Here is a 72,089-nt window from a genome sequence, read left to right on the forward strand (position 1 = left end):
TGCTGTGCAGAGCACATCTCCACTTCAGAGGTCAGCTGGTGTAGACCGTCCGTCATTCTGTACACCTTTCTCGGCGGTAGGACCTCTTGATGGCTTACGGATCCAGACCCAGGTCAGACCCTGGCGCCTACTCTTCTGTCAGTGGGACACATCTTGTTCTTGGCCAATGGGAAGAGAAGAAAAACGCTTTAGCAGCTGCTGAGTTCCAGGGTCTTTATTTGAACTTCCCTGGAACAGGCGAGTTGGTGGTATTTATGACTTAAAAGAATTTCCATTTGTAAGTTTATCTTCTTGTTAAAAACCAGCCATTCCCTAACCCCAAACAAGCAAAGACAATAAATCAAAGCTTAAGGAGCCAAGACTTATCTCTACAAGTGGGACCCATATAGTTGCCAACATACTAATTTTTGGTATCAAGTATAATAAAAGGTTAAGTGACCGGGGGCAGGGAAGAGATGCAGAAGGCATGAGAATGAGCCCAGATGTTTTCCAGGATAAGGCAGACACCCACCGCTGGGCTAGCATTTCCCTGTGAGTCCCAGCACCGTGCATGGGCTTCACTTCTGAAAGATCTTCATTCCTGCCACTGCTATTCTCAACTCATGTTGTCGGTTCCTGATCACGATGTGGTCCCCATTCTCTTTCACAGAAACAATGGTGTCAAAACAAGGGTCTTGTTTGCAAACACTGAGCAGATGTAGAGTTCTACCGTGTCCTCAAATGGTGACAGGTGAGTTTGACGGAAGTCAACTGGTGTCACAGGCACTACGGGTCTATGAAACCATAAAAGGAACTGCTCACTACCCAAAGGTCTCCTGTCCCCATAGCAGTCCGTGCTCTTCCACCCCGTGCCTGGGCTCAAGCACAGGAGCAGGGCCAGGGCCAGACAATGCTTTCCACCCTAACGCCCACCCGGCTTCTGTTCTGATCCTGTCACGTGCTGGGAGTGGTATTTTCCCAGTGCTCACAATCAGCCTTCTTTACAGTCTTTTGTCACTGTACATCTCCTGATCAAGTCACCATGAAGTTGGAAAATAAATTTTCTGGAAAATATCTCAATATTATTTAAAAAAAAAAACTCTAGATGTTTTTTTTTAAATTCAGGAGCATTGCCTCGTCTCAGAATACTTCTTTTTTTCCCCAGAAAATCAAATGTTACTGACAATAGATAACTTTGAGGAGAAACACATTGTGATGAATGATGAGACATTTTGTATTTTCTCAACTGTTAATATTAACTACATAGTAAACTGGTAGCAAGAGGATTATTTTTTTCAGTTTCTCCAAAGTTTATTGACTTTTTTTTCCTCTTAACTCCATTTTGGTTCTTATTTTCTAATCTTACTCCATTCTACTCAAAGTATATGATTTGTTTAAATTTCAATTTCTTAAAATATGTTGGAATTTTTTATGATAACTCTATACATTTAGCACACAGCTCTTACCCTATGTATTAAATGAGGCTTATAATTTTGTTAGCCATATATTTAGTATCCATATTTTCTTTTCCTCCCATCTTTTCTCATAGAGGTGTTTTTTAACATATTACATTTTTATTAATTCCTTTAAAATTTGACACGTGTGTAACCAATGTATTTTAATTATACTCATTCCTCCCTCTGCCCCAGCCCTTCACCCCTCCTCACCAGAATGTCTCTTAAATACACTTACCTTTGGAATTTAAGTACCATAGCTTAACCCACTTTGTCTCATTCACTCTGTACCACAGAAAGGTGTCCAGTAAATTATAATGGACACACACACACACACACACACACACACACACACGTGCACGTGTGCACATGCTTGCGCACACACACACACTTATAAAGTTAGACGCGTACAAATCATGCTCATGAAAATTCTGTGTTCTAGTACTATCCTCTTGTGGGCATTGGACCTGTGAGTCGCCCCCGTGTTAGAAATGGCCGCCTTGTTGTCTGCGGTGGTGTGGAAAAATGGAAGGAAGTGGGCTGTCGTCAGAAGTTTCTTCCAGAGGAAGTCAAGCATTAGTTCATAACTTCTTTCACAGGAAAGCTCACAGATTCTAAAGTTCAAAGGGAATGCTCCATAATTCTTTTCCCCGAGAAAATTTCCTCCTGTCTACCTTTCTTGAGAAATTTAAAACATACAAAAAAAAATTTTAAGCAAATTCTCACACACAGCCATACTTCCCAGAATTAGCAGCTATTGGAGCCTGGTCCATATCTTTTTCAAATGATGTATTTCAGAGTCCAAGCACAATCGCCTTCAATTAGTCTACTCCCCATTGGTCAAAGCAAATTGCTTTCTAGAGTTGAATCCTTTCAAGTGAACAAGAATGTGCCTTTGCATATCCGTGTGTGCCACAAATAGCACATAATGCCAACTCTATATGTCTTATGATTGACTAGATGGCATCGTCTGCTAGAGTTTATGCAACTTTTCCTCTTTTTATTAATATTGGGGTTTTGACAATTTATCCTGGTTGATTGTTTTGGTTTTCCCTTTCTCTCCCTTTCCCTCTCCCTCCCTTTCCCTCTCCCTCTCTCCCCTTTCTCTTTTCTCGCTCTCTTCCCCTCCCTCCCTTCTTCCCCCATACCAGGAATTGAAACTTACTCACACCCTCGGTCTACCACTGACCTGTATCCTCAGACCCCTTTTATTGTCTATCTTGACCCAGGTCCTAAGTTGCCCATGCTGACCTTGAACTCACTCTGTAGCTCAGGTGGGCCCTGATCTTACAATCCTTCTTCTTCAACTTCCCAAATACCTGTGACCATATTCAACTCCTGGCTGAATTACATACACCTAGCTCTATGCTTTCCTTTGTGTGTGTCACGTTTATAATCTCTTACTGCTGGATATTTAGATTCTCCTCAGGTTGCTTCTCTCTCTGTTTCTGCCTCTCTGTTTCTCTCTCTCTCTCTCTCTCTCTCTCTCTCTCTCTCTCTCTCTCTCTCTCTCTCTCATATTCTATAGCAAACAATCTGCAGCAGTCTCTCTGTACACACACACAAGTGTTTCTGTAGAAAGTAACCCAAGCAGTAAAGTCTGTGGGCCAAAGGCATGCAGAGTTTTTCTTTTGCTGAGGTCTTGGCAAACATTTTACGAAGTGACTGGATTACATTTCAGCATGAAATGATGGGGCCATTTGCCTTATATGCTGTCCCCAGCAGGGTGTTATTAGTTGATAATTTCCCCCCACTAAATAGTTAAAAAATATTAGAGATTGAAAAGACTGTTCAGTGGGTAACATGCTTACTGTGTAGCATGAGGACATGGGTTCCAGTCTCCATCAGCCATGTAAAAGCCAGGTTCCAAGGCACACAGCTGCCACCCTGGAATTGAGGGATAGAGATGGGTGGATCCAGGGGGCTCCTTAGACAATAGACAGCCTATCTAGCCCAAACACTGAATTCTAGGCTCACTGTCTCAAAAAATAAGGCAGTGATCAATAGAGAAAAACATCAGATGTTAGCCTCTGGCCTCCATGTATACAGGGTGAGCATACCTTACACCCACGATTACAATACACACACACACACACACACACACACACACACACAGAGAGAGAGAGAGAGACAGAGACAGAGAGACAGAGAGACAGAGAGACAGAGAGACAGAGAGACAGAGACAGAGAGAGACACAGACAGAGACAGAGAGAAAATTAATAATAATAGGATTAGAATTTGGAATTTGACTTACTGACAGATTTCTTTCCTAGCGTGTGTGAGGCCTTGGGCTCAATCCTCACTACAAAAGCAAGCAAATGAGCAAACAAAAAACCCTGTCGACATTGGTTTTATTTATTTTTTTTATTTTCGCAGCACAGCTTTCTTGACATAGTGATTTTTATCACATCTTTTTTTCTTTTTTCTTTTTCTTTACTTTGAAAACCTTTTATTATTTTCTTTATTTACATCCAAAATTTGCCCCCTCTCCTCGCTCCCCCTCACAGAGTTCTTCCTATTGGACTATTTATGTTCCTGCTATCCATTTTCAAGAGTTCCATGCATGCCTTAGATGTTAATCATTTTAATAATATATACATTGCAAATTAGTCTTCTTAGTTTTGCAATGGCGACAGGCAGTACAAAGAGCACAGTGACAAGCCTGTCCTCGTATCTCTTCTCCCACCCCCATTCAGTTTCTCTTAGAAAACAAAAACAGAAACAAACAAAAAACAAAAATGCCCTAGTGAATGCTCCAAAAAGTTCTATGTGCGTACAAAAAGTAGGTCTCTGTGTTTCTTTTGAACTCCCTTTTATAAATTTAAATGATAACACACTGGGTATTTGCTTTCCCTGTGAGTCTTTGACTTACACACCCAAAATATAATTCTATATCATTTTATAGATAGCCATGTTTGTATGTGAGCATTCGTGTGTGTGTGTGTGTGTGTGTGTGTGTATGGGTGCACATACACCCTGCATGTACATGTAGACCATATGTTGTTCCTCAGGATCCATCCACCTTCTTTTGAGACAGGAACTCCCACTGGGTTCTGAGTTCACAGACTAGAGCTGGAAAGCTGGCCATGGGGTCCTAGCCATTTACCTGTCCCCATTTCCCCACGCTGGGATTACGGTGCAGACCATTTGAGTGTCGGAACTCAAACTCAGCCCCATGCTCATGCAGTAAGTGCCTCATTAGCCGAGCTATCTCCATAGTACTGTGGAATTGTTTCTTTTATTTTTTTTTATTATTTTATTGACTGTAGGGTCACATTTTTACCAGGATATATTTAACCACTTTCTTAGTACCTGACAATTAGATTTGGTTGCTTTCTATTGTCTGTTAGTAAAAATTGTGTTTTCTTAAACAAGTATGCATATTATTTCCTGCGTGTGCCAATATCTCTGGAAGACTTAAAAGTGGAAGAACTAACTAGACTCAAGACTGTTAGTCTTTTGAAAACTGAGTGTAGCCAAATCGTGTTCTCTCGAGGCTGTCCCAAATGTATGCCACCAGCCATGAGCATGCCACCTGCCTCTAAGAACGAATGTAATGACAATGGATGACATTCATCCCACGTTTGCTGTGTTGCAAGGACTGTTTTCAATGTACTGCTTGTATTCTATTTTTAACAATCCCAGCAATGAAATAAAACAATACCGTGAACTTACACACAGCCTTCTTCCAGCTCCGATAACCAAGAGCCTTAGCCACATTGATGTGGTGTAGAAACTCACACCCTCTGTGTCTTCCGTATAGCCCTAGTCCCTGTAAATGCCAAACACCATTAAACTTCATTCGCAAATACTGAGGATACCAAGAATTAAAAACAAAAACAAATGAATCTCATTATTCTTCCTTGCACATTGACATGATTTTGGTAGTTTTTTGTTTTTTGTTTTTTTTTTAAATCCCAAATAATCGTCCCTCTGCATTCAAGCTCCTCTAACATCCTGACCCACACGTCTTTCCATACTCGGTTTCTGAGGGTAAGAATCCAAACAAGGTTTCATCTGACTGCCATGGCTCTCAAGTCCCTTTTAATTCCTAACAGTTCCCATTCTTCTTGTTTTCTCACCATTTACTTATTAAAGAAAAAAAAATCATTTGTCCTTTTCAGCTGTATTTTATCTTTGTTTGTAGTAGACTTAGGGGTTTCTTTCAGTTTCAATGTTTTCCACAAAAAAAAAAAAAAATTTACACAATCAAATTCCAGTCCCTTTTACTCTGTAATGTGTGGCATCATCTATTTAAAAATAAAAGCCTTTCATATACCAAAAATATTTATGTATTTTTCCCATATGTTTAGAATTACTTTATTTACATTTTTGGTCTTTAAGGGGCTGGAATTTATGTTTGCTTGTGGTATGAGACAAGGATCTCACTTTTTCCGGGATTGAGTAGGTCCATTTTCCATCTTCTTGTTCACCTTTGATTTGCATCTCCGACACAGACTACGTTTTAGTGTCTACTCGGATCTGTTTCTAGGGCTGTTTGATTAGTCCACATATCTGATCTCACTTCCTACACCACATTGTTTCAATAACTCCAGTTTTTGATATGTCAGGCCATTGTTAAGACAAATTTGTTTTCGATTTTCTTTTAAGAGCAATAAAATCAGACTAGCCACAGCCCTCCATGTCCAAACAAGAGTGGACATTTGGCAGACTAGGGCCTGCGGTGGGAGCCTGTGTTGTCCTGCTAGATAAAGTTTAAAGGGTCGATTTCCTTTGTTTAGAAAAAGTTTTATGAAGATCCTTCTCCTATAAGCACCGTGTTCACGGTGTCATTTCAGGTCACGGGAGATTGTTTTTCCTTCTCCTCTTTTCTTCCTCCATCCTGCTCCACATGGCTGGGGCAGAGAGAAGCAAGGGTGGGAAGGAGTCAGGATTAGGAGCTAGGAAAGGGTGAACACGTAAGATTTGGGTTTGCAGATGAAGAACTGGAGGGCCCAGAAGTGCCAAGAAGACAAACCACATTCCACAGATGCTTACTATTTGTTGTCCTGTTGACACAAATTTAACAGATTAAAATTCCGCAAAGAGCCAATAACTGAGTAATTCGTCAGATACACCATGTTTCATTAATGTTTACAGCATGGGAAGGATGGGAGCTAAGAGTGTCCTGATCTGCCCTCCGATGAGACAGAAATGTTCCTGCTCCAAGGGAGGGAGTGTGTGGAGCTTAAACAGAGACCCCTTTCAAACCCTGGAGACCTCCCTGTGAGAACTGCTATCCAAAGCAAGCAGCACCTCTCTCACACGGAGCCTCCAAAGGTCTTTGTACAGCTTCATAGGGCTAACTAAACGATGTTTTGATGTGGTACTCCAGAACCAAGTAAAATGCACTCTGCAAACATTAATACAGTGCACAGCATAACATTTGAAATATGGCTGGTTAAACCCAACACAGGGGACTATGCCCATTCTAGACGTCATATTTGCCAAATTAAAAGTCCATTGCCAAGTGCCCCTCTTGGATTGCTGGTCAGAGACCTCCAAAACAATACAGGCTACTGCCTTTGCTCTTGATTGCTCGATAGAACTTGATGATAAGAACCTATTGCTGAAGACAGTGTGCATATTGGTCACAGAACACAGAACAACCACGTCAGTTTCTTTCATGCTGGTTAGCTATCATAGTACTGGAAAGTGTTGGGTAAGATGGTGTGCATGTGGAGGTCATCAATATTCCTACCAAGCTGTCAACTCTGTGAACTACAATAATGGCCAACATGGCAAGATATGCCCATGGGCACAATAGTGGCATGAATGGTATGGGTTAGCCAACCAGTTTCTAATTGTTACTAAGGTCTGTCCCACAGGAGGAGACATGTGCTATAAATCAGAAAGAAAACATTTTTTCTTCTGGGATTCAGTCAACTGAATGGATATGCCATACTTCAATACTTCAAGAAGTCACAGTTAGGGAGTGAACAAGCACCAGGAATGAACCTACTACTATTATTAAGCTAAGCGGACATATGAATGAATCAAACTGCCCTGTAAGTCTGCCTGCCTCTGCCTAGAGTTTAGTGCAGGTGTCAGATCTCATGAGAGAAATTTCATTGTGCAGAAACTCACAACTTGCCCAAACACAGTATCACTGGGATACTGAGCCACAATTGTCATATCATATCACACACTTTCCCCAAGACTCAGAGACGCCATGGAAGAAAGAGAAGAAAAACAAACAAAACCACTGAAAACCTAAGAGACAGAAATCGGGGAGGACCAGAAAACACACAGCAGCTGCGGTTTGCTTACACACGATCAAGCTGGACCAACATTCTAGAATGGAGTGGAAAGGGATCTATGGGCTCCTTCCTATAACTGAGGATCTATGGAGAGTGGATGCTTGCTGCATTAGAAAAGACAGCTTTCTTAAGGATGTAATTTCTGGTAAAGCTACCGTTCTCTAGTGGATGGCCCCAGAACCAGAAGTAACACAAACTGGACTTACTAGGTTAATTTTTACAAAGAGTACAAAAGTTATGGGGTAGGGGCTTGGGAGTGGATCTGGGAGTATTTAGGAGTAGAGTTTGGGACTGAATATAGTCAAAATTCATTGTATGAAATTCTCCAAGAATTAATTTTTGAAAAGAAGGAGATGTGGTTTGATCTACCGCACAAGGAAAACGACCTTCTTGAGTTGTTGAGACTCTGTTTCGGTGAGACAAAAGATGGCAAGCAACTTCACATCCAAGATGGGCTACAGGATGTTGACTCTTGGGAGAAGAGATACTAGGAGAAAGAAGGAAATCAACTAACACTGTATTTTCTTTCTTTTTAAAAAAATTTGGATTTGTTTCATCTTATGTATGTGTATTTCCAAAGTCCTAAGAGGAAGTCTGAGAGCTTTAACCAGAATGAAACAGTCTGCTTTACATCTTACAAACATGTCTCTATTTGTTGTCGGAGAATGGATGGGAGAGAGGATGTTTAAATGACAACATGGTGAAATGATGAGAGATTGCTTAGACTAGGAAAGAGGGAGGAAGAAAAAAACAGACAGATTCAAGTGCAGTGGGAAGTTGATTGAGTCTGTCAGCATACTGAGCTGTGGAGAAGGAAAAGGGGAAATTCCACAGGACTCTGAGCTTCTTCCTGTCACCAGCCAGAGGTATAGAAATGTCTTTCACCAATACAGGAGAAAAAAGTGGGGAGGGCACAAATTGGAAGTGGAAATGAAACCATCTGGGTAAGCCAAGTTGCAGGAATGAGCCTGAAACTCAAAAGATGCTTGGACTAGAAATGCTACGTTGGAAATTGCCATGTAAAAGTCACTGCATGTGGAGAAAAAAATAAAATTGCTGAGGAAGGAATCTGAAAACAGACCAGAGGATCTAGGACCAAGGCTGAGAAGCCCCTGTACCTGAGGGATGAAAAGGGGCAAGAAACTCATAGTTTGGTCCAGGAAGGAAAAAGGAAGCAGGGTGTGTTGCTCTAGAATTCAGAGAGGAGAATGCTTCTCATTTGGAAACACTACCTTCATTTGATTTTTCAGTATTGAATTAAGAGCCCAGAGCATTGTACATGCTAAGCAAAAGCTCTACCATTGAACTATTACCCCAACACTGCGTGCTGCCAGGATTCTTGAGAGATATGAAGGGATTAACCAAGGAGAAACCCCTCTGGCCACCAGCATCTCAGAAGTCTTCTGTATAAGGTGTAAGCAACAGAAACTCAGGTGGCTGTTCAGGCAGATTTGCAGGTCAAAAGACCAGTGCTGTACTTCTAAGGCTTCTGGCAAATTCTGATTTTGAGGCAAAATCTCATCATGGAAGGTCAGGACCCCAGCTACCCACGACACCACCATTCTAGCATCTTGTTGGCTGTCATGTTTCTCCACACTTGGTTCTGATATTACATACCAGTTCAATGTTTCCCCTTCAAATCCCACTCAAAATTGGCATCATATCTTTCCAGGACACTTTGTCACAATCTAAGAAAATGTAAAAATGTTCATGTAGTCTAACCTGGCATTTTTATTTCTGTCTCTCAAGAGCAAAGATACATGTTCAGAAATAGCCCAGAAAACTATTGTTTGTGAAAGTAAAAATTGAGAACCATTTAAATGTGTGCCTTTAAAGAAAAGAGAAGTATTGAAGTATGGCATATCCATTCAGTTGACTGAATCCCAGAAGAAAAAATGTTTTCTTTCTGAAATATGCAGATCTGAAAAAGTAACTGTGACAATACTGTGTGACTGGTGCCCATCTCAAGCTGCTTTTTTCTCTCCATGCGCTGTACAAGGCAGATCATGAGTCAGACTTTGGCCCACCCATGCTTTCTCCTAGGTTCTCTAAATGTGAAAGTCAAGACTGTTTTTATTTCTATAGCCAGAGACACTGTTGAAAATCTAATTACATCATCTTTTTCTATTGCCCTTGGACTAAAGACCAAAGTCCTTTTGTAGAACAGCAAAGGCCTGCACCATCTGGTCAACCTCTGACTAACCACCCCTCTAATATCGTTTTGTCTGCTTCCTCCCCTGGCTCCAGAAACACTGCCATTTTATGTTCCTTGGGCCTGAATGTCTTTTTTTCTACCACAAGGCTTTTAAATGTCTCTGTCATCATTCTTCAAATATTTCAAATGCCACATTCTGAAGGGAGTCTTCGAGATACCCCAAGCTCTATCTGCCCCCTATTCTGCTTCACATCATTGTGGGTACGTCTTTGTTGACCTTTCCTGTCACGTGTATTCATGCATAAGCTGTGTAATAAACATACAAATAATAAACTATTACACGCAAACCCAAAGCCAAAGAAGAAGAGACTGTGCCTGTCCTGTTTATGACTTTAGAGTCTAGCAACAATACTCAGGACACAGTGGGTGTCCACAAATGCTTACCAGATGAATAGGACTGGAACTGTGGCTCCCACTCAGGAGGGAAACAGTTACACAGGGTTGAGTTGAAAATGGGGATTTCTATGTGTCCTGTTAGTTTTAATGAATCAATGTATGTGACTTTCAGATTTAATCTAGGAAGAAAAGAGGAAACAAAGCTAGTGTGTGGTACAGAGGCAGAAATACAGCAAATGTAATCACAACTAAAGGCCAGTCTGGTCCACACAGGGAATTCCAGGCTAGCCAGGAGTGAGGCCCTGTTTAAAACAAACATAGTATATCCTTTTTCTCCACCTAAGCCATGAGTGAATTCTATAAACTTTACTTCAGAATTACATCCCAAATCTTCCTTTCATCTCTACTAACACCACCTGTTCTAAACCACCATCAGCTTTTCTCTGGGCTATTTGAGTAGCTTCCCCACTGGCCTCTGCTTCCACCTACATTCCAATATAGTCATTTCCCAAGAGGTGGACAAGACAACCCTTTACACAAATTATAACCCAACACACACACACACACACACACACACACACACACACACTCACTTTAAGCCCACCCCTTTCCAACATACCTAGGAATACACCTGGAACACAGTTCAAAGTTCTCACCCTGGTCTTTCCTGAAGATCTCTAACATAATTATAGCCTTGTCAGAAAATGCCTCTGCCCTCTGAGGTGTTCCTCTCATATCTCCGTCTTCTTCTCCCACCCCGGGGCCTGTCCTGGAAAGTGTCTTTGCTGACAGAGCTACTTACACACCAGCCATCTAATCCACGGACCCACCGCCATCACATCATTCTGTGGTAATGCTCAGCCTGCTGTTTTTCTTGCTTATCTCAAGTGGTTTATTTACTACTGCAATCCCTATACTTAAAACAGCACTGGGTCCCTAAGACATGGTGAATAATTTTCTGTTGAACGAATGTCTGCCTTCCTTAATTTATCACATAGTGGTTCTCAGCCATGTTACCTCACTGACAAAACTTTCAGTGGCTTCCAGAGGCTCTTTAGCCCCATCCTCTTGCTGCTCGCTCTGCTTCCCCCACTGCACCCTTCCAAGCCTGCTTCCTCAGTCTGTGGCAGCTCCTTTTCGTTCCCTTTCAGCAGGATTCTCATACTTGCAACGTCCTCCCTGGTTTGAATTCTTCTGGCCTGAGAAGCACCACCTCCTCTGAGACGCCCAACAAATTCTGTTTCTTAGCTACCTGCACCTCTTACCCCAGCTTTCCACTCATCTTTAAAATGTTCAGATTCCACACATTAAGCCTCCTTCCTTCCCAACTAGTTTTGCTTAGGAAAACTTTTCTTTAAAGCCAAAAGCTATGCTTCATCTGTGCCCCTGGCCCAGAAATTGGGTTAGAGTTAATCTTGTTTTCTCTGTGTCTCAAGAGTAAAGACGTCATCTTGGCCTTTGAGAGTCCACTCCATAATGATCTTGGATTCAATATTTTTCCATTTGCATTCCAGAATCCTATGCTTCTTATTCACAACAATTCAAACTTACTCCGTAAATGCCCCCTCTTAGTTCCAAAGTCATAGAATCACAGAGGAGAAAAGTAGAAAGATTTCTGAAGTCATCTCTATCCTTTTTTTTCCATTTCATTTTGTTTTTGTATTTTTGGGACAGAGGCTCACTACGTAGCCCTGGCTGGCATGAATCCCCTATGTGAACCAAGCTGTCCTCAGACTCACAGAGATTTCAGTTTAGTGAGTGCTGGGATTAACGTCGTGTGCCATCATGCCCAGCACCCAGCTCATTTGTAAGATGAGGTGTAATTTGTTCAATGAAGCAGCCTAGCATCCATGTTCAAGCCTCCTCCCTCACTCTTCCTTGTACTCTCCAGCAGTCTTTCTTAACATGGAGTCATGCCGATCACACTCAGAGCTAAAAGGACTCTCCTATTCTCTCTCTTGAGAGCCTCAAGAGCTTCCACAAGCCCCTTAAAAGAGGACACCCGCTCGCTCTTCCTGGATGTGCTACTCCGAGATTGCAACTCAGATCTTGAGCCTGGCAGCTGAGGCTCTAGAATTCATAAGCTGACACCTCACTGCTAGTCACAGAGATCAGAAGGGAGATCAATTAAAAGCAGTGTTAGGAGAAAAAAATATATGAGATCGATATAAAAAAGGCTTCTGATTATTAAAACTGCCATGTGTGGCGTGATTCTTCTAGGAAATAGTGAGCTTCGGACGAGACTAATGTTTAAGAATAAGAGTCTAGGGGTTGGGGATTTAGCTCAGCGGTAGAGCACTTGCCTAGCAAGCGCAAGGCCCTGGGTTCGGTCCCTAGCTCCGAAAAAAAAAGAAAAAAAAAAAGAATAAGAGTCTAAATAATACTTCAAAATCATTCTGGGAAGAGCGCTTCCCTGGTGGCGGAGGTGAGCAGAAGTAGTTAACTTCAGATTCCTGTTAGCTCCTACATTCACCCTCTTCCCTTGACTCAGGGTCAGCCCCTCCACCCCAGCTACCCTGTACAGTCAAGCGTTCTTTCATTTAAAAATGTATTTTCCTTTATTCTCTACTAAAAGTCATATATCACCCTTGTTTCTCAAAAGAATTTCTTATTTAAAAGAGCAACTCTTTTGTTTTGTTTTAATTTGCAACTTGGAGCCAGGAGTTCATGTTTTATCGATCTGTTTTAACAAATACTCAAAATTATTATTTTGCCTGCCTGGATATTTCATCTGCATAAATGTCTGTGTGCCATATGTATGCCTGGTGCCCACAGAGGTTAGAACTAGAGGTACAGACGGTTGTGAGCTACCACATGGGTGCCGGGAATCAAATCCTGCTCCTCCAGAAGAGCATCGGTGTTCTTAACCCCTGAGCCATAGCTCTAGCCCCTCCCCCACAATCTTTCCATGTTAAACATCTTGATTCCTCACCTACAGTGTAATCATATAGATAATGAGTTGTTGTCCATCTGCAGAAGATTGACATCTTGCTTCCTCTTTGAGAGCATGAGCCATCTCACATTTGTTTTGCACACTTCCACCCACACCACACCAAGACATGAAACAAGTTCTGCCTTTACTGTGGCCATTTCATGAAGCAGTATGGTATACTGTGTATATATATGACATACAATAGATGGAGCAGTATGATATACTGTGTATATATATGATATACAATAGATGGATCGGTATGGTATACTGTGTATATATATGACATACAGAGCAGTATGGTATACTGTGTGTGTGTGTGTGTGTATATATATGTATATACACATATACATACATATGTATATATATGACATACAATAGATGGAGCAGTATGGTATACTGTATAGATAGATAGATAGATAGATAGATAGATAGATAGATAGATATGACATACAATAGATGGAGCAGTATGAAACTAGATAGAAAGAGGTGGGTGGGTGTTGGGAAATGGAGACCAAGAGGAAAAGGAATCTAGCGATAAGACAGCAAGGTAATAAGACTCGAGTAGTTCCTTAAAGAGCGGGTACCATTGCTTTGAAGCAAGAGACATGAGACGTGCTCAAGCAATATCAGGCAAATTAAAAAAGTTGCCCCAAATATTTCCCCCCAGGAGATAGTTATGTGATGATAAGCTTACAATGCTTTATTGCTGTGCCTTTGACATATGATTTAACCCATTGATGCAATGTCAGGATTCTCTGATTTGCCTCTCTCTGCCCTTGCCTATAGGAAGGAGATTCTAAGATGAGAACAGAAGTAAATCTATATTATATTAGGGTCTGACAGAGACGGTGAAGTCTTCCTGCAAAATTATGCTGGGAAATTATGAGGCCCATCCCTGAGGTGAGGGATCACACTGAAGTCTGGCTCCAAGTGTTCTTCCTACTTAAGCTTCTAAGGCCAAACGATAACAGACAAATACACTGCTGGAAACTGATGGTGTGGTGCTTCACTCTTCCAACTATTTCCAGAAAGGTAGCTTTCACTACTGGAAAAATCTTTAATACAAAGTAGAGGAAATTTAGAGATCCTTGCCCTGGCCTGATGGGTGGTCAGTTCCTGATATGAGTCAACAGGCTCGGGAACAGGGTGTTCTTAGCATTCTAGCCCACTGAGAGAGTTCAGGTAGAGGAGAGAGAAAAGGTCCCCTCCCATGGAACCTGCAGGCATGCTCAGCAGAAGTGAGCAGCTCTGTCAGCTAAGCTGCCAGCCAGCTGAGGCTGCTTCTCATACTAGAGATGCTCAATTATTTTTCACCAGAACATATCATCTCTTCACTTCATCATAAGGCTGTTAGCTCACTTTAGAAAGAGAAAACATGTCACGGTCTCTCTGTGTCTTCCCGTCATACATCTGAGCCAGCCCAGCCACAGCTCATCTTTGGCAAGTTTAATGAGTTTTCTTTCCTATCTCTTTTCCATCACTGAGATCATCTTTAAAACATGTAAAAGGAGTGGACTCTGCCCGGTGCTCAAAATCTTTCCCTCTTCTGCCTCCCGGTCATGTTGACCTGGCCTTGACAAACCCTGCTATGACTTTAGCCGCTAACCTGATGCTCACCTAATGTGCTGATGAATCATTCTTACTGATGAATGTGGCCTACAGAGGTAGGAGACATCATAAGACAGGACCTAGTACAGCCTGTATGGCTACATCCCTTCACTCTGTCAGGCCTATCCTACTGGCCTAGATTCAGACTGGCTATGACATGCATTCTTACAGTTACCTTGACCTTAAGAAAAATAAGTTCTCAAAAGTATTTTTCCTAGTTTGATGGGTTTAGATAAGCAGCATCTTGTTTTTCCTGGACCAAATGGAGCAGTCAGCCTACTATTCTCCCTCATGTCCTCTCATACCATTTATCTCTGCACATCCTTTGAGTGTATCTCTAGTCTGTCTCCAGAAGTCTCTAGTCTGTCCCCCACCCCCCTCCTGCTCTCTCTTTGATCCTGGTTGCTGTCCAGAAAGAATGCAGAGCAGACTTCAATGCTGGGCCAGTACTTTTCCATTGTATCATTTCCTCAGCATCTGACAAAGTCCTAGCCTCCTTTATAAAACATCATTTGGATTAAATAATAACAGTCCTCATCTTCACACTTGCAAGGTGTGGTGGAACCGAACCATACAACTCAGCCTTTCCCACAAATCTAACAAACAAACCAAGAGCATATGATTATTCTTCAATAGCTTTCTTTGAAGGGAAGAAGACAGGGTGTTCTGGGCCTATTGGGTGAAGCCGACTTCCTTGACACAGGCTCTGTTCTCCCATAGAACAGGCAGGCTACCCTGACCTAACAAGGCCATCTAAAACTTTCGCCTTAGGAACAGACAAACTTTGTGATTCCTCTAAAATGAAGAGTCTGCTTTGAAGTGGGTGTTCCAACAGTGTGTGGGATACCACAGCTCTGACCAGCAATGAGTCACGAGTGGCCAAGGGTGGGTGTTTCACTGATGGCTAAGGGGAGTCGATCATCTGAGGTTATGACACTGAGCGAAGTGCCTAATGATAGCTTCTCTAGCTACTTGGGATTGAAATGACAAGCTATGCCCTCTAAGAGGTTTAGCTGAAGGAGACACACGCCAGCTTATTGAAAACCCTTTCCTATTAGCACCGATAGCAATTAATTACAAACATCTATGCTGATTTATGGACACCTGCTTAGCATCAACCACACAGGCCCACCCCTCCAATTATTTAGTGATACAATGTCCCATTCATTTTGCTCAGGGCAGTCAAGACTTTTCTAATTTCCTGTGGCCACCTTAAGCTCTGTGTATATCTTCCTCTTCCAAATTACCAACAGGCCTCGAACAGATTTGCCTGGTTTTGAAAACAGCAGGAGGCACCGTTTGAACTTTCTGAAATGCAGATACATGCGTGAGCACACGCGCGCGTGCACGGAGGTCACTCAATCCAAGCGCAATATGATAAGGTCCTTTATATGCAAATGTCCTGGAGTCTTAATGCTCAGGCATACACGACTTCCATTTTCCATCTCACTTTAGGGCTGTATCACAATTGGATGTGCTTCTTATTTATAACACCATTTTTGCAGCAGTAAAGAGATCCAGGATAAGTGACGAGCAAAGTGACTTCAGAAGTCAGCCTAGGACATTACTCCCCACGCCTAGTCCTTACCAATGTCAAGTGCAAAATTTAAATTAACAGGCACTTCCCTTATTGAAATGACTTCAGCACTTTTGCTGTCTCCCATTGATTTCTATTTACTTTGGCATCTACAGGCAGGAAGAACATATTTTTTGTGCCTGACGAAGCCACCTACGACTTCACCGGGTCCCTAGCTGGAATACAGTGCTGCTGTGAGCTCACGTGAGGGTTAACATAATCCGAGAACACTATGTACGTGATTTCTCTCCAGACCTTCCCTTCCCATTGGCATTCCCTTAGAGCCACCTCTCTGCTGTATTTTCATATTAATAAATGATCTATAGGACTCTAACCTAGCAGTAAATACGCTGTCAGAAGCATCTTAATACTAACTGGCTTGTCTGAAAATATGTTATTGGTCAGATAATATGGGTAAGGGGTAACTTCGACTCCCTCCTAGCTTATGGAAAAGTCCATAAGTCTCTGTTGAAGTAAGTGTTGTGTGTGTGTGTGTGTGTGTGTGTGTGTGTGTGTGTGTGTGTGTGTGTGTGTGTGTGTTTATGTGTGTGTGGAGGAGGGAGTTGTTTCTGTTTTTGTTTTTTGTTTTTTTTTCTTATGGTCCAAGCTGGCTCCAGAAGAGCCCAAATAAGTTTGAATTCATTTCTTGGTTTGGGGTTTGTTTTCTGTTTGTTTGTTTGTTTGTTTGTTTTGTTTTGTCTTGTCTGTTCTTCAAAAGCAATTCATTTCAGAGTTAGTTCTTAGAGTTCAAAAATGGAATAAAAGCATTCAGAAGGTAGCTGTAATTAAAATGCAAACATGGTGTATTTGATTCGTCTAGCAAAGGTAGTGAGCCAGGAAGTTCAGAAAATATTTGCTCCCTCTAATTTCAGACTAAAATGACTTCAGTGATTCAATGTCCCCTTGAACCTCTCTTTTGGGCACTACAGGTGGAAGCAGGAAGTGTCCCTGGGACAGAGGAAGAACTCTCAGGCTGTGTCACCATAGCTAAGCCTCTGCTTTCTCGGGAATGTCATAAAATAAGGCCATGTAAAGACCAATTTGGAAGCCTCTTAGACACACTGAGGTCACCGGCTTTTCTGAACTTCCTGGCTAACCTTCCATGGTTCACAGGCCCTGACAGGATACAAGGAACCTGTGTGGCTCAACGTTGGGTGGGAGGAGAGATGTGGTACCAGGCAGGAGGCAGGAGGTGGCAGCCCAACCAGAACACCTGAGAGCAGGGCGTGAGCTGTTTTAATGACCTCAGATAGCCAGGGCCTCTGTTTTATGTCTTATCGCAATTACTGGGAAACCAGGCTCGAGAGTGGTGAAAGCATCTGTCGGGCCACATGCATGTTCGCCACGGGTGTGCTGCTCCTTCAGATCTAGCTGCAACAGGCGCCAGACCAGCCCAAATGTATTTCTTTGAAGAATTATGTACAAAAGTCACTTCTTGGAAATTCTGAGTTACTCTAGAAGGATCCTGGGTACTTACTGGCCATGCCTTTGAAGCTTTGGCTAATGAGACTGATAGAAAACCACTGGCCAGGCCCTGGTGTAAGTGGACATTTCCCAAGGAGAAATTTTATGCAGAGAAAAATGCTCTCATGGAGTCTTCCGTCATAGAGATAAGTGGTTTCCCAGACATCTGTGGCTCTGGGACATTGTCATCTGGACATTGTTCAGCCAGGTCTTAAAACACGTCACTTCTATTCTCCCTCAGGCACTCAGAAAGCCTTTCCTAACTTCTATGTTCCAGAGGCTGGGAATATAGCCGTGAGTGGTACTGGCAGGGTCTTACTCAGATTCTCAGACAAGAGACAATTAAGTAGTGTTAAGTGGGGTGAGTGTACAGAAAATAAGACCTCAACCTGAACTGACAAACAGCACTGCTTCTCGGAACAGTCACACAGGCCACCATCAGTTCACAGGGCCAACCTCAGAATAAAGGAGCTGTGAGAACAATTTCTCTGAAAAGGGATATGGAGTCTTCTGGGCCCAGAAATGGTTTCTACTTACATCCTTTGAAAATTTCCAAAGGAGCTTGAGACCCCATATGAACAACAATGCCAAGCAACCAGAGCTTCCAGGGACTAAGCCACTACCTAAAGACTATACATGGACTGACCCTGGACTCTGACCTCATAGGTAGTAATGAATAGCCTAGTTAGAGCACCAGTGGAAGGGTAAGCCCTTGGTCCTGCCAAGACTGAACCCCTAGTGAATGAGATTGTTGGGGGGAGGGAAGTAATGGGGGAGGATGGGAAGGGGAACACCCATATCGAAGGGGAGGGGGAGGAGTTAGGGGGATGTTGGCCCAGAAACCGGGAAAGGGAATAACAATCAAAATGTAAATAAGAAATACCCAAGTTAATAAAGATGGGGAAAAAATGAATCAAAATGTGATTGTTTAGCACCTCAGAATGCAGGCAGTGAACGGATTATGTCTGTCTTATGTCCATTTACCAATTCTTTATACATGCTATTCTTAAAAGCTCTTGAGAAGTAGTGATTGGGGGTTCCAGATGCATTTATCCATTATGTAGATGTCAAGATAGCATTTAGTGTACTTACTTGCTCAACTGATTTGCTCAATCCAAAAATCACATTTAAATCTCTTTTTTTAAAACAACCTGGAAGTCTCCACATCCCTTTTTAGAAAAAGTGCTTTTGAACTTCCTTTATCCTTCTCTATTTCCTGACCCAATTGCCAGAGAAAATGTCAGTGGTCCTATGTCATAAAAGCTTCCCTGGTATGCTTTAAGGGGTTTCTCCATTATCCTCACTTATAAATGAGAAAATTAAACATTAAGACACAAGAGACTTCCATAGGATCACACAGCCGATGGGAGCTTTTCTGGACAGCACTCTGCGGGTGATCCCTTGAATGGCCTGTTCCCATTGTCAAGGTCCCCCTTCTCTGATGCCTGTTGGAAGATTCTGACTTGAAACCTGTATCCTAGGGAAATCCGCTCAACGTCTGTTGGAGGAGAAAGTGTGTAACACAGACACTTGCAGAGGTCCCAAAGCCAGAGAAGGAAGAAGCAAAGCAGACTAGAGCATTCAAGGTTCCTCGATTCTAGACTTTCAGGAGAAAACTCTTTCTACCAAAAGAGATCTCAGGGAAAGACAAGAGCCAGTAATAAAAGCAGAGCGGTTCCCACAAGAACCGCAGGAGCCATTGGTCCAAGGCTGAATGACTGTACACACAGAACACGGAGGAAGAAGCTGAAGGGCACAGCTGGGTTCACATCCCTACCATCAACAGTCAACCGCCAGGATCCCTGGGATTCCCGCCCCCAACCCACCCCAGCACCAGGAAACAGACAGCAGTGAGGCTTTGAAAGGGCAGTCATGGAGATTCTTTCCCAGTTGACTAGATGTAATGTGTAACCCTTACCAGACCAGTATGAAAGATGTCATCAGTTCAACCCCAAGCATGTGCGGGAGAATTGCTTTTACAACAATGAGCAGCGGGCATCTGCAGTCTTGAGCCGCTAAATTAACCACCTGCAGTTATCAAACCAGAAGGGGAAAACATGGGCAAGGAATGCAGGTGAAAGCTATTTTCGTGGATAAGAACGAGTTCTCTGACCCAAGAGGTGTTGAAGCATCACTCGGTCCAGATGTGACAGAGGGAATTCAGACATCCAGGTGCTTCAGACAGACCACAATGAGTTTCAAACCTAGTCATTCACCATGGTCTCCTGAGAAACTTTCAAAGAATACGTCTTGCTATGCCTGTGCTGGATGGAGAGAACCACCAGGCTGGGAACAAGACTTAAAGAATCGGTAATTCAGAGACTCTAGGGCTCTGTGAGAACTGGTAATCTTTACAGAGGATGGCTGCGATCCCTGTATGGTCAGGAAGTCTGTGATTTCCTACCAAGGTTCTGAACCTCATCTACCACATATGTACAGGGAGAAAGTGACCTGTGTAGACAGCCAGCCACTGGGAAATGGCTTTTCCCCACCACACAGTATAGTGTTTTGCATATTTGCTGATGTTCCCCCCAAAAGCATGCAGAAATGAATCATTATTGAAACAATTTACTTTCAGTTAGTGCATGAATGCCTTCCCAGGATGCCCTGATGCTTTGTTTGTCCTCCTATAAAAATTATTTATGACCCAAGTGTGATCTTTTAAATCAGAATACTTATTCCTGAAATCAAAGCTCCGGCATGCTAATGCAAGTAGAAACCTCGATAATTTTTCAAAGCTGTGTTGAATATTCAAAAGCTGGAGCTGAAGGAAAGGAGTTAACATTAATTAATATTTGAAGCAGTAAAATAAAAGCAACAGTGAAGCTAATTTTGCAGGACAATTAATCATGAGTCTTGCTAATTACACATGGGATTTTTTGCAAATGATTTTTTTTTCCTCAGGTAGCAAAGTAAAAATGATAATCCACTACCCATCAAAATCATTGGCTCCTCACCAATGTCCCCAGCAAGAGCAATTAGTGGGAACAGCAGAGCCCTAGTAATTGCATGTCAAGAGAGGAGAGCGGGAGGATTTTAATTGCTCTAAATAAAGACCACTCGCTCAAACGTACACCTGATTGTCCAAAACAGCCCTGCAAGCCAGAGCAAGCACGCCACGGCTTCCAGGTGCCCGCACAAAAAGAACTCTGTGGGAGCACTCTTCTCCCGGCAACCCCTGCAGTTTCTGGAAGAAAATATCAATATGCGTTCATGCTCTGAACTGCACTGTCATCACTTGGCTATAAGAACCAAAAAAAAAAAAAAAAAAAAAAAAAAAAAACACCCACTTGGGAAAATGTCCATATTCTTTATATTTGCCAAATATTTATTGCTGACATTTTTTTTGAAGAACTTTAACTATCTACAAGGTGCCAAGGGCTTCAAATTTACTGAATTTTAGGATCCCCAATAAAATGTTTTTAACAAGACATCTCAAGAGGGCATAAAATAAAAAATTACCATATTCATGAGTGTGAGCCTCTAAGATTGCAATGCTATAAACTGGATGTTTATAATTTGCTTGTGGCTTTCTTAATTAAAAACTGGTAATTAGGAACTCAAGTACTATTTTTTTTTCTGCACTTCAGCTCCTATACTTTCTCTGCCCCTGTTACTTCTCAGCTTAATACATGTACACACGGATGCACACAATTGCAAATGATCAATAATATTTAACTGTGTGTCTAAAACCTAAATGATGATGGATACATTTAAATATTGCTTTCCAGGACATTATTATTCCAACGGCCATGCTGGGGCTTAAACATTTAGTTTAAACACGACAGCTACCATTTCTTGCTCTTCCTATGCACCATTTGCTCTCGGGTTTTAAACGGAATTGCTGAAGAGCTTACTCATAGCTATTGTCTCCCCCAGTCCCTCTGCCTACCGTTGCGTGGTTAACTGTACCATCCCGAGAATTCAGACCCCCAGCTCTTCCCATCATTAGCTTCGTGGAAGGGAACGGTAACCTTAACGGTCGCACTTTCTCAGCACGGCCAGAACTGTGCGCCTTGCCTACTGCACCAGAACCAAGAGCAGCAAAGAATCCTGGGAGAGGGAGCCGCTTCCTTGGCTGAATCGCTAGCAGATCACAGGTGTGTGTCTGATGCCCAGAGGTGACGTAGATCACAATGCTAGGATGGTGGTTTGAACGGGGAGAAGCTTTTCAGTGAAAGCAGATCCTTAAAGTCCTACAGTTTTGCAGATGTCGCTCTCACAGCAGCTCCTTTACCTTGTCTCCTTGGCTAATTGTGTTCAGTTTTTCTTACATTTTAAAGGAGTCTACAAAGGTGGAAATTCAAAGAGTGCCCATGCTGGAGTTAAAATACCCCCGGTGTCGTTAGATGCACACACCTCACAAGACCTTATATTTCCTCCCTCTCCTTTTATCTTCCACCAAATATCAACCAGAGACCAAATGGCTATTATTTGCTTAGAAACATTTTACCAAGACATGAAAAATAAGCTGTTTAGCTGTTTGAGAAACATCTTCAGGAGGGCCTGGAATGAAATGACCCTTCCCCTCCAAATAGAATAAATTTCCACCACAGAAACCAAGCCATAGGGTACATCTCAGAGGGGACCAGAGAATGGGGTACAGCAGTAAAACATCGGAAACAATAGATTTTTTTTATAGCTCATTATCATGAGGACATGCTATTATTCTGAATTCTAAAGGAATGAAGTGTTGGATTCTTCGGCTTTCTTCTTTGGGTTGTCGGAATTCTTTGAGAAGTCCGCAATGTTCGTCCCTAAATTGTTTGTTTCCTGGCTTGTCTGGCGTGGCCATTAGGAGTCCGCTAACATGCTATTTATATTGTCACTCATTACTGAACAAGGGAGGATGGGGGGGTGCTCGATCAAAGTGGATAATCTTCTAACATAAACGTGAATGAAAGGGTGCTATGGTAATAGGGCTTGGGTGTGACAACAGCTTCCGAATCAAGGGTCAAACCACTTCAGAGTTTTCCTAGATTCTAGCGACTCATTAAGGGAGCAGAGTAGGGCTGAGCGTGACCTTTGCCCCTCAAAGCCCCCAGGACGTTTTGTGCCTTTCCTTAACTATAGCATCTGCAGACGGGTTGGCAATGTTTAGCACCGTGCAGACCCCCACCGTAGTGAGCAGATCTAGTCTATTGGCTCCTTGATGGAGTCCATGGTGCCACATCAATTAAAGGAGGCAGAGAGGATGGCAAACAGGCTCTTTATCCCCTCCACTCAGAAAGGAAGGTATACCCAGCAAAGGAATACATTTGTGATCACCTACCAAGCAAATATCAAAACTCAACAGCAAACAAGAACAAGAAATAAAATCTGGGGAGTGGGACGCTGGACAACAATCCATTTCTACTGGGCTCAGTGACTCCTTTTGGTTCTTCATCCCTGTCCCCTGGGTCCCCAAGTTTGAGGACATCCATCTGTGGCTTAAATAGTGTGAGTATTGCGTGTTCACGCATGTTCACGTTTTTATGGGTTCAAGTGTATCGCTTTTGTGATACTCTCAATCATTCTAGCCCAGATAAGACTTAAAACCACTAAAGGAAGATGACTGCCTTGAGCTGCTCCATTCTGACTTTTCCGATAGGAACCACTTGGTAACACTGTCTCCAGATGAAAGATCTCCAAATAACCTGGACCAACTGCCACAGAGGAAGAAACAGCAGATGCGATTTTCCTCTGTGATGGGCAGAGCCACTATCGACCTTTGCAGAAGCAGCTCTTTTGTGAATCTGAGCTTGGCTGGTTACTACCATACCAGCATTGTGAATTGTGAATTGTTTTGAAGGTTGAAAATGAGCTTTACTGTGTTCTTCATATCGGGCCCTTTGATAGCTCTGTGTTCTTAAGGTTTCTCAGTCCAAATATCAAATGACTCTTCCTTTTTGAAAAGATAATTTTTAAATTGTGTATGTGTGTGTGTGTGTGTGTGTGTGTGTGTGTGTGTGTGTGTATCATATGCATTCAGGTGCCCTCTGAGGCCAGATTATAATGGATCTCAAAATGTTGTGAGGCCTCTTGCAAAAGTAGTACGTGCTTATAACCACTGAGCTATGTCTCTCTTTTTTTTTTTTTTTAGTATTTTGAGATAGGGTCTCACTATGACCTTAGGTTTGAAATCCTTCTGTGACCACCTTGTGAGCAGTCAGACTACAGGTGTCCATTGTCTTACACTTTTAAGGGGATGGCAAAGTCAAACATAACCCATGTTCACTAAAATAATGAAGTGGATATGTAAAACCCCAAACCCTAAAATGTCTAAAATGAAAAGAAAATGTTGGTGGGCCTGGTGGGTGTATATACATGCACAGTGTATGTGTGAGTGTATATAGCATAGGCAAAAAGAAAAGAAAAGAAAAGAAAGGAAAAGAAAACCACAGACAAACTAAACTGGATCAAACTCAGGAGCGTCTGCTTACAAAAGAAGCCATCAACAGTGAAGAGGCAACGATCAAGGTGGGAGAAAGCATTTGAACTATCCATCTGTCAAGGGACACACGAGGGAGTTGCACACTTCCACAGGCAGAACGGGCCACTGCAAGATGCTCCCCTGCCCTCACTGTCCACATCCAAGTCACGGCAAGCATTTGATTTGATATTCAACAACTCAGGCTGTAGAAGCAGAAAAGAGAGACTACCTGGCGGGAGAGGTAGGCCAACAAGAGGGAGTGGGGGAGGGGTGAAGGAAGAAGATGAGTAGGAAGATAGTAAAACGGAATAAATGTAAGAAACGCCCCCAGTGAGACCCACCACTGTGGTAACTCAAAACTAATAGTAAACTAGAGACAAGAATACTTAGGTACTGCCAGGAAACATCGCAATTTAGCTGTACCTCTGGTGACCTCAAATCCTCACACTATACTATAGTTACCATGGAAGTGGATACCAAGTGGTGCTTTTTTTTTCTCAAAATTTGGTGTATTGACCCAAACTGTATAAAGCAATTATGTGGTTATTAAGCAGATGAGTCCCAAGAGACATTTCTAGCAGCGAGGGAAGCAGACTGTGCACACCAAGGCAAAAGCAACCTTTGGAAAGGTTTCCCTGGGCTGGGTAGAGGTGGTGGGTGGCTTCCAGGGAAGGAGAGTCAAACCTTTCTGAAAGGAGGCTGAGAAACACCTCAGGCCTCTGCAGTTAGGGTCCCTGGAAGAAAGGCCTGGCTACTCCCTTTCTGTGCCAACTGCGAAACTTTCTAATACCAGGAATCGACAACAGCCAGGGCCTGGCTCTAAATGAAAGAACGCTGTGTTGACGACCCTGAAAAGCCAGGAAGGAGAGAAAGAGAAACATCAAAGTAAGGTTGTTTGGAAAGGGAGGACAGGCCCTGACATTCTAACATCCGCTGTCTCTTGACTCCCGGAAGGTTGGCGCTCCAGAATTGAGACCTCCTTCCTTACCCTGTAGAGGGGTCATTCCGAGGCCCAAGTCTCACCTTTCCCTGCTATTATTCACTCCTCCTTCGGCACCTTGAACTAAACAGACTTGCCCTCTCCTGTCCAATGTCAACTTGTCCGTCCCCAGAGCTCTGATCACAGACACAGCCATTCCCCATCTCTGCTTGCATTTCTGGGCCTCTTCCCTTTGACCTTTTAAACAAGCCATTGACCCATTTTCAAACAGGGAGCTCTCAAAAGGCACCGGGGAAGGGAGAGGAACAGCAGCCGGCCTGTCACCAAGACGAAATCGCCAAGTAGCGGTGACCACAGAGGCCTCTGCCAAGAGCAGGAGAGGTTAAAACCCCAGAAAGAGCGGCCCATCTTTTAAAACCGGCCTTTTCTGTTCTGTTTTCTGGATACTGGATCCATTGTCATGTTTCCCTACTTCAGTCTGGCGAATGATGTTGGGACTTTAGTATGTTTTTGTGGTACTGAGGAGTCAAATCCAGAGCCCCCTGCTTGCAGGCAGAGGCTGTGCTCTCCAGCACAGCCATCTTCATGTTGGTGCAGAACTTCGTAGAGGCTAAATGTGTGCCTATAGGTCACATGGTTAGCCAAAACAGTAAAACCACCCTTCAAACATGCTTAAGAGGATCGTAAAACATTTCGTAACAATTGCAGTTGGAAAGGAATGAACGGGACTTGGCAGCTGGCACGGTTTTTGTTTTTTAAGAGAGTCAACAGTTTTGCCTGGATAAACAAAATTGTACCTGGATAATAAGTTTTGAGGAGAAGATGGAAAAGCCAAAGAGTTATGGTTCACAGGAGCTGAGGCAGTGAGAGAGTTAAGCTGCTCTTCCAAGGAAAGAAGTAAGGAAAATCAAAGCATCCAGGGAATCCCAGAAGGCAGCAAAAGACAGATGTTCAGAGACAAAGTGACTGAAGGAAGCACACGAGGCGATGTGTATGGGTAGAGGGAATGACTCCAAAAAAGATAGATAACGGCTTAGGACGGGGGTTCTCAACCTGTGGGTCGCGACCCCTCTGGGCTTGCCTACTGAATTTATAGAGGTTGCTTAAGACCATCAGAAAACACACACATATTTACATTATGGTTCATAACAGTAGCAAAATTACAGTTATGGAGTGCCAATGAAATAATTTTATGGTTAGGCATCACCACAGCATGAGGAACTGTATTAAAGGGTGGAAGCATTAAAACGGTTGAAAACCACTAGCTTAGAGATATTCATTTTGGGTGACATAAAATACACCTGTGTCTACAGAAGGCTCAGGTGAAAGTGTATTGAACACAGGACCTGGAAAGACTTTCTTTGAGTCAAAAGTCAAAGGGAGGGTCGCACCCCCAATGTATGTGGGTCACCATCACTGGATGCAGAGTGGATCCTCTACAACGGACAGGCAGACAGACTCAGAAAGAGAAGCCAGAAGTGTCCATATGAAAACGCATCTCCCTGCCCACATGATCCCCCTCATAGAATTCCTGGAAAAACTGCAAGTACTGACTGAAAGCCATCCCTAGAAATAGGAGGAACCTAGGTAACAGCTGAGTCAGCTCTCCTAGGTTACTGTCTATGCATAAGATGGGACGACAGCCTAACAGAAGGATGCATCATTTATCCATCACTGCTGTGTCTTGCCTATGAGTTGTCTCTACTTGTGAGACATCTTTAGAAGGTTTGAAATGTACCTTCAGACCCAGGACATACAAGTTAGCTTTAGTGTGTGATCACTTAGTCAGTTAGTCAACAAAGATGCATTCGTGATGAACATGGCCCGGTACATTATCACCCGGTTCTTGTTAGATTTGTTATTATTGGAAGCACACCTCGATCTGTTCTATCTGTTCGATCTGTTCATGGTAGGAGTATTACATTTTGTAGGAGAGGAACTGAAGAACACAGAAGAAGCTCAAACAGCAGAGGTGAGGTTTGGATCCCCATGCCTCACAATAGTGACACCTTTCCTCGGTACTAATCTGTTATTTCTACTGTTTATTACTACTGGGGAGGTGGTCACCTAGGCTAGAGACTGGGCATCACTTTACCTGAACTCTCTCAGGGGCAGCAGGTCTGAATGGTTCAATATACAGCCCAGTTTCTCAACCATAAATAGGAAATAATAAAACCCAGCTATAAACAACTCATTGTATTTTGGATCATGTTTTACTTTAAAATTACTCAATCCTACAATAATCCTTATAATCAGTGACACAAAAACCATCATCAAAGTACTAGAAAGTCTTTTGTAGAAGTCCATAAAGAGAATAATACACCACAACACAACTTGTCTATCTAGGCTCATTCAACATTCCAAACTCAATTAAAACAATTCAGTGTTTGTCTTGGTTACTTTTCTACTGATGTTAAAAAACAAAAAACAAAACAAAAAAAACCACCATGACCAAAGTAACTTATAAATGAAAGCATTCGACAGGGCTACTGTTCTAGAGGATTGGAGTCCATGCCGGTGGAGCAAAGGTACGGAGTCAGGAAAAGTTGAGAGTTCACATCTTGACCCTCAGTCAGAAGGCAGAGAGGGGAAATTGGGAATGGGGCCAGTCTTTTAAAACTTCAATCTCACTACCAGTGGTACATGCCCCCTAACAAAACCAAATCCTTTCCAAACAATTCCGGCATCTGGAGTTGGCTAAGTGTTCAAATATTTGAGCCTATGGGAACCATCAAACTACTACAGTGAATTAATAGACGGGGAAAACTACATGCGAATTGAACACATAAAGAACTTTCAGAACTTAAAGGTAAGAAGACGAGTAAAGAAAATCTCACTCATTTTTGAAAAGACAAAGGAGGAATTTGGGTGGCACATAAGTATTTGAAAAGATGCTTGACATAATTAGTTGTTTGAAAATGCAAATTAAAATGGCACCGAGCACCAGTGCACACCCATTTAAATGAATAACATTTCAAAACCTGACGCTGACTAGATGGCCACAGGTATTGTCCCCCTTGTTGCCTTCCTTTCCCAAGTCCCTTCTACCATGAAGCCAGCAGCTTTCCCAAAGTCTCCTACTTGGAGGTTATTCTTGCCACAGAGGTATTTATGGTTGTTCTGGAAAATATAAAGCCTCCATATAACAGCCTTCTGGTTATATTTATGTCCTCGTGCATGCTCTGTCTACTTCAAAAAGATTGAGGTGACTTTATTTTAATTTCATTAAATAAATATTGAGTTCCTTTTACATGCTATGGGGCAGGAAATATGAGGTGAAATAAAAGTCCTGCTCTGAGGCAACCCAGACTGATACATGAGATCACAAGCAGTCACAAGTGACCTGTAAGGAGAGCCATGGTGCAGCCTGTGCAGACTGCACTGAACCCCAGGACAGGAGCTCAGCATCCCTCCTCAGAACCTTAGAAAGTAACAGGGACCACATGTTGTTGTTGTTGTTGCTGCTGCTGCTGCTGTTGTTGTTGTTTTATGTAACTAACACTAAAAAAAAAAAAAATTCACTTCACTACATTTCATCAAAACGTGAAGTTTTTCCCCAACAGTATTCAACCTAGAATTCAATTCAGTTCTGACTCTATCTACCTGGAGATGCACAAATTGAGAGCTTGAATCTCATAAGACCATCCTATTTCCCTGATTCTCAAACTATGGATGGGCCCCCTCCCCACACGGACCTCGTCACGAAAAGGGTTGAAGTTGTTCGATAAGAACAGGGCAGATTGTAGGAACAGGAGGGGTATTGCTGGAGAAGTCTATACAAACCAGGTCACAAGGGGTCTAATGCCTGGTGTGAAGAACCTTGCCCCAGAAGCAGAGGCAGGCCAAAAGCTACTCTCGAAAGACATGTCTGGCAGACTATGGGGCTGGATGAGGCTAGGTGACAGACGGTACAGTTCTACAGCACTCCAGGTAAGAGAAGGTGGGTAAGCAGACCTAGACAGACGCTAAGATGTATTAGAGAACCCGAACCACCAAAATGAACATATACTAAAAGAGGATTCTGTAAAGTGGTCCAATAAAGCCCATGCTGACTCATACCAGAGAGGCAAAGAACCTGGAAATTCTAAGTCCATGCAGCCTGAAGTCTCAGTAGACCCTATCTCCCACCAAAGGCCTGGAAGTTTCTGGAGGGTTGTTTGGTCTCCAGTTGATGCTGGAAGAAGTTGGTTCTAATATCCACAAAGCAACAGTAGCAGCAGCAGCAGAATAGATGAGCCCATTGTGGTTTCTCATGAGAAACGCCCAGTCATTCCAGTCACTGTTTCTCACAAGTAATGTACGCTTTTCCACCGGCTGCTTCAGCGATTTTTCTTTGTCCTTCGTCGCTTGACGATGACGCATCTAAGCATTAATTTTTATTTTTCATCTTGATTGTAGATTCTTTCTTGTCTGTTTGTTTGAAGTTTTGAGTCATTACTTCTTCTCCAAAGAACATTTTAGTAGCACTTTTTCTTGAGACGCCGATAACACAGATATTAAAGGTGGCCTTTGTGTGCACTGCGTCTCTCTCAATTCTTTGCCACTTTTGTGACATTACTGTTACTCACTCCTCCATATGCTGTGGTTTCCAATGCATCCTTATTGTTTATGTGATCAATTATGTTTACATAAATCTTAGATTCGTTCTAGATTAAAAAGGATCCCTTATTTTCGTTTCTTACTTTTTTGACATTCTTCTTTCCCTTTCTCCTTTCCCCTCCAGTTAATAGCATGTACCTTCTTTCTTCTGTCTGAGGGACTTTCTTCTGTCTGTGTTCCAAGGCCACATCCTCTTTTTATTTCAGAGAGCCTCTGTTCCTTTTTCTCTTTGAAGGCCACTGTATGATTCCACCCGATGGAGACACTGTAGGCTTCCCCAGGCAACTGGACCCCAAGTACATCTTTCTAGCCATCACTCTAGATTTCAATGTGGTGTTTAGTCCCATGACCTCAGTTTAGGGGCCAGGGCAGAGGGAGACCAAAGAGAACATCAATTTCCACCTTTCCTAGGTTTTTTCCCCATCTTATTAGAACAGAAGTTGTGACTTCTAAACCTTTTAGATCAATGGTTCTCAACCTTCCTAATGCTGCATTACTTTAATACAGCTCCTCATGTTGTGGGGAACCCCAACCATAAAATTATTTTTGATGTTACTTCATAAATGTAATTACTATTATGAATCATAAGGTAAATATTTGTGTTTTCCAATGGTCTTAGGTGACCCTGTGAAAGTGTTATTCAACACCCCCCCAAAAGGGTCACAATCCATAGGTTGAGAACCCCTGCTTTAGATGCTGCAAATAAAGTAGAGGACCCTCTGTATGTGTATGTGTATATATATATATATATATATATATATATATATATATATATGTATGTATGTATACACACACACACACACACACACACACACACACACACACACACACACACAGAATCAATCACACATAGATGAGTCTGAATAATTTCTATTGGCCTCTCTTTAAGCTCACTGACTTTCTAATCTATTGTCTTCATTTTGATAGTCTTCCCCACCCACAGTTTTTAATTCTGTCACTGGTCACTGTATTTTGTAATTCTAAAATACATTTCAGTCAAATTATTATTTTACAAGTCAGTTGAGGCTTCCCCCTGCCACCCCCACCCCAGTGATTCTGTGAATGTCAAAAAGATTAAATGCCCCCCCAACATTTGTATTATTCAACTATTAAGCTCTGTTAATTTTATGCTAGAAATTGGTATTCTTATTTACCAAGCAAGTCAACCTGGTTTAGTTCAAGCCGAAAGTTCTACTTTGATCCTTCAGTCTATGTGGATCTTTTATTAACTAAATTTTTTCTTTCACAAGTTTTGGTGTCTCTTAGCTTATGGAGCCTTTTGGATAATATTTTGATCCATCCCATGTATGCACCACCTGGTGACTGAGTTGGGCTTTAGACTATGTGCTTCACTCTCCCAGTATCCTACATGCCGATTGAGATGTGACCCATGTATGCACAGCCCAAAGAGAATTGAGGTGTGACCCATGCATGCACAGCCCAAAGAGAGCCCTGAAGGGTATAAATATTCTATAGCTGTTCCCTTCCAAAGTGGCTTTCCTATATGGGCGTTCTGTCAGCTCCTGCCCTGAGTGTTCCTCACGACATAACTCTGTCCTCCAGCCAAACAGGCAGGGCTTTAGTTGTCTACGGACAAGGAATTTCCCTTACAGACGAAGTCTAGGACCACAGCTCTGTACATTAGAGGAAAGTTTACCGCTCTGAACATTTGGCTTTCGTGCCTAACCTTCAACCACATATTTACTGAAGGAGTACGGTTCAAGGGAGTAGAGAAAAGGTATTTTAAAAAAGAGAAGTGGGTGATCACCCCACACAGTCCCTGTGTGCTCAGAGTTCTCTCTGGTTTATATCCAGATGCAGAGTGTCTCTGCTGGGGTCCTCCTTACACCACACTGCCTATTTCTGGATTTGAGGTGGTGGTGAAAAAACAACCCCACAAGTAGTGATACTTCAAATTCTGGTTTTCTTTCTCAGCTAACTTACTTGTGCGCTTTCGACTTCGAATTACCGATGCTCGAAATTTATTCAGGTTTTGTCACTTCTCACAGTGGGAACAACATGTGCTTAGTTAGTCTTACTTACAGAATCTATTACTTAATAAACAGATAGTGTCCAAGCTTCAGTTTCCTCATGTGTAAATGGCAGTGGCATTAGAGTCTGTGGGGAACAAAGGCAGCAATAAACGTTATAATGTGTCCAGCATGGTAGGTGTGCTATTATACCTATTGGTTGCTGTTGTCGCTGCAGTAGAGCTAAACAGGCACATGGGAAGCAGTGGGAAAATGAGACAGAAATAGCACCTCCCACAAGAAAAGATACAAGTCTGTTATCTGACTTAAATAGTTCATCTCTACAGAATGCATTTAGCTTTTGCTTTCTGTGTTGAAATTTTTCTTCTACATGGTCTGTCCGCCACACGACAAACGGTTATAAGAAATGGAAGTGTACCAATGTGTGAGTTCTGTTATTAAATGTGCAGAATCTCTTCAGGGGAGACGTTAATGTCTTGAGAGAAGATAAGGAGGAGTGGATGGCACATAGGGAGGAACTGGGAGAAGGGAGCAGGGGAACAGCAGTCAGGATGTATAGTAAATAAAATTAGAAGGAAAAAAAAAAGATGTTAACCTGGAGCTAGAGAAGTAGTTCCACAGTTAAGAAGAGTGCTTCCTGAAACACCCACACCAAGTGGCTCACAACCCATACCTTCATCTCCAGGGAACCTGATGCCCCCTTCTGGCCTGCATGGGCACTATACAAACACACACACACACAACACACACACACAATAAACACACACACAACACACACAATAAACACACACACAACACATATACACACAATAAACACACACACACACACACACACACACACACACACACACACACACAATTGGGTTTTTAGGCTGGGGACCAAATCCAGGTCCTCATGCTGGCATAGCAAGCATTTTACCAGTAGAGCATTTTCAATGACCCTGCAAAGATATGTCTCAATACACAGTCATTGATACTGTAGATAATCCTTTGGTTTTGGTATTGAAATTATTTTACAGGACTAGACCAGCTGTCTGGAAGGAACAGAATCCATCCCAGCTACTTAGAAGAGGCTTAGACAAACTGAGTCACTTGGAAAGGGCCCTCACCTGTCGAGTGGCCGGCAGGATGTGCAGTGTGCTCCAGGTGCCCAGCTTTGTGAGCTGTCTGTCGCCTGTGCTAGGGTGGGCTTTGGTGTTGTGGCTATCTGAGTTTCTACTCCTGTGAGAAGCCCTTTGCCCATGTTTCTGCAAGTAACCCCAATAAAATTCATTGGTTCACCTAGTTGAAAAAATATTTTATATCCCCCATATATTATTATAGCTGATATTATAAAAGCTTCGACTTTAGTCACAGAATAGTGTGTGTGTGTGTGTATATGTGTGTATGTGTCTGTGTGTGTGTGAGTGTGTGTGTGAGTGCGTGTGTGTGAGTGTGTGTGTATGAGTGTGTGTGTGTGTGTGTGTGTGTGTGTGTGTGTGTGTGTGTAGGAGCCTGTCTGGTAAATGTTACATTATGTCTTCATTTAGTATTTTAGAAAAGCAAAGAATTGTTTAATAGTGATATGAGCTTTGTATGTAGATAGAAAAGGTTGAATTGTGTTGAGTAATTGAATATTGCACCAAAAGATTTATACTTCAAATCGAAATGCATTAGACGTGTTAATATGCCTAAATGCACAAAGGGAATTTAAATACGATGATTAATTCGTCAACTGTTGACAAATAACATTTTATACTTAATGTTAGAGGCAAAATGTTTTCACGAAATGGCCAGTTCTAATAAATATGCCGAACGTGTGTAAATGGCGTGTTAGACTGTCGCTCGGCACCCTCTAACTCTGAATCCAATCTTCTCTACGTTCCACGAGTGCTGCAGAGGAGGGTAACGAGGACACAGAGAAAGCATTGTCTGAAGGGGAGATATCCCGGGCTTGAAGATAAGAGGGACTGGATCACCCACTGCTTTGAAAGCTGCAGTTAAATCAAGCAGGAAGTCACTGACTGTGCATTGGAGCATTGCTGAGTGAAGCCCCAACATCTTGGGTCCTAAGCTTTTGTAAGAGTTTCTGTGATCGCAATCATTTTTCTCTCTTAAAGATATGTATGATTTGACTAGTATGTGCGATTCAGAATTGTCTAATTGTGTGAGAACATGGATTCCCGTCCATTTAGCTGGAAGTAGTTAATGAATCTACTGATGAGTGTGTACAACTGGTTTCTGGACCTTTCCTTCTGAAGCAAGTCCTAATGACTCTTACTGCATGATGACCACTACATGACTGGGTATCCAAAGAATATACAACACTGTCAAATGGGGTTGCGAACATAACAAATGGGAGGAAACAAACGATCACCGTAATGTGGGCAATCTCACTCTCCCATGCTCAGCTCATTACACTCGCCTCTGTTGGCATGCCGAAGTGACCTAACCCTCTCCCTTTCCGGCTCCAAAGCATTGGGAGAATCAGCGTCTCTTTATCACGCGTTGTTTGCTGAGGTCTATCTCTCAACTTTTTAAAAACCAAAATGTCTCTGATCAAGACTCTTCAATGTGAACAAGGCAAGGATACCGACTCTTTCATGACGACCTCGCGATGGACTACAGTTCTGTAATATCCCATATCACACTGAGTCAAGGACAGAGTGTGGTCCGTGGTGAGCATGTTTTGATGCCGTTTGAAAACTCCCTGCATCTTATATCTGTTGTGGTATTTTTTTCCTGAGCAATTGATGCATGGAGCATGGAAATCAGAACACTCAAGCTATTCAGAAAAGTAACCAAGGGTATATCCGGGAAGTTTGATCAATTTGACTTAGAATCCACTTCTGCTTCTAAGGAGTTGTATGACTTTGAGCAGATAATTACCTCAGTCTTCTATCTGTACACTGGGCACTGCATTAGCCTACAGAGTGGTCAGAAAGCTGTCATATCATGACGGCAGAACATTTAACACAGACTTAAGGCATACGTCCCAAGGGAGTAACGTGCATATTGTTTTAGGTTTCCTTACCATGGTGACGAGAAAACGTCTAATCGTGTGTGTAGTGAGATGCTGAGGGTTTGATACAAAAAGGCTCAGCCTGAATTAAATGACTTGTCAAAATAAAATACCCTACCATAATCCTTAAATGAGAAACGATGGCTAGCCTGAAGAAGAGGATACATTTCTCTCCGAGGTTAGTGCTGAAGAAGTAACATTCATTAGAGACAGTTTTAGAAAGAAAGAAAGAAAGAAAGAAAGAAAGAAAGGAAAGAAAGAAAGACAGGAAGAAAGAAAGAAAGAAAGAAAGAAAGAAAGAAAGAAAGAAAGAAAGAAAGAAAGAGAGAGAGAAAGAAAGAGAGAGAGAAAGAAAGGAAGGCAGACAGGAAGGAAGGAAGGAAGGAAGAAAGAAAGATAGATAGATAGATAGATAGATAGATAGATAGATAGATAGATAGATCGATCAAAGCGAGCTGTCCGGACTCTCCCCCCAGCACCGCCAAGGTCACTGAAGCATTTGCAGGAATGCAGCTGATGAAGAAAGGAGAGGTCAGGGCCATGAAGCCCTGTGCCCAGCGACACCCAGGAGACACAGCTGCAGAGGCCTCTGTTCCCTTGCTGCAGGCTCCTAAGCCGATGGAAACCCACAGACCCCTGCCACTGAGGCTTTGCACTGCCTTGTTTATTTACCCATCAAGAACCATAAGGACCTTTACCGCATAAAATGCCAAGTGTGGTGGTAATTGACATCAAACGATCCATGTCTACCAACAAATAAAAGACTAAAGTAATAAACATAGAGAGATGAGTGTTTAATGACCTTCAACAAATTTTTATTGTAAGATCCATAACAGTTAACTATATACACCGACATCTCTGGCCTGGAGCAGGTCCTGTTTCCAAAGTCAGAGGGAGAGGACCAAAAACAGCCTTGCTATAGTGGTTCATGCAAAGCTAGCTTGAGAGCTTCAGCGAGGCACGGGCTTAACCAAAGTTAACAGACTCCTCAGATCTTCACCATGTCCATAAAAGCAGGGTTCCATCATGAATATCCTTCATGCACACACAGACACACACATGCACACACATATGGCGGGGAGAGAGAGAGAGAACACTTGCTATTTCCACAGCTAGATAAAATACATCCCCTTGCAGGTACTTTCAGAACATATATAAATGCAGAGACGAAGCATGAGAAATACCTTTCCCTCAAGCTGCTTTTAGACTTCCCAGAATTCCTGACTACTAGCCTTAATTTAGTCTTTACGCAGGACTGCCATCTGGGTTGGAAGGTCACTTTGTGGCTATTGAGACAGCTCTAGAATGCTCCCACACATAGATTTTTATCTGTTTAACAGACTATGACCACAGGAGAAAGGACCAAACATCCTCGGTGGCCATGATGATCCCTACAGGACAGAGGAGCAAGCATGTGTGTTCCTTTCCTTTCTGACTCGTTCACTGGCTTCACTTCAGTTCCCCACTCTCTGCAGTAGGTGCTCATTTCAAGACTGGATTCGTAGATTCCCTTGGGACTCATTGACTCTCGGGTTTGTAAAGACCCCAAACTAAGAAGGCTGTGGGCCTCTCTCCTCTCTGCAGCTAGAAGCAGGTCTTTCTTAAACCTGCAACTCTCACAGTTTGTCTTCTAGGGAGTGCAGCTGCCAAGAGAATAGGTTACTTATTATTTATTACTGGGAAGGAGAAAGTAATCACACCCAGGCAGATAGTAAGTGGTCAGTGTTCATTAAGTTCAAGATTCTAATAGGCATCTGGGAGACTAAATTAAAAACTGAACATTCTTTTTGCCTTTGTGTTTTCCAAAATGTTATGTAAATGTTACTTTAAGTAAAATAAAGGACTTCAGAGTGTTCACTGTCAGTCAGCTGACAGTGCTTTGAGGCTGAGGTAGAGGGGTATCCATTTGCATGAGTAGATAAAAGTTTCACTGTACCCCAAAATCTCTAAGATCATTTAAAAATTATATAGACTATTTAGGCTCTAGTGTAGTCCAGTTCCTTGTTATTTGCAAAGAAGGAGTGTTCTAAAAGTTAAATTAAACTTAGGGCAGAGGCTCAAAGCCTTGGAATCCAATCTGTGCCTGCATAGAACAGCTCACTTCCCTGAAAAGTGCTCCTTTTAAGGCACGATTCAGGAAGCTGTGGCCAGGCTGTGACAGACACCTGTGCTTAGCATAGGTATAGGACGAGGCACAGAATGGAATCTGCAGGAACAAGGCCTGAGGCCTGGCGGGGTCAGGGTAGCATGTGACCTAGCATATGGGTCTAGTGCTTTCTAGATCCTTTCTGTCTTGAGATGAGGTTGCTTGAAGCCCAGTGCTTCTCTGGTGGAGAGACTGAAAATGAAGGTAACCCTCGAGCTGCAGCTCAAGAAGAAACTGATCCATAGGAGAGGTTTGGATTGACACACAACAGGGAGAGAGGACAAGGAATGGAGGAAGATGCTGGGGCCATGGGTCCCTGTTTCCAGAACCGGATGCCCCTTATCTCCATCAGACAGACTTAATGGGTGTGGTTGTGACTGTGCTTGTGTTTTCTTCTGGTGCTTCCTGCTTCTGCTCTCTCACAGAAACCTTTATCTGATATGAGATGAGAACCAAGGATCTCACCTTTCTCCCCGGATGTTAGCTTCCTGCTGCCTTTTATTTGAACAAGCCATCCTTCTACTTTGGCTGCATGACGTCCAATATTGTGATGACTACTTTCAGATTTCATTTATAATCCATTAATTTGCCTCTAGTTTTTATGGCCAATATCATGGTGCTCCAGTTAGTGGGTCTTCAGGGGTTGTGTTTGTATCTCTCACAGCATTGTTCTCGTGACCTTTAACCTTCTTTTCTGAGTTATAATATTATTATTTCAAATGAACCGTACAATTTTTCAGGTTTCAAAAAAAAAACCATGAGAACTCTGACTGTTCAGTTTTTAATCTCACACTTTGACAAACATGGCACTTGTACCTAACTACGAGGTATTTGTGATGCACCTGACACCCTCATATTCAGAGATTTGTGTTGAAAATAAACACTGATTTTTATCAAGTGATTTTCTGCCTCACAAAACTCACTTTTTAAATTATTTCTTAAAAAAGAATACATACTGTTCTTGATTAATATTTCTGATATTAACCCTGCCTCTATTCCTTAGGCACAGTGACTCTTAAGTTATTCTTTAAAGACTGAGTATAATTTTGGTATGATGGCTTTAGTAGGACAGGTATGAAGAAAGTGGATTTACTAATTGACTGGTCAGAAAATGAAATTGAAAATCGTTCATCTCCATGGTCATTCCAACTTGAGACCACTGTGTTCGTTGTCCTCCTGAGGAAAAAACAAGGAAACAAAAGGACCAAATTAATTTATTCCAGAAATAATGGGTTCCAGCAATAAAATATTCTTGAGTATTAAGTTTGGATCCATGGGAGTTGGGCATAGCCTTCTACAGAGATTCTTGTATTCCTCTGTCTCGTAAATACAACGGCAGTCAGAAAGCCAGTCCAATTCGGCTCATGTCTGGATTGACACACTGGGTAGTTTAACACCAGAAAAACAGGCCTTCTGTGCACCCCTTGGAGACAGTATACCGCCTATGAACACTTACTTGAGCCAGCAGCTTTAGCAGGGGCAATTTCCTGTGATACAGACCATGTCTACCAGACCCACCGTAGAAAGTGCTCCGGTGTGCTCCTTGACTGGTGGTGAACTCGTCCTTGCTACTCCATGCTTCAGTTAGAAAATCTGACAGGTCCCCCAAAGGAGGACTACCTACCTTTTCTCTCCACCTCCCCCTACACACTAGTAAAATTTTGTCTAACTTAAACCGGTCTCCACAGACAACCATGCCTCTGAAAAGCAATCTCTAGGCTTTTGCAATCTTCCTGGTCAATAAACATTTCCCAGACTCTAGCCTCCAGTCTTGATTCCGTCTATTCTCTTTCTTTTATATTTTTGAAATGTTCTTGTCAAAATCCCTTGCCCAACCCAATCCACCCAAAAACTGTTTAACCTTTCCAGGTAAGGCCTTCCTCATTAGAAATGTACGCAAACAAGGAATAATTAAACAAAATCTAATTTTCTCAGGTTCCACTGTCTGAGTCAATACTAAGTATACTAAGTGCCAAGGACAAGTAAAACAATAAGTGGAAATGGGAAGAAAATGAATCCATTAAAACAAAGATGGACACAGCCTGGTTTTGCACAGAGACCTTTTGGGATACCTGAGGGAGCAAGCACCAGAAACATAAAATTGCTCCCTCGGGGAACTTTACACGGCTTGTGACTTCCAAAGGAGAAACTCACATTTGGAAGAATGTTATCTTCAAGTACAAAATTCCAAAGTTTGTGCTACTTGATGCTTATATAGATCATTTTCCAAGAAAATAAAAGTGATTTATACCTGTTTCCTCAGTATCTACACATCTCCTCCCTGACCACGAACTCTGCTTCCCTTCACACACACACACACACACACACACACACACACACACACACACACACACACACGAGCCTTTTATTGACTTCAAAGGGAGCTCGTTGCATAAAGGGGAGACCCACAAGGCTGGAATGGCCACGTACTGCCATTAATCTCTGAGCACTTCTCAGAGCTAGGGAGGCAGGAAGTGCTGTTATGGCCCTTTAAAAACAAAGGAATTGGACTTAAAGGTTAATCAACTTTCCCAGAGTCAAAATGATTCCTAGGAGTTGCTTCAGTTCTGAAGTCAGACTTTGGAATTTGAGAACTAGTCCCCAACCCTTATCCCCACTAAACTGCAAGCAGTTGACTTAAACTCTCTGTGCACCTACAGTGCAACACGGTTGTGAGGATTGAATCAACACATACAAAATATTAAAATAGTGCTTATCACAAAGAAGTTATTTATTATATATTATACATATACATAATAAACACACACATATATATGATAAAACCTAAAAGATAGGCCTCACGCCTAAGCTCATATTGAATTAGAAAACACCCTAGAACTAGCTCTGGGCTAGTGTATTAAAGTTCAGGGATGGGAGGGATTCCCTTCTGCCCCTCTTCTTGTAACATCCTTCTTTTTATGACCTCAAGTATCCTGATCTGAAATTTGATGCAGCTGAGATGGTGCATTTCCTTTACTGTTTCTTCTTGTCTTATCACAAGGTCGCAAAGATGACGTAGGGCCTGAGAAGGTTCATTTCTAGGAAGATTATCAAGCTACTTCCAGAAAGACGCTGCCTACAGGTCTGGAGGGAGAAAAGAACATCTCATTCTTACGGCTGGGCTGCAAAATAATGTTTATACTTAAATCAAATTGTCAGGTCATTCTTCAATTCCAGTTAGTTTCACGAAGGATGGATTGCTATACAATCATGATTACGAGCTTCACTTCGATAGAATCCATGCACAAAACAGAACTGGATATGATAAATCTCAATTTGCGAAAACTTGCTTCCTGTCTCAAGCAGGTGCATCTTCATCATTTGGGAATCTGCATTGTAAGTATGCAGACAACAATGGAAGCAAGAGTGATTAAAAGCCCTTACATACATCACTATCCCATGCCCTCTGCCACCCTGCAAGCCTGAGATTACCTTTGATTAACTAGTTTGTCAAAATTCTAAATTCAGCTTCCTATCAGATAATTAACCTTTCCCTTTAACATGGCTCCCTGGGCATTATGTCACCTGAGGTGATGGCAAAAGGTCACAAATCAAATGTAACTGTGACTTCAGGGAACCTGTCCAAAGTTGTACATAGTTTTAGTATAGTTAGTACATAGTTTAATATGTCTGCTAACTTAATACATTTTAAACAATATTGTCTGTTAGCACTACTATATAGAATGACTTAAGACACGTACTCAGTTTATAGATGCTTTGTGCAGCAATGGTATTAGGCAAGCAAATGATATTATTTATATGTTTAGCTTGTTCTGATACAGACAAGGCCCTGGAAATCTGTGTTTTGACTTGGAAATACACCCTTGTCTAGGAACTGCCTACCTGACTCTCTAGGGTAAGTCTCTGGCAGCTGAGTTTTATAGGATCAACTACCCAAAGAGGAGGAGGATAGCACAGTCATAGTCTCTCTCCTGAAGATCTGACATCTACCCTGGTGAATTTTCAAATGAAACAAAGGTAACTGGAAACCTGGACCCTGGAATCCAATGCTTTTATCAAGCTCATAATTCTTTGACCAGGAAATCAACTGTCTTCCTGAAGAAAACAATGAAGACCTGGTGATGTCACAGGAAGAAGGCTCAATGTCCACAATCTATATAAGGCACTGGAACCTGGGGAGAGCTGAAGCATCCTCCAGTAGAGAGGTGGTGTTGCCAGGGATGTCTGGAAAGGTGCTCTTTAATGCCTGTGGTTCCTGCCCTGAAGCTACCTTCTGAGGTATCTGGTGTCAACAGCTCTCACTCTCTAGCATTTGTTTAGCAATTTTTTGGTACATGACACACTGTTACAAGCTGTCATCAGTCTTTGTCAAATAGATCTCTTGAGCTGATTTCCACTGTGGAACCTTTGTGTCTTTAGGTGTTGACCTGCCCAGTCACTTCTTCCCACTTTGTCCTAGTTTCTCTGAGTCGGATTTCTAGAATCTAGTTGTAAATAACATTCTGCTGTGTGGTTCTCTCTGTGGACAGAATTAGTTCCTTTGACATGATGTCTTCCAATCCATATATATTTTTAACAAGTTTTTTTTTAAAATAAATGTCTGGATTTCCTTCATTTTTTAATTTCACTGTGCATCAATACCACATTTTCTTTACCTATTGATCTGTTGATAGACACCTATGTAGTTTTCAGATCTTGACACTTTTGAATAGTGATTCAATAAATTCAGGCATGAAAGCATAAGAACAGGAATGGAACCCTGAAGGTATAGCTCAGTGGTACAGTATTATACCACTTGCCTGTACAAGGCCCTGGTTTTGACCCTTGAGATATAAAAAGACCAAAAAGAGGGGGAGGGAGTAGTAAGCATGAGGCCAGGATTGATAGACACCTTCAATCCTAGTATTTGGTAGGTAGAGGCAGGAGGATCACATGCTCTATGCCAGCCTGGACTACAGAATGAGACCCTGTCTCAAAGAACCAAAACCCATTCAAAAATGAACAGGGAAAGAGGAAGGAAAAGGGCTGCAGTTTCAGAGGCACAATAAAGAGAAAGAAGGTTAGGAACGGCAGAAGGCAGAGGGGTCAGTTACTGGGAACACTGGAGCCCAGCCTTATTTATTTCTGGGCAAACACAAGAGACAAGGCAAGCGTCAGCTGCCATGGAGACAATCAGGATTTGCCAAGAAGAGGCAAGTCATCAGGACGTATGGGATTCACTAGCTAAAGCTAGTCCCAAGGAACCATAGACATTGACATAAAGAATTTAAATTATGAACATGCACCTGGAGCAGACTTATGGTGCTGGTTCTATACCTACTCCTATAAGACCCAGTGGAAGCTCGACCGCCAGGTGGTCTGCCATACCCAGGGTCACAGGTAATAAATGCCACAACATCTGACAAATCACCCGGAGTAACTGGGACCCCTGGGATCCAGGTACACAGGGACCTCCACCCAGTCATGGGTTCCTTCCAGTTTAAACCTGCATCCAGAACAGACCTGAGGTGCTGGCTCTTCACTCATTCCTACAATACCCAGAGGGAGCCCGATAACATCTTTCCCAACACACAGCATGACTATTTTCCATGACAAAACCAAGTTTAAACAATATATGTGAATCAATCCAACCCTACAGAGGATAATAGAAGGAAAACTCCAACACAACGAGGGAAACTACACCCAAGAAAAAGCAAGAAACTAATCTTCTCACAATAAACCCGAAAGAAGAGAACTATACAAACATCATTCCACTTCTAACAACAAAAATAACTGCAAGCAACAATCATTGGTCCTTAATATCTCTCAACTTGAATGGGCTCAATTACCCAATAAAAAGACAAACTAGCAGACTGGATCTGAAAATAGGACCCAGCATTTTGCTGCATACAGGAAATACATCTCAATGACAAAGACAGACATTGGTAAAAGTAAAAGTTAAAGGCTCAAAGTAAAAGGCTAGAAAAAAAAATTCTCAGGCAAATGGTCCCAAGAAACAAGCTGGAGTAGCAATTCTAGTAGCCAATAAAATAGACTTTCAACCAAAAGTTATTAAAAGAGATGAGGAAAGGACACTAGATACTCATCAAAGGAAAAATGCACCAAGGAAAGCTCTCAATTCTGAACATCTGTGCCCCAAATGCAAGGAAACCCACATATGTAAAAGAAGCATTACTGACGCTCAAAGCACACATTGCACCTCACACAATAATAGTAGGAGACTTTAACAATCTAATCTCACCAATGGACAGATCATGGAAACAGAAACTAAACAGAGACAGTAAAACTAACAAAAGTTATGAACCAAATGGACTTAACAGGTATCTACAGAATATTTCATCCAAAAACAAACTTCTTCTCAGCACCTTATGGTACCTTCTCCAAAGTTGACCATATAATTGGACACAAAACAAGCCTCAACAGATACAAGAAGACTGAAATAATCCCATGCATCCTATCAGATTACCACAGACTAAAGCTGGTCTTCAACAAAAACAAAAACAACAGGAAGCCCACATATACATGGAAGCTGAACAATGCTCTACTCAATGATAAATTGGTCAAGAAAGAAAGAAATTAAAGACTTTTTAGAATTTAATGAAAATGAAGGCACAACATACCAAACTTTTGGGACACAATGAGTGTTAAGAGGAAAACTCATAGCTCTGAGTGCTTCCATAAAGAAATCGGAGAGAAAATACACTAGAACCTTGACAGCACATCTGAAAGCTCTAGAACAAAAAGAAGCAAATACACCCAAGAGGAGTAGATGGCAGAAAATAATCAAACTCAGGGTTGAAACAAAGAGAACTATACAAAGAATCAACAAAACAAAGAGCTGATTCTTTGAGAAAATCAACAAGATAGATAAACCCTTAGCCAGACTAACCAGAGGGCACAGAGACAGTATCCAAACTAACAAAAATCAAAAATGAAAATGGAGACAATAACAACAGAAACTGAAAAAAAAAATAAAAAATTATCAGATCCCATTACCAAAATCTACACTCAACAAAACTGGAAAATCTAGATGAAATGGATGATTTTCTAGTCAGATATCAAGTACTAAAGTTAAATCAGGATCAGATAAACCGTCTAAACAGTCCCATAACCCCTAAGGAAATAGAAGCAGTCATTAAAATTCTCCCAGCCAAAAAAAGCCCAGAACCAGACAGGTTTAGTGCAGACCTTCAAAGAAGACCTAAAACCAATACTTCTCAAAATATTTCATAAAATAGAAACAGAAGGAACACTACCTAATACATTCTATGAAGCCACAATTACACTAATGCCTAAGCCACACAAAGACCCAACAAAGGAGAACTTTAAACCAATTTTCCTCATGAATATTGATGCAAAAATACTCAATAAAATTCTTGCACACTAAATTCAAGAACACATCAGAACAATCATTCACCATGATCAAGTAGGCTTCATCCCAGGGGTGTGGGGATGTTTTAATATATGGAAATATGTCAGCATAATCCACTATATAAACAAACTCAAAGAAAAAAACCACCATCTCATTAGATGCTGAAAAAGCCTTTGACAAAATACAACACCTCTTCACGCAAAAAGTATTGGAAAGAATAGGAATTCAAGGTCCATAAAAGCAATATACAGCAAGCCAATAGCCAACATCAAACTAAATGGAGAGAAGCAATCCCACTAAAATTAGGGACTAGACAAGGCTGCCTGCTCTCCCTATTCAATATAGTACTTGAAGTTCTAGCCAGAGCAATTAGACAACAAAACAAGATCAAAGGGATACAAATTGGAAGGAAGGAAGTCAAGATATTACTATTTGCAGATGATATGATAGTATACCTAAGTGACCCAGAAAATTCAAGAGAGAACTCCTACAGCTGATAAACAACTTCAGCAAAGTGGCTAGATACAAAATCAACTCAAACAAATCAGTACTCTTCCTCTACTCAAAGGATAAACAGGCTGAGAAATAAGGGAAATGACATCCTTCATAATAATCAAATAATATGAAATATCTTGGTGTGATGCTAAGCAAGCAAGTGAAAGATCTGTATGACAAGAACTTCAAGTCTCTGAAGAAAGAAATTGAGGGAGGCCTCAGAAGATGGAAAGATCTCCCATGCTCATGGACCAGAAGGATTAACGTAGTAAAAATGACCATCTTACCTAAAGCAATCTACACATTCAATGCAACCCCCATCAAAATTCCAACTCAATTCTTCACAGAGATAGAAAGAGCAATTCTCAAATTCATCTGAAATAACAAAAAAACCAAGATATCAAAAACCATTCTCAACAATAAAAGAATTTCTGGGAGAATCACCATCCCTGACCTCAAGCTATACTACAGAGCAATCAATAGTGATAAAAACTGTATGGTATTGGTACAGAGACAGGCAGGTAGATCAGTGAAATAGAACTGAAGACTCAGAAATGAGCCCACACACCTATGATCACTTGATCTTTGACAAAGGAGCCAAAACCATCCAGTGGAAAAAACACAGCATTTTTAACAAATGGTGCTGGTTCAACTGGTGGTCAGCATGTAGAAGATTGCAAATTGACCCATTCTTATCTCCTTGTACAAAGCTTAATTAAGTTCAAGTGGATCAAGGACCTACACATGAAGCCAGATATAGTGAATCTAATAGAAGAGAAAGTAGGAAAGAACCTCAAACACATTGGCACAGGAGAAATTTCTTAAACAGAACACCAATAGCTTATGCTCTAAGATCAAGAAATGACAAATGGGACCTCAGAAATTTGAAAAGCTTCTGTAAGGCAAAGAATACTGTCAATAGGACAAAATGTCAATCTACAAATTGGGAAAAGATCTTCACCAACCTTACATCTAATAGAAGGCTAATATCCAATATATACAAAGAAATCAAGAAGTTAGACTCTAGAGAGTCAAATAACCCTATTTAAAAATGAGGTACAGAGCTAAACAAAGAATTCTCATCTAAGTAATACTGAATAGCCAAAAAGCACTTAAATATTCAACATCCTTAGTCATCAGGGAAATGCAAATCAAAACAACCCTGATATTCCACTCACACTAGTCACAATGGCTAAGATCAAAAACTCAAGTGACAGCAGATGCTGCGAGGATGTGGAGAAAGAGGAACACTCCTCCATTGCTGGTGGCATTGCAAGCTGGTAAAACCACTCTGGAAATCAGTCTGGAGGTTCCTCAGAAAATTGGAAATAGTTCTACCTGATGACCCAGATATGTACCCAAAAGACACTCCAACATATAACAAGGACACAAGCTCCACTATCCTCACAGCAGTCTTAATTATAATAGCCAGAAGCTGGAAAGAACCCTTAACTGAGGAATGGATACAGAAAACATGGTACCTTAACCCAATGGAGTACAACTTAGCTATTAAAAACAATGACTTCATGAAATTCATAGGCAAATGGATAGAACTTGAAAGTATTATACTGAGTGAGGTAACACAGTAAAAATGTTACCAAAAGAACACATATGTTTTAATGGATATTAGCCAAAAAAGAACCTTGGAATACCCACGATACAACTCACAGACCATATGATATACCCAAGAAGAAAGAAGATCACACCGAAGTGTGGCTGCTACAGTACTGCTCAGTCAGGGAAAGAGAATAATTTTTGGGAAGTAGAGGGGTAGAGGAATCTGGAAGGGAAAGAGGAGGGGGCAGGGGGAAAGTTCAGATATGGGAGGAGATGGGGGAGAAGTGCGGAAGGTCAGTAATTTGAAAGTAGCTGTGTAGCGGTAGGGGAGGGGGAACTGGTGGTAGCCACTAGAAATTCCCAGAACCCAAGAGGTTCCCAAGACCCAACAGGGAGGACTTTAGCCAAAATACCTAACAAAGGGAAGAGAGAACCTTTAGAAATCATAGTCAGTGGATAGGCATGGCCCCCAGTTGAGGGATGGGGCCACCCACGGACCTCAAAAATATTAACCCAGAATTCCTCCTGTCAAAAGGAAATGCAGGGATGAAGAGTGGAACAGAGACTAAAGAAAGGCCATCCAGAGACTGCCCCACCTAGGGATCCATCCCATTTGCAGTCACCAAACCCAGACATTATTGCTGATGTCAAGAAGTGCTTGCTGACAGGAGTTCAGTATAACTGTCCCGAGAGGCTCTGATAGAGCCAGACCAATACAGATGTGGATGTACACAGTCCATCACTGGACTGAACGCTGGAATCCCAACAGGAAAGTTAGGGCGGGGACTGTAGGAGCTGAAGGAGTTTGCAACCTCATGGAAAGAACAATATCAACCAACCAGACCACCCCGTCCCCGCAATGCTCCCAGGGACTAAACCATTAACCAAGGAGTACACAAGGAGTACCCATGGCTCCAGCTGGTTATGTAGCAGAGGATGGCCTTATCTGGCATTAGTGGGAGAGGAGCCCCTTGATCCTGTGGAGGCTTGACGACCCAGGATAGGGGAACGCTAGGCCACTGAGGCAGGAGTGGGTGGGCGGGTTGGGGAGAGACTTTATAGAGGCAGATGGGGAAGTAAGGGGGATGGGGGTTTGTGGAGGGGAAACTGGGAAGGGGGATAATGTTTGAAATGTAAATAAATAAAATAACCAATAAAAAGTTAAAAAAAAAAAAGAAAACGTAAGCAACCATTGACTAGTCTTTTAACTACATTCATCACCATCACTATCGGAAAGCCACAGGTTAGACCCTTGACCTCCTCAAGAGCTTGCAACTGTGCCTAAGAGTAACCGGTGCCAACATCTGTCCAAGCACACTGTCGATGGTGCTCTTGCACCACCTGCACCCGGTTTTATTCAAATAAACTCTGCTTCCAACAGAGAGGAAAACTGTCAAAAAAGAAAAAAAGCGTTCAACGATTCAGTCAACAAAGAAATATGAGCTCTGTAGAGATCCTATCTTTCGCAGCCGCACCAAAGACAAACTGATGTTCAGGATAACAGAAAAGGTCCACAGCCACCGTGGAGATGCTTGCTAAGGCTCAGACGCTCCGCTTAACAGAATCTCAGCAGCTCTACTTCCCGTGGTCGCGATAACAATGCGGCGCAGGTATTGCCTCGTTAGAGTTAGCTGAGCGGCTTCAAATGAAGGATCTTCAGATACGGGTCCCTAGCAGCAAATTTATCTGGCAGTGTTTTAGATAAATTTGTTTTTCTTTTGAGTTTCACAAATCAAAAGAAAAAAAAAAGAAAAAAAAGAAACCTAAAATGTTCATGAAGAAACTACCAAGGAAGCATTCTTGAGATAACCCATTTCCTTTCTATAACTTAATATTATCGAGATACAAAAAGTGGATAAATAGGAGCGATGGCAGCTATGGGTGCTTCCTTGTCTTCTCCTGGATCCGATATAAATTGAATGGGATAATAAATCTATAATTTTAGGTGGCAAGATACCCTTGAAATATTAGTACCCCTTAACTATTTGCAAAGCAGCCTAGCTGAATCAGAGGAAGGTGAGAGGAGATAACCCCATTTTACATGAATCATAGGAAAGTGAGAGGAGATAACCCATTGTAAATGAACCAACTCAAGCACGGACATGAAACTCCAAGCAAAGATCCCAACGTTACCGCCAGTGCCTTCTGATCCCCCCTCCTCCTATTCTATTTCGTTATACTATTTTTCTATTTACTCATCTCTGAACTTGCTAATAGAGTTAAAGTGAGTCACTCTAATATTGTGTGCTAATGAATGAGTCTTTTCATAAATCAAGACTAATACAAATGTTTCTCTATGTGATTGGAAATGATTAGCTAGTGCACAGTGACTTTTATATACCCCCCTACACACACACACACACACACACACACACACACACACACACACACACACAAATACAGATGTTCTTCCTAGGATGTCTTTCTGAGAGGTTGCTTGTCGACTGACTCTTGATAGACAAATCCTTCTTGGTACTCAGTCATGGCTCCTCCATGGCCTAGCCATGCTGTCAGAGGAATGAGCTCTGAGAAAGGAGTTGCTTCAGGAGAGGGCATATGTACAGAGAGCAGCTGTTTCCTTTCTCTCTCAGGACATCCAGGTACCATGACTAAATTTCCTGTGTGTCAGCCCTGGAAGAGTTCATTGACCTCAGCCAGGGGGTAGGGGTAGGAAACAGTCTTTTCATTTCAAACCTTCTTTCTTTACCCATTTTAGCCAGAAAAAAAAATCACAGCTCGCTGTATTGCCTTATAAATTATTCCTGCAGGATTTACAGCCATTTCTATGCTTCAAGTCAAACATTCTTTTAAGGCCAAACAGAGTAATTTACAGGATTTGTGTCTCTAAACTATCTTATAAATGGTTGTTCTCTAGTTCAAGGTGAGTAACAGTCGGAGGCAGACTACTATCAAAGAATACTGATTGCAATTCAATTTTATTACCTTTGAGGATTCACCCAGGGGAATTGGGCAGACTAGTTAAAAATCTATAGGCTGATCATCATGAGTCTGTGCTGGAAAACCCTTGGCAATCGAAAGCTCCAGGAAGGGTTTTGAGCTTGGCTCCTTTCGAGGATGACCATATTTTTTTTTCTCTCTCCCAGAGATGCCAAGATGCCACTGTTGTTAATCATACCTGCAATCACCATGAATCAAGGAATGTATGCGCTTCTAAAGACTGATCTCTAGGATTGCGGCTGCAACTGCTTGTTTAGATCCTGACACATCCAGTTGCCTCCCTCAATCCCCGTCATAATTACAAACACAGTGTTCCGCCATTCCATCTTCTCAGTCCTATTTCACTGCTATTTTTAAGCACAAGATTTGTAGGAATCTAAATGTTCTGTCTGGGCGCATTTACTCTGTACTAGTCTGGCAATACTCCCACTAGCCTATAGTCTGTGGTTTGATGTGAAATTTGATAACGCACCAGTGTCCAAGGACACAAACACTTCTCCATTTCCCAGGTGTATACGGAATATTCTGAAACGTCCCACTGTCTTATGGACCTCCGAGGAAAACCATGATTGGGTGGTAGCATAACCCTGGGAATCCTAGATGGAGAAACTCAGTTCGGGTGCCCAGTGTAGCCCATGAAACGCAGTAAAGGTAAGCGAAGTTTTTATTTTATTTCTGCTTTCTTTCATGTCCTTAAAGCCTGGGGACTGTTTCGCTAAAGGTAAACCATGTAAGGCTTTGTCAAAGGTTCCTCTCTTGAAATCTCTGTTGCAGACACGAGCGCTTCTGCAGGGCCAAGCTAGAGAGCAGTCGAGCGTTTACCAAATGCGCCCGTGCGCAGCCTTCGCAGCCAGATGCCCACGGAAATGCAAAGGCAAGGGCAGGAAATGAAGTGCAAATGGAATTAAAATGTCTGCGTCCTGATGTTATTCGAGAGAGAAGTCAAGCCGTTACTGTGGGTAGCAGGTGCCTGTGTTAACGTAGCAATGGGGAACTTTTACCTTTCAGCTCCCAAAAGAAGGCTACTGCATCCAGGTAGCGTTGGACCCCCATGTTCATCAGTTATTCTGCCGGTTTCTATGGCGACATCCTCCTAGGTATTTGTAAGGTCACAAAGGGAAGAGCTAACCCTCTTACTCCTGGAATAACTAATGTGGTTCTGTTACTTGCTTGATGTAAATGGTCTCCAGTGACAGCGAACTGTACATATAGTCAATTACAACTGCTCAAAGGAAATGATTTGTTGTAACAGCCGCTGTTCAACCTCTGTGACATCAATGTTTCTATGGAAACAGTAGCCCATTGCACTGCTTTGAATTGAGTATTGATCAAACTAGGGCCAACACTATTTCAGAGACTTGCTACTTTACTGTGTGGCAATTTACGATAGGAACTCATAACATCACTGTATATTTCAAGCCCCAAGGAACCAATTTAGCAGACAGTTACAGTAGAATATTAACAGAGGTCAATAATGGAAGTCTGATTATAGTCCTGGAACAATTATTCAATGCTTTTGTTGTCTGCCCTTTCAACAATCCAGCAGCTCTTATGGTTTTCAAATAATAATATTCATGCCTGGAGAAAGTGCTGTGTTCATTCGTCTTCCATTTTAAACTTTATTTTTCATTGTTATGTTATCTATCAATAAAATTATTCAGCTATATTAACCAAGCTGTGACCCCTCAGAAGTAAATAACTATTGATCAAGGAGTAAAGAGCTACCGGTGCACAACACTGTTTTCCATTAATGATCCTATTGGCCCAGCTGATAAGACGGCTCAGGCCAAACCACAGAAGACACCAAAGTAAAGAATGATTCTATGAAAAATAGGGGTCCAGTTTCCCATCCTGCTGAAGACTGAATCCTCCAGCCTCAACTGAAGGCATAGTGAAAATAAAAGGAGCATCCAGCAGAGTTGTTCTGTGAGCCCTTCATTCTCTGCAAGAGGTTCGTCAGCCCTGTATCTTTTTCCCATTCTCTTTGAAAAAGGTCTTCGTTGTGACTTTAATTTCTCCTCAAAGAAACAGAGTCGGACAAGTTTATATGGATAAATGATGGATGGATAGATAAGGTAGATGATGGATAGATACGTATATATCTTTTACATGTATTCATATAGGGGATGCTATATTGGAAAGCATCATAATTTATTAACATCACTTATCTGAATGAAAATACACAACAATTATTTCTGCTCTTGGATTGATTTTTCAATAACTTCAGTCAGCCAATGCTAGAAAATCATTTGCTTCTTTCCCTTTGAGTCATGGGTCGAAGTCTGCTGCAGTGACATTGACCATGGCACAGTTCTGTCTGTGAGAGAGAAGCTGAAGGTGTGAAACTTCAGAAAGCACGTGGATAACATGGTTTCATGCCTAGTAGCGAGGCATGGGGGGCATCTGTGAACGAAACCCGTTTCAATACATGAATACGTGTACTAAGTTTCTGTTACAGTGATGGAAAGTTGGGGCTTGGAGAATGGTTTTTGTCAGATAATACCAGAGTCATGCATCTGCTTGAAGGAAGCCTTACTCATAAAAGGGAAAGGATATTCTTGAGAGTGAGGAATTGATTTTTAAAATCCTTATCTGGATAGCTCAAAAGTAAACACAATTTGAAGAACATCAGTCCAGGTGAAATCTAAAAATGATTCTAAAATGTCTAGATCTCGTCATTCTGGGGTTTTCTGGTTTGTTTTGTGGGTTTTTGTTTTTGTTTTTTTTTGGGGGGGGGGGTTTTTTTGTTAACTAAGTCTTTTTAGTGATAAACACTACCCTTGTAATGGAGCATAACTGAGTGAGCAAACAACAGGCAGCATCTAGAAGGCCCAGTCTACATTCTACAGGTAGACAGGCAGACGCTGGGTTCTGAGTTCCTAAGCAACCAAAGCCAAGAGGAAAACATAGGCAGTAATGGTTCTCCACCACTGAGATACAAAGCAAAGCAGCAGCAGCAGCACATTGAAAGCAGACACACAGAGGAAATGCTGGTGTTGACGCCTGGAAATAACCAGACAGATGTCCGCACATGGTAAGAAACCAGGCTGGATACTGAGACAAACTATCTTCCACAGCCGTCCTCCTGCAAATGCACAATCGTGTTCTATAGGGCCTGAATGTGAAGGCTGTTCAGTGTAACTTAATAATCGCAATGTTATAGGAGAACCAAACACTTTCCCTAAAGTATTGCTGGACGTTAATATCTCACTCTTGAGAACCCATAAAACATTCATAGAACTTGTAGCCACATGCATATATCCCACTTAGAAAGCATAGACCCTCCCCAGATAGCTTAACTACCTCTCGAGGAAGGCTGTTTGCTCAGATGAAGTTCCCCTACTCTATCATCTATAAATAATCACAGGCGTGTGCATGTGTGCATATGTGTGCATATAGGCAGAATGCTTAGCTCTATAAGTGACTATGAAAGAGCTTTACACAAAATGTTAGTGCTGATTTTAATCTCTGAATCTCTAACTCTTTTGGCTCAGACAACCCCTGATTTATCCAAACCAGGTCATGTGTAGTTTTAAAACCCTACAGCAAAGGGGAAGAAAGGCTGGGGTGCATCACTCTTGGGCTCATCTGTCTGAAAGTGAGATAATTTATTTAAAGCCATAGTAATGGGAATGGAACTGAGACGTGCCCTGCTTTACCTCTACCTCCATCCAAGGCTCTCTGGGATGTCAGGTATTTATCCACTTGTCCAGGTAGGAGAAAAGTGACAAAATCTTACTGGTGACCATAGGGTGGCAAAGGTCATAGCAGAAGCCACAGGGCCTCACTGAGTTTTTTTCTCTCCTTACAGGATGGCAAATTAGAAAGTCAAGAATATAGGGCCGGGGTGTAGCTCAGTGGTGCAGCACTTGCCTAAAACGCCAGGAATGTAGACGGTAGGAAGCAAAAACTGTAAAGCCAAGATGGGCGGTGTCCAAGGCACATTTATAAGGGATAATCACAGATAAACCTCCAAAGGGGAAACGCAACAAGAGAGCAGAAAGCTTGGCCTGCTTAGAGGAATTGGCAGGTAGCCCCGATCCAGGAGAGCTGCAGAGGAAGTCCTCAGCAGTTAAATCCAAAGTTGAAAAGGGAGAAGGTGTTGATGCTGTGACAAAGTCAGTAGATGGTGATGAGGTGGTGGCATATGGGCCGCAATCTTCACAGTGCCTAGATAGTGCCCCACTCCGACTCAACACAGAAGCCAATGAGCCCAGAAGCAGCAGCCTGTGAGCTCCCCCACAAGCTTCCGGCATCACTCACAGGACCATGTTAATGATTCTTTCTGGATGTCACCTGGGGGTAGGCGGCAAGAGAATGGTTTCCTGAAGCATCCTCAGGGTTCCTCTGTGTATAAAACACCAGAACTACCAGCAAAATTGCTACCTATAACCTGAACCCCCCCTCAAACATTTTACTGCTGCCTATCTCAAGAAGAACTATGGAAGTCCAGATGCCAAAAACTAGGTGAGTTCTTAAACACAGAGAGAGGAGGTAGGAATGACAGAGCGACACAATCCTCAGCAGCTGTGCACTCGCAAAGCTTGCTGAGGATCACAGCTCCTTCCCAGCTTCCGGAGTGCATCCCACCTCTTTGTCTTTAACAAATAAAATTTATCACTACAGATTAAAGTTCTGTGTCTCTTACAAAGATCCTGAGTGAACAGCAGATTCAAACACACACACACACACACACACACACACACACACACACACACACACACAAACACCACTGCTCTTCCAACTTCACATTCTCTATATAAAAACAATATGCTGAGACCATCCAGTACTGCCCACATTGACGCAAGCAAGGGTAGTGGGCCACTGGTTCATGGTCAACTTACCAGGGTCAACACCCCCAAAAGATGTTGTCTACTTGCTTTCTATTTTGCCTTTATTCCTTCTTTCTCCCAAAAAAACAAATGTTGGGTTTTGGAAATTATTAATTGAGACACTTTGGGCCTCCACGCATTCCAGTGTATAAAGAGTTAGGAACTGGATAGAACATTGCAGACTCAAAACCAAGTAAAGGAATGTGGTTTCTGACGAGTGGAACTGAGGTGGCAGAAATGGTGAACTATATAGATAGCAGCCACCCCTAGATCAGCGGTTCACAACCTTCCTAATGCTGCGACTCTTTATACAGTCCCTCATGCCGTGGTAAGTCCCCGTCCCCACCCCCATAAAACTATCCCGTTGCTACTTCAAACTGTAATTCTGCAACTGTTGTGAATTGTAGTGCAAATATTTGATATGTAGGATATCTGATATGCAACCCCTGTGAAGGGGCTGTTTGACCCTTCGGGGGTCATGACCCACAGGTTGAGAACCCCTTCCTTAGCAAGCTCCAGCCACAGAGCTCACCCTTAATAGTGTTCTAGCATCCTCTTGGGAGCTTTTAGGATTTCTGGTGCCCTGGTCCCACCTAAGAACACATCCTGTGGTTGTGGGATCCAGGGCAGCCGGAATTAAGAACCAGGACATGTGCCGATACGGGAATGTGCTTCATTTCTACTTTTGGACAGCTCGGAGTTTAAACCTTTCTTCTAAAGATGCTCCTGTTGCCATAGCACCTGCTAGAGACCTGATGAAGGACTTGCCTTATGGAAGGAAGCATGGACCATTGAAAGGATGCTGTGGGTAACCATCATGCTGAAGCTTAGACTAAACACAGAGGTGGCCAAGCTGTCCCACAGCGTGGCCATGATCAAACAGAGAGAACGGTTTCAGAACTTGAATATTGCCGAATTCTCAAAGTCGGCGCTCTGGAAACTGGTCTGAGCTGCTTCAGACTAGCCCTGCATTCCTAATGCTGCCGTCCAGAAACTGCTACCAAGTCTCAGAAACAAAAGCATCTCAGGGGTCACGAGAGATGGAGACCCTTTATAAAATCAGGCCGTTTAGTCTCTGTTCCAAACCACTTCATAAGAGTATCAATTATACTATTATATTTTATATAGTATATATAAGATAATACATATGACATAAGATAATATATAACTATATATAATTAGTAGGCAATGTGAATATTTGCCTATTAATTATAAGAGATAAATTCAATATTGAAGCAATATTTAAAGATATTAAATATCCGAGGCGAGTTAATGATTACTTGCTCATTGGCATTAGCTATTTAACCTCTTCCTCACTTCCTCTAGTCCTGACATCACTTCCTGCATAGGTGTGTTGAAACTCTGTGTTTAGCACTAATATGCTCAGAACCACAGGGGACTTAGAGATTAATTCAGCCCTCTCAGCTGTGACTCTACCCCACACACCTGAAATCCTGGCAGCGTTTTGCCTAGAGAACACTCTACGGTAGCAGAAAGTGGTTCCTCCCTTCTAGGCTTTATTGTTCAGTCCAAATATTCAGAATTTATTGAAGAGGCTTTTTATTTCTTCATTTATTATTTTATTCTTAAGGTGTCCACCCATCTCGGGGTTGGAGTATATTCAGATAGCAGATGTCACACGGTTCCTGGAAGTCCGGGCTGTTTCCATCTTATGGACCTATTACCAAGGCCACCTGCTCCCTCTCCTCACGGTGAGCCACCGGTAACCCCAGACTCCTGCTCCCCTTTCTGTGGTTTGGAACCCCTGGTTTGTTTTCGCCTGTGAGATATACACATAGTCTCATCGCTGACACCCTAAAGGTTACTTTTCCAACAGGAAAAAAAAATAGCTCAAACCATTAGGCAAAGCAGCAAAGAAGGGGAGAGAATCACACAACAGGAGTCAGTGTTAGGTCGACCTCAGTGTGGGACGTTCAGGTAGCATGCCTGAGACCAGCGTATGACCCAAAGATTCCTACACGGTTCACTACCCGCTACCACACACCAGCCGCTGATCACCCTCACCCTGATGAAGTCCTGAGGAGGCCATTTTGCTGGGTCCAGCACTTTGGGATTTTGGGTAAACCGTTTTAGGAGTGAGTTCAGTCTCCGATACTTTTGCCAACTGAGCAACAGAAAGGCCTGACCAACTGGCCTCAAAGCATCCCTGAGCATTTGTGGATGGATCTCAGTGGAGGAAATGCTTAGGAAAGATCCTGGAAATTTTAAGTGGGGAGAATTTTTTAAAAAAAAATTTTAAACAGATTTTCATTGTACATGATATTGTCTTACATAACAACACATTCATACAAGACACCCGTGTCCACTGCCTATAGCTTCCTCCTCCTCCCTACCCTCCTCTTCCAGCTTTGAGCCTGTATTTCACGTATGCACATATGCTTTTATCCATTTCTATACAATTTAGGAATGACACCTGAGAGAAAACCTTCAATATTTGACTAAGCTAAATTATTACAAATGTTTTCTGTTGCATCTATCTTCCTGCAAACAGCATGACTTTCTCCTCTTTGTGCCTGAAAACATTCATTTATGTGTACATAAAGCATAATTTTTATCCTCTACTCTGATGTTGGACTCCTAGACTGATTCCACAGCTTAGCTCCTGTGGCTCAGGAAACAATAAACAACGGTTAGCAAGCCCCTGCGACATGATGACTCAGAGCCCTTGGGGCAAACAGGAGCGACATAGCTGGGTCACACTGAAGAGCCACTACTGGGTTTTTTTAAGAAGCCTTAAAATGAGGTGCATTTTTATTGTTGCCATCACTGAGAACCAGAGAAGTGTGACGGGCAGTCAGTAAGAGACAGGGGTGCCAGGTATCTGCCAACAGTGTTTAATGAAGACCTGCCCCCACATAGTTCAAGACGTGCCTGGAATTTCATCACAAGAGCGTAAAGACAAAGGCATACTGATCACATCGTATGGCCTCTGGCCTGCCTTCACTCTACGCATCACCACAACTTACGTGTTGCACATTTCCAATAACTCCTAAATTTTCTGGAAATTAAACTACTGTGAAAATGTCAGGAAGCTGAGTTTTGCTTTGTTTAGAACTTTTTTTTTAAAAAAAAAATACAATTTGTTTCTAGATATTCATCATTTTGAACATGCCAAGGCCACTTCTGGCCCATGAGTCACCAATGAGACACGCCTCTCTTGTCTAAATTCAAAGGTCCTGAATCTCTGAACATTCTCCATGTTTGTAAGCACCAGATTAGAGGTAGATAGTATGATCATTCCAAGCCTTTACATGTTGAATATTATTATAATTCAACCATTTTCACCTTATACTCATTCATAATGCAGTTAAAGCATTATCTGAAGTACGTATAAATTTTCATTGTCTATAAAGGGAGCATTATTAAAATCCTGGCTTTTAAATTGGTGTAGATGGGGTGATTGACATTAGAAAGACGTCTTCTAGTACCTTACAGTGGAATGTTGAACCCTGTGTGGTAAGCCACGCCAGTCTGAGGACACGTTCCACTGGGTGTGTCTATAAAATACCTATAGTTCCTGGGTAACCCTTGAGCTTTCTTACTTTCAATATATAGCTCACAAAAATAAGGTATATGCTTTTGCTATTGAGTAACTCATCTTCCAATCAGAACATGACAACTGGACAACAGAACTCACTTGTGTAAACCCCTACCCAATTTTCAAACCACCCTCTTTTTTTCTCAGTGAAGGAAGCCAAGTGATAAGATGAAGTGAGACCTGGATTCAAATGCCACTTCTGCCTCCCACAAGTCACCTGACCGCTCACTCCTGACCCATAGTAACAGAAAGCTTTCCAAAGTCTCTTCCTCCAGTAAACACATTGTGAACGCACCACCTCCCTTCCCATGGGCTGCAAAGGTTCTGTGAGGTCTCCTAGATGAAACAGATTTGTGAGCTGCAGGATGTAGCTTGATTTGATGCTTCATTGATCCCTCCCCCACCCTCCATGGGCCACCTAGATAAAAGAGCAGTTCGTGGGATTTTCAGTCTCTCAGAATTTTCTGTCTAAAGCAGAACTGCTTTGAATGGACCTACAGAAAGAGAGGAATAGGACTGAAAGAGCTTGAAGGGGCTCGAGACCCCATATGTACAACAATGCCAAGCAACCAGAGCTTCCAGGGACTAAGCCACTACCTAAAGACTATACATGGACTGACCCTGGACTCTGACCTCATAGGTAGCAATGAATATCCTAGTAAGAGCACCAGTGGAAGGGGAAGCCCTGGGTCCTGCCAAGACTGAACTCCCAGTGAACGTGATTGTTGGGGGGAGGGCGGTAATGGGGGGGAGGATGGGGAAGGGAACACCCATAAAGAAGGGGAGGGGGAGGGGTTAGGGGGATGTCGGCATGGAAACCGGGAAGGGGAATAACACTCGAAATGTAAACAAGAAATACTCAAGTTAGTAAAGATGGAAAATAAATAAATAAATAAATAAATAAATAAATAAATAAATAAATAAATTTTAAAAAAAGAGTTAGCATTGTACCTCAATTGGTAAAAGGCACACACAAGCACACATACACACACGTACTGCACACACTGTATGTATGTATTATTGTATAATGTACTTTCTGCCATAATGTGAACTAAAACTACAGTAACCAAAATAAGTCTTTTCTCCTTAAAATATCCTATCAGTTTTGCAAAGTCTTTATTAACACCAAAGAGAGGGGGGGGGGATAACTTCGGTAACGTCACTCAGTGTGCTGTGGTGAGAGCAATTGAATCCTCAAGCTTCACGACCCTTCCGACCCCATTTCATATGAGGGCATGCTGAGAACAGGCTGTGTGCTTGAACCCCTGAGCTTGTAAACTTGAATTAACAGTCCCTAACCCGATAATTAGCAGTGAATGACAAATGAGGGTGTTTGGCACTCGGTGACTGCTATGACCATTTTACAGAGAAACTGAAACAGAGCTCTAGGAATCCTTTCTGGACTATTGCTGGCTGTTTAGGAAGACTTGGAATAAAATTTAACCTTCTGACCCTACCATCCCAGAAGCCCCCTCCAAGAACCTACCTCAGTGAGGTTACAGAGGAAATAGAGCCTTCATCCTCATTCTGTGGGTGAGCAAAATCAAGCAGCTGTATTAGCTGATAATATATTGGAACAGGATAGAAAATGGGGTTTCTGATGACCGTAAGTCTTGTGTTTGTATCTGCTTTGTAACCCTCTGCCAACCACAGCAAGGTAACCTCTGATGATTGGCCCTAAACTCTGCATAGTGACAAAATTCTAGTGCTGGAGAGAAGCACAGAGAAATGTTTCTGTCAGCGTTGGGGCAAGTTTGTTGGCAAATGTCTGCAGAGGAATTATTTTAAATGTGCATAATGCATGTCTTTATGTCTGAGTGCCCTTGTGTGTGCCGTCTGTGTGCAGGTGTCTGTGGAGATCAAAAGAGGACATTAGATCTCCTAAGGCTAGAGTTGCAGGTAGTTGCAAGCCACCCCGTGTGGATTCTGGGAACTGACCTTGTGTCCTCTGGAAAAACAGGAATTACCCCTAACCACTCGACCAAGTCCTAATATTTTCTAGAGAAATTTTAAGTGGGTGTATAATCCTCAGACCTTGGGGGAAATTACTTAACAGTGCTGAATCTTGGTTTAAAGGAGAAAGCAGGAAGCACCCATGGCTGCATCCTCTCCCAGGTACCATCAGCCATAAAGTATCAAACTCTCAGTCAAGTGCAAGTTCTCCCAAGCTTGGGGACACAGCTGAATGGGGAGCAGACTTGTCTAGCGTGCACAGGAGTTCTGCTAAACCAGAAGTAGTGGTCCTATGATGCCAGCACTCTGGATATAGAAGCAGAAAGACCCAAGGTTTACGACTACCTTCAGTTACATAGAAAGTCTGAGGCCTTAGGCCAGCCTGGGCTATTTGAGACCCTGTTTTAAAAACACAGAGCACCCCAAAGGCGAATTTATCCTGGATAAGGTTTAAAGGAGTTCTCCCTAGCAATAGCAAGAATCTTACTGGTTTTGATTAACCAAGGTTCCACATGGTGAGGGAAGGAGTAAGGATGGGGAAAGGATCAGCAGCCTCAGGTGGTAGCGATACCTAGTCTCCCACTGATGTTCAGTGTTTCCAGACTTGACCTCCTCGGAGACCTGGAAGGTTGAGACCATGTGGACAAGGGTTGAGCTATTCTGTATACATAGGTGGTAGGGAGAGCTCTTGGGAGTGAGGGCCAAGGATAAGACCTCAGAGGCAGATCAGGGCCTTTTGTCAAACAGGAAGCACCCCAGCTTTGTTTCAATTCATGATGATTTCCCACAGAAACTCACTACTTCCTATGTTCCAACCTCAAATTCAAGAAATCAAGAACACTGGATTACATGTGTACCATGAGGGGTTTCTTCAGGGTGGCATATCAGAGTCACATGAGGAAAACGGGAAGCCCCCCAACACATGTCATAGTCACATGACAGTGGGTGTGTTATGCCCCACGAGGCTATGTGTGTAATTACTGTACCACACATGCTATGTGTATGTCCTATGGAATGCATGGTGGTTAACCTCAATCATCACGTTGATGGCATCTAGAATCAACAAGAAGACACAATGCTAGGCATGTCTAAGGGAAGACTCTCCCTCAGAGCGGTCAGCACCTAACAATGGATGGCTCAGGTACAGAGTGGTGTGAGGGAAAGCATGTCGCCTGTCTGCTTTCTGCTCTTGTTTAGCCTGTTCCTTTTGTTCCCTGATGACACAAGGCTCTGGCTTCTTTGGCCTTGCCACATGGACTGAATATGGAAGACAATCCAGGGATCTTCCAAGCCTTCAACACCAGCTTAAGATGGTGGAGGCACCCAGTTCCACAAGCCGAGTAGCTATGAAGCTCTGTTTCTTCAGTCAGCAGACAGCCATTGTTGAACTATCCAACGCTGTGGCTTCTGTCTCTCCAGAGAACCCTGCCTTATAAAGTATAGCAGGTACAGAATAGGGCAGAATGGTGTGCATAGTACGGAATGCACATGTAATATGTATGATTAGATTAAAAACCTTAGAGAGCCTTGTCTGGTAAGGAATAGCATGTATAGATTAGTGAAGAATGACATGCTCAGTATAGTATGCAATATATATATACTGCCTAGTAAGGTATTGTATATACAAACTAGTGCAGAAAGGTATGCACAATACAGTACGCATATGTAATATATACACATAGCTTGAAAACCTTAGTGAACCTCTGCCTAATAATAAACTAAAAGACTAGTCCAGAACACAGTATGCACAGCACAGGATGTATATATGGCATACCTATGAGGAAGAGACAGAATTCTATTTCCAAACCTTCATCCCACTCCCTGCTTTTCCTTCCCTTGACAGCTCCAGGCCTCATTAGAAAACTGACTGAGTGTTCATGGTACAGCACTGGGTTTCCCGTTATTTATTTGGTTCTCAAAGACAAAAGCACAGGCCCAGGTCCAGGGATGGTACTATAAGCTCCCTTTAATACAAAGATAAAGCTTGATATTTCCATAAGGCCACAAAGAAAGGCCCTGCGTCTGACTTGGCTATTCCCACGAGCTCTCTGCAGAAGTCAGAGGTAAGAAAAGCTGTATTTCCCAGTGTGGACACAGCAAACACCTTTATTACTGAAAGAGGATGTTTTTATTTGCACTGCATCATGCCCATAAATTCCACCCACTCAGCAAGTCAAATTATTGCTGGCCTCCAAAATACATTAAGTTTGGGTTTAAATCAGTCACTTTTAAAGATATACTGCAACCCACTTCCTGGCCATATTTGTAATATATTCACGGCGCAAATGTTCTTTAAAATGCATGGTTTGTGGAGTTGTCTTCCTATAGTCAGCCATGGGAAGATAAAAGGAAGATAAGCTCTCGTTTGCAGTTTCTTTGTGTGTGAGTGTTCATGATCGCTACCGACAAGGCTAATGGCTGACAGATGCTTTCCAGCTATGAAGAGAAAGAGCCCTGTGATTCCAAGTCAAATTAGGATTAGTGAGATCACAGCAAACAAAATAAAGGAGGAAAAAAATAGGACCTTGAGCAGTTTCCGTTTGAATTGGGTGGCAGTAGACAGGCTTTCCCAGATAATGGCAAGGAGTAAAAAGACAAGGAATTATTTTGGGTGCTTAATGGTATATGGCAGGATTAAGACGTGACTAATGGAGACACTCAGGATTCCCTTCCCTTGCTTTCTCTTCCTATTTTACAAAGCTACACATTTGTGTTCTTCATCAATTGTCATTCAACGGATCTCAATACAGCACAGATCTGGGGAACGAGTGACAGCAAGGCTGATTGTCATTTAAGTGGCTGAGAAAAGGAGATGCTGGGAGAGGAAACCCGATTTCCATCGCTCCCCCGGGTAAGAAGTCTGGCTTTCTGTGAGCACCCCTTCATCAAGCTGCTCTGTCAGATGAGAAGGAATGTGCAGTGTGTCAGAGAGGTGCATAGCAGTCACCAGGAAAGAAGCTGCACACCATTCCACACATCCGAAGCACCACCTTCAAGATAATATACAGGCCATGTACATCCTCCCAGAAATCAAGTCCATAGCTTGCCTCTGCAGCGCTACACAGGAAGCGCTTTCCCATCTATGTATGTAAGCATATCGTAATAAATCTCCGGCCAATATTAAGGTATGAATTTCATATAACTCAGGGTCAGTTGATACCTAGAATATTTATGATCCATGGTGATCACAGTACTTCAGAATAGATCTAAAGACAGATATATTTAACTTCAAGGCATAACAATATAAATAGCAATTGCCATTTTAGCACTCACATGCTGAGGACCTTACTGAACACTCGATGATCAGAGTTTCCTTTATCTTCCTGTCAACCTAATGACAAACACTTTCTTCTGTCTAATGAGAAAACCAAGAGCCTCAGTTTGACCCTCCCTGCAGTTTCATTAGCCACTTCTTTTATGTGTGTATGTGTTTGTGGGAGGGTTGATTTTAATTATGTGTAGGTAACATGCAAGTGACTGTTGGTGCAGGCAGAGACCAGAAGCGTCTGATTCTTGAAGGTGGAATTACACACTGTCGAGAGCTGCCAGACATGGGTGTTGGGAACAGAACCCAGGACCTATGCAAGGGCAGTAAGTGTTTTTAGCTGCTGAGCCATCAACAGCCCATCTGCTGATCTTTACTTACCTCTTCTGCTACAGTTACTGAGTACCGAGAAACATTTGTTCTGAGGCAATGGCTCTCAACTTGTCAGAGCTATCTGGTAATGTTTTAGGAAGATTACAACGTTACAACATTGGCAATTTAAACTTGGCTATGATTGGAGTATTTCCACCATGGAAATTACCAAGTGCTATAAATCAGAACTTATGTATGTATGTATGTATGTATGTATGTATGTATGTATGTATGTATTGAGAGAGATAAAACATTTACAAATGTACCACTATGAAGATAGAAAGATGGTTCAGCACTTAAGAGTATGTGTTGCTCTTCCAGAAGGTCCAGGGTTCCACTTCCAGCACCTACACACTGGCTTACAACCATCTATAACTCCAGTTCCAGAGGACCTGATACTTTCTGACCTCTCTGAGCACTACACACATGGTACATAGACTTACATGCAGGCAAAACACACGTCCACATGAAATTAAAATGAACATTACCATATGCTTACTGTGAAGGACAGACATTTTTAGGTATCATAGAATTAAATATCCTTCACCTCTCTTTTATTTCCAAAGCATATCCTGTGATACGTTTGCAATGAAACAGATGAAATCTCCTGTCACGTGATGCCATGCAGGATGTGGGCTTCTCTAACACTGTCTGGGCCTCTGAGCCCTGTTTGGCTTGATTTTGCCCTTTTTCATACTTTCTTGTGTGCCCCAAGGTGAGAAGCAGGACAAACTGAAATGTTTAATAGTCATTCTGATTTTGAAAAAAAATCAATTCAAGTCTCTCAGGATCGATAACCTTAGCCTAAGGTAGCCATTAGCCCTTTGTACCAGGTGAGTACAAAGCAAATCCAGAGGAACGCTACATTCTGAAAACAGAGGATATCCCTTTACAACCACAACCACATCGCCACTGTGGTGGGGGTGGGTTGTACTAAATATCTATTTGCCTGTTTTAGATGTTGCACATGGGTGTGTGCCTGCATGCGTGTGCGTGAGTGCATTGGATCTCTCAGAACAACCTGCAGGAGTCTGTCCTCATGTGTGTGCTCCCATGCACCTATTGGATGGAGATCACCTGACAGCTTTAGGAGTCTGTTCTCCTCTCTCCACTGTGTGGGTTCCAGGAACTGGATTCAAGCTCAGGCTTGGCACCAAGTGCCTTTACCCACTGAGCCATCTCACCGGTCCAATATATTTTACTATTACACAATTAACATTTATTGAGTGTTAATAGTGAGCTTATATATAACACAGAGACCATTACTGTACCTGGATTCCTGGCAGATTGTAGGCACAGCATGTTTTTGATATCTTGGATGACACCAAGCTCTCTATAATTTCCCAATGAAGTCAGTTGCTACTAATTTCCTGAACATCTGTTCTTCAATTTCATTAAATGGCTAATGAATCCAGACATATAAGGTTCATAAAGATATTTATATCTGACATTAACAAAATGGCACTCCCGCTTTGTTCCTCTACGTGACACCCTTAAGACAATCAGGTTTGGGGCTGGGGATTTAGCTCAGTGGTAGAGCGCTTACCTAGGAAGCGCAAGGCCCTGGGTTCGGTCCCCAGCTCCAAAAAAAAGAACCAAAAAAAACAAAAAAAAAGATAATCAGGTTTGTGTCACTGCCTGGAGCCTGAGAAATATCACTGTCTTCGCTTTCCTTCCGTGGAACCAAGCCTCTAGGTGGCCGGTGAATAATGGACAGAGCACGGTAGGTTGAAGCAAGGGTTCAGTCTAATGTGGAAGATGTCCATAGTCCACAAAAAAAATTACACTGAAGTCTGAGGAATCGTGCAAGTGTAGGGTTTTATGTGCACGGAGTTCCAGCTCCTCTGTATAGACATCAAACATGGCCTCTGGATTTATGATGAGAGTGTGTTTCATCTTGCAAGAAACAGCTACCTGTCCTCCAAAATAGTATCACTCTGTCTCCCACAGCGGCGAATTCTTTTCCGTGAACCAATGCTTAAGGCAGTGAAGACACCAGATGATGCCACAGGGGTAGAGACGAGTCGCTATAAATCTGTCTGAGTGGAACTGGAGGATCAAACAGAAAAGTGGAGGGAAGATGAGGATGAGGGAGGGTTGGAGAAGGACAGCTAAAGCAGGACCATTTGAGGTAATGTATGAGCACTTAATACAGTAGAAACTTCCCGAAATATACGAAGGTGCTCTAAATAGAATCACCAAATAATGCAAGAGACAGAGCCCCAACTGGACATCTCTTGTCACCCAATGAACCCTCCAGTTCCAGGACTGGGTTACATCGAGTCGAGTTCTTCACTGAATGGGTCCTATGGGAGGCCCCAAACAGCCCAGACTATTGCCACATCTACCGGTTGCTCTCGGCAAACTGAGGGTAAAGTCCTAAGCTGGAGGCAACTCCTATACGACTCACTGAACACAAAGAAGTGCAGAGAGGCTTCCCTTCCACTGACCAGTGTTCATGCCACCGCATGCCACCCCGGGAGAAAGGTCAACACCAACCCAACTACCAGCCCTTCTATGTACAGTAACGACTTGCCTGCAAGACAAGCTAATGCAATCACGGCTCCATACTTGTAGGACTGACCAACCAATAGCCGACTGGGTTTAAAGCCTGCTTCGTGAGATGGAATCCGTCCCTGACACTGTTCACGTGGCCAAGAACCTGAAGCCAGGGAAGGAGAGGAAAACCAGATACTACTGTTCTACTGAACAAACACAGCAGTGATGATTCCTAACAACATTCTTCCATATCCAAAGATGGCTGTCTCCCTCTGCCGCCATTAGCGAAGCTTCCTCCTGCACTAGATTGTAAACACACAAAGACCCATGACAGGTCAGTGCAGAGAATGAGAGACTATGGACTCGTCAGCCCTAAATGGGACATCTCCATCAATTCCCTCCCCTCAGGGCTCAGGGAATCCTGCTGAAGAGGAAGTGGAAAGGTTTTAAGAGCCAGAGAAGATGGAGGACACCAAGGAAACGAGGCCTTCTGAACACAGCAGGACTGATGCCCATATGAACTCAAGGAGACTGTGGAGAATGCACAGGGCCTGCACAGGTCTTGGCCTGGTGGAGGTCAGGGCTGAGAGGGCAAGTGGACACAGTCCATACCCTTAACCCAGAACCTATCTCCAATTGATAACTGCTCGCAAGTGGAAACTCAACTCTTTCCAACAGAGTCTCACAGGGTACACCAAACACTCCTGAGGCCAGGACTCGTGCCCAGCAATAAATGGCTGCACAAAATGAACTTAATGGCGCTTTTGGAGGTTCTTTCCCTCATGATGCTTGGTCAGGAATTTTTTCCCTTTACATGCCCTTTGTGTCTATATCATGGTTTCTAGTTTTGTGTTTCTATAGGATTTCTGTGTGTGTGAATAGGTGTGTCCCTGTGTCCGTGTGTGTTTCTTGAGCTTTTTCTTTGGCTCTTTTTCTTCTGTTTGTTTGCTTGTATCTATCTAATTTTGCATCATCATCATCATCATCATCATCATCATCACTATAAATGCTCTTTTGTATCCTAATGAGAAAGAGAAAGAGTGGGTGTGAATTTGGGTAGATGGGGAAATAGGAAGGATCTGGAAGGAGTTGGGAGCATGAAAACCATTATCAAAATACATTGTATTAAAATCTATTATCAGGGTTGGGGATTTGGCTCAGTGGTAGACCGCTTGCCTAGCAAGCGTAAGGCCCTGAGTTCGGTCCCCAGCTCCGGAAAAAAAAATCTATTATCAACTTTTAAAAACTAAAACAGTCCCAGACCCGGTGAGAGAGAGACCCAACCGCCTGGTCAGGTGGGCACTCCTGAGGCTGCAGAGCAGAAGAGACCACCAACACTGCTCACCCCTGCCCACATCCCTGGCCCAAGAGGAAACTGTATAAGGCCTCTGGGCACCCGTGGGGGAGGGCCCAGGAGCGGCAGGACTTCTGCGCCTGAGACACCGCCGGATCCTGAAAGAAACAGACCGGATAAACAGTTCTCTGCACCCAAATCCCGTGGGAGGGAGAGCTAAACCTTCAGAGAGGCAGACAAGCCTGGGAAACCAGAAGAGACTGCTCCCTGCACACACATCTCGGACGCCAGAGGAAAAAGCCAAAGACCATCTGGAACCCTGGTGCACTGAAGCTCCCGGAAGGGGCGGCACAGGTCTTCCTGGTTGCTGCCGCTGCAGAGAGCCCCTGGGCAGCACCCCACGAGCGAACCTGAGCCTCGGGACCACAGGTAAGACCAAATTTTCTGCTGCAAGAAAGCTGCCTGGTGAACTCAAGACACAGGCCCACAGGAACAGCTGAAGACCTGTAGAGAGGAAAAACTACACGCCCGAAAGCAGAACACACTGTCCCCATAACTGACGGAAAGAGAGGAAAACAGGTCTACAGCACTCCTGACACACAGGCTTATAGGTCAGTCTACCCACTGTCAGAAATAGCAGAACAAAGTAACACTAGAGATAATCTGATGGCGAGAGGCAAGCGCAGGAACCCAAGCAACAGAAACCAAGACTGCATGCCATCATCGGAGCCCAATTCTCCCACCAAAACAAACATGGAATATCCAAACACACCAGAAAAGCAAGATCTAGTTTCAAAATCATATTTGATCATGATGCTGGAGGACTTCAAGAAAGACATGAACACACTTAGGGAAACACAGGAAATCATTAATAAACAAGTAGAAGCCTACAAAGAGGAATGGCAAAAATCCCTGAAAGAATTCCAGGAAAACACAATCAAACAGATGAAGGAATTAAAAATGGAAATAGAAGCAATCAAGAAAGAACACATGGAAACAACCCTGGATATAGAAAACCAAAAGAAGAGACAAGGAGCTGTAGATACAAGCTTCACCAACAGAATACAAGAGATGGAAGAGAGAATCTCAGGAGCAGAAGATTCCATAGAAATCATTGACTCAACTGTCAAAGATAATGTAAAGCGGAAAAAGCTACTGGTCCAAAACATACAGGAAATCCAGGACTCAATGAGAAGATCAAACCTAAGGATAATAGGTATAGAAGAGAGTGAAGACTCCCAGCTCAAAGGACCAGTAAATATCTTCAACAAAATCATAGAAGAAAACTTCCCTAACCTAAAAAAAGAGATACCCATAGGCATACAAGAAGCCTACAGAACTCCAAATAGATTGGACCAGAAAAGAAACACCTCCCGTCACATAATTGTCAAAACACCAAACGCACAAAATAAAGAAAGAATATTAAAAGCAGTAAGGGAAAAAGGTCAAGTAACATATAAAGGGAGACCTATCAGAATCACACCAGACTTCTCGCCAGAAACTATGAAGGCCAGAAGATCCTGGACTGATGTCATACAGACCCTAAGAGAACACAAATGCCAGCCCAGGTTACTGTATCCAGCAAAACTCTCAATTAACATTGATGGAGAAACCAAGATATTCCATGACAAAACCAAATTTACACAATATCTTTCTACAAATCCAGCACTACAAAGGATAATAAATGGTAAAGCCCAACATAAGGAGGCAAGCTATACCCTAGAAGAAGCAAGAAACTAATCGTCTTGGCAACAAAACAAAGAGAATGAAAGCACACAAACATAACCTTACATCCAAATATGAATATAACGGGAAGCAATAATCACTATTCCTTAATATCTCTCAATATCAATGGCCTCAACTCCCCAATAAAAAGACATAGATTAACAAACTGGATACGCAACGAGGACCCTGCATTCTGCTGCCTACAGGAAACACACCTCAGAGACAAAGACAGACACTACCTCAGAGTGAAAGGCTGGAAAACAACTTTCCAAGCAAATGGTCAGAAGAAGCAAGCTGGAGTAGCCATTCTAATATCAAATAAAATCAATTTCCAACTAAAAGTCATCAAAAAAGATAAGGAAGGACACTTCATATTCATCAAAGGAAAGATCCACCAAGATGAACTCTCAATCCTAAATATCTATGCCCCAAATACAAGGGCACCTACATACGTAAAAGAAACCTTACTAAAGCTCAAAACACACATTGCACCTCACACAATAATAGTGGGAGATTTTAACACCCCACTCTCATCAATGGACAGATCATGGAAACAGAAATTAAACAGTGATGTCGACAGACTAAGAGAAGTCATGAGCCAAATGGACTTAACGGATATTTATAGAACATTCTATCCTAAAGCAAAAGGATATACCTTCTTCTCAGCTCCTCATGGTACTTTCTCCAAAATTGACCATATAATTGGTCAAAAAACGGGCCTCAACAGGTACAAAAAGATAGAAATAATCCCATGCGTGCTATCAGACCACCACGGCCTAAAACTGGTCTTCAATAACAATAAGGGAAGAATGCCCACATATACGTGGAAATTGAACAATGCTCTACTCAATGATAACCTGGTCAAGGAAGAAATAAAGAAAGAAATTAAAAACTTTTTAGAATTTAATGAAAATGAGGATACAACATACTCAAACTTATGGGACACAATGAAAGCTGTGCTAAGAGGAAAACTCATAGCGCTGAGTGCCTGCAGAAAGAAACAGGAAAGAGCATATGTCAGCAGCTTGACAGCACACCTAAAAGCTCTAGAACAAAAAGAAACAAATACACCCAGGAGGAGTAGAAGGCAGGAAATAATCAAACTCAGAGCTGAAATCAACCAAGTAGAAACAAAAAGGGCCATAGAAAGAATCAACAGGACCAAAAGTTGGTTCTTTGAGAAAATCAACAAGATAGATAAACCCTTAGCCAGACTAACGAGAGGACACAGAGAGTGCGTCCAAATTAACAAAATCAGAAATGAAAAGGGAGACATAACTACAGATTCAGAGGAAATTCAAAAAATCATCAGATCTTACTATAAAAACCTATATTCAACAAAATTTGAAAATCTTCAGGAAATGGACAATTTCCTAGACAGATACCAGGTATCAAAGTTAAATCAGGAACAGATAAACCAGTTAAACAACCCCATAACTCCTAAGGAAATAGAAGCAGTCATTAAAGGTCTCCCAACCAAAAAGAGCCCAGGTCCAGATGGGTTTAGTGCAGAATTCTATCAAACCTTCATAGAAGACCTCATACCAATATTATCCAAACTATTCCACAAAATTGAAACAGATGGAGCCCTACCAAATTCCTTCTACGAAGCTACAATTACTCTTATACCTAAACCACACAAAGACACAACAAAGAAAGAGAACTTCAGACCAATTTCCCTTATGAATATCGACGCAAAAATACTCAATAAAATTCTGGCAAACCGAATTCAAGAGCACATCAAAACAATCATCCACCATGATCAAGTAGGCTTCATCCCAGGCATGCAGGGATGGTTTAATATACGGAAAACCATCAACGTGATCCATTATATAAACAAACTGAAAGAACAGAACCACATGATCATTTCATTAGATGCTGAGAAAGCATTTGACAAAATTCAACACCCCTTCATGATAAAAGTCCTGGAAAGAATAGGAATTCAAGGCCCATACCTAAACATAGTAAAAGCCATATACAGCAAACCAGTTGCTAACATTAAACTAAATGGAGAGAAACTTGAAGCAATCCCACTAAAATCAGGGACTAGACAAGGCTGCCCACTCTCTCCCTACTTATTCAATATAGTTCTTGAAGTTCTAGCCAGAGCAATCAGACAACAAAAGGAGATCAAAGGGATACAGATCGGAAAAGAAGAGGTCAAAATATCACTATTTGCAGATGATATGATAGTATATTTAAGTGATCCCAAAAGTTCCACCAGAGAACTACTAAAGCTGATAAACAACTTCAGCAAAGTGGCTGGGTATAAAATTAACTCAAATAAATCAGTTGCCTTCCTCTATACAAAAGAGAAACAAGCCGAGAAAGAAATTAGGGAAACGACACCCTTCATAATAGACCCAAATAATATAAAGTACCTCGGTGTGACTTTAACCAAGCAAGTAAAAGATCTGTACAATAAGAACTTCAAGACACTGAAGAAAGAAATTGAAGAAGACCTCAGAAGATGGAAAGATCTCCCATGCTCATGGATTGGCAGGATTAATATAGTAAAAATGGCCATTTTACCAAAAGCGATCTACAGATTCAATGCAATCCCCATCAAAATACCAATCCAATTCTTCAAAGAGTTAGACAGAACAATCTGCAAATTCATCTGGAATAACAAAAAACCCAGGATAGCTAAAACTATCCTCAACAATAAAAGGACTTCAGGGGGAATCACTATCCCTGAACTCAAGCAGTATTACAGAGCAATAGTGATAAAAACTGCATGGTATTGGTACAGAGACAGACAGATAGACCAATGGAATAGAATTGAAGACCCAGAAATGAACCCACACACCTATGGTCACTTGATTTTTGACAAAGGAGCCAAAACCATCCATTGGAAAAAAGATAGCATTTTCAGCAAATGGTGCTGGTTCAACTGGAGGGCAACATGTAGAAGAATGCAGATCGATCCATGCTTATCACCCTGTACAAAGCTTAAGTCCAAGTGGATCAAGGACCTCCACATCAAACCAGACACACTCAAACTAATAGAAGAAAAACTAGGGAAGCATCTGGAACACATGGGCACTGGAAAAAATTTCCTGAACAAAACACCAATGGCTTATGCTCTAAGATCAAGAATTGACAAATGGGATCTCATAAAACTGCAAAGCTTCTGTAAGGCAAAGGACACTGTGGTTAGGACAAAACGGCAACCAACAGATTGGGAAAAGATCTTTACCAACCCTACAACAGATAGAGGCCTTATATCCAAAATATACAAAGAACTCAAGAAGTTAGACCGCAGGGAAACAAATAACCCTATTAAAAAATGGGGTTCAGAGCTAAACAAAGAATTCACAGCTGAGGAATGCCG

The 72,089-nt window shown here is 42.3% G+C and overlaps 2 long non-coding RNA genes across 2 annotated transcripts; one reads left to right on the forward strand and one right to left on the reverse strand.

Annotated features, from left to right (window-relative positions):
• Nucleotides 1–13,811: 13,811 nt before the first annotated feature.
• On the forward strand, nucleotides 13,812–23,644 carry LOC108350401 (uncharacterized). The gene is made up of 2 exons (XR_010065232.1): nucleotides 13,812–21,924; nucleotides 23,415–23,644. It is a non-coding gene; the product is annotated as an uncharacterized LOC108350401 (long non-coding RNA).
• A 14,289-nt stretch (nucleotides 23,645–37,933) lies between these two features.
• Nucleotides 37,934–50,508, reverse strand: LOC134486385 (uncharacterized). Its single transcript, XR_010065231.1, has 2 exons — nucleotides 50,258–50,508; nucleotides 37,934–38,089 (listed from the first exon to the last, which is right to left on the reverse strand). It is a non-coding gene; the product is annotated as an uncharacterized LOC134486385 (long non-coding RNA).
• Between the last annotated feature and the right edge of the window lie 21,581 nt (nucleotides 50,509–72,089).

The sequence above is a fragment of the Rattus norvegicus genome, chromosome 3, assembly GCF_036323735.1.
Source record: "Rattus norvegicus strain BN/NHsdMcwi chromosome 3, GRCr8, whole genome shotgun sequence".
NCBI classification, from domain to species: domain Eukaryota; kingdom Metazoa; phylum Chordata; class Mammalia; order Rodentia; family Muridae; genus Rattus; species Rattus norvegicus.